This window comes from Vicia villosa, linkage group LG5 (genome assembly GCF_029867415.1).
Source record: "Vicia villosa cultivar HV-30 ecotype Madison, WI linkage group LG5, Vvil1.0, whole genome shotgun sequence".
Taxonomy (NCBI): domain Eukaryota; kingdom Viridiplantae; phylum Streptophyta; class Magnoliopsida; order Fabales; family Fabaceae; genus Vicia; species Vicia villosa.
This window is the reverse complement of record NC_081184.1, coordinates 123,145,613-123,217,701: the sequence shown is the minus strand read 5'-3', so window position 1 is coordinate 123,217,701 and position 72,089 is coordinate 123,145,613. Positions and strand designations below refer to the sequence as shown.

At 37.3% G+C, this 72,089-nt stretch overlaps 3 protein-coding genes across 3 annotated transcripts; 2 read left to right on the top strand and 1 right to left on the bottom strand.

The window, feature by feature from the left end:
* The first annotated feature begins 36,733 nt into the window (after positions 1-36,733).
* On the top strand, positions 36,734-43,610 carry LOC131602311 (zinc finger CCCH domain-containing protein 16-like). The gene is made up of 10 exons (XM_058874393.1): positions 36,734-36,911; positions 37,040-37,274; positions 38,240-38,331; positions 38,909-39,004; positions 39,743-39,836; positions 40,115-40,335; positions 40,926-40,981; positions 41,075-41,402; positions 42,429-42,501; positions 42,666-43,610. The coding sequence occupies exons 1-10, from the start codon at positions 36,877-36,879 to the stop codon at positions 42,702-42,704; spliced, it is 1,269 nt and encodes a 422-aa protein (XP_058730376.1). The 5' UTR covers positions 36,734-36,876; the 3' UTR covers positions 42,705-43,610.
* Positions 43,611-44,754: 1,144 nt separating this feature from the next.
* On the bottom strand, positions 44,755-47,933 carry LOC131602310 (uncharacterized). The gene is made up of 5 exons (XM_058874392.1): positions 47,353-47,933; positions 46,930-47,192; positions 46,723-46,840; positions 45,563-45,771; positions 44,755-45,370 (listed from the first exon to the last, which is right to left on the bottom strand). Exons 1-5 carry the CDS (start codon positions 47,716-47,718, stop codon positions 44,917-44,919), a joined length of 1,410 nt encoding a protein of 469 aa, XP_058730375.1. The 5' UTR covers positions 47,719-47,933; the 3' UTR covers positions 44,755-44,916.
* Positions 47,934-54,809: 6,876 nt separating this feature from the next.
* Positions 54,810-58,494, top strand: LOC131602309 (uncharacterized). Its single transcript, XM_058874391.1, has 5 exons — positions 54,810-55,282; positions 55,365-55,585; positions 57,037-57,135; positions 57,474-57,547; positions 57,888-58,494. The coding sequence occupies exons 1-5, from the start codon at positions 54,985-54,987 to the stop codon at positions 58,111-58,113; spliced, it is 918 nt and encodes a 305-aa protein (XP_058730374.1). The 5' UTR covers positions 54,810-54,984; the 3' UTR covers positions 58,114-58,494.
* The last annotated feature ends 13,595 nt before the right edge of the window (positions 58,495-72,089 follow it).

Below are 72,089 nucleotides of genomic sequence, written 5' to 3'. Positions count from 1 at the left end.
AAAACGGTTTGTTTTATTTTTAAAATAAGCTCGGCAAAGCGTTAAGCTTTGTGCCTACATACCTCCTCGGTGCAATGGAGAAGTCAGAGCTAATGTAGTTCCGCTTAAAGGGAAAACGTTTTTAAAATGAATAAACACTTTATCGTCGTTGGAGAGAAATACTCAGCCATTGATCTTGAGCATGAGAACAAACGAGTTCTTTGCATCGCTAATGAAAGAAGGGCTCCAACTCGGATAAAATCGACGAGTATGCCACTAGCTCTCTCACGCGGAAAAGATCTCATTATATCAATCAATTTCAAAATCGTGGGGTATAACCACTCGTTTCGACAATTAACGGTGTCTAAACTTTAAAGAAAAAGAGGAAAAGGCCACTAATGGCAAAAGATATTTTAAAAGAAAGGTTTTGAAAAGGTTTGCAAACATAAGAATATTTTGGAAAAAGGGAGAAGATTTTGAAAATTTAAGAATGGGAGGAGATGAAGAGGCTAACCTAGTGCATAAAATAAAAGCTAAGGAAAGAAACGGTCTAACCGAAGAAGAAGCCAACACTTGACATTATGAGTCAAGGTAGATTTCCCATCCTTTGGAATATCAATACTAAACCATCACATTACCACTTGGGGATCCAGATGAATTTATTATCTTAGCACCACTTCGCATTAAGCACATTAAAATTCTGACGAAAATCGGGCAGAGTAACGGTTGTTTTCGGGTAAAATCCTTATATCAATGCCTTGGAATTAACCATCAAGGGCTTTCAAGGAAGTACCTGCACATACAAACAAACAACAATCCAATGCCAGACAGACAGAATAACAGCAGAGTAACAATATCATGAGGGTCCAGAGGTACTAAGTCCATAAGTCCGAATCTCCAAAATGCTAGGGATAGTAACCAATAGTCCAAAAGAGAGCCTTAGGTGTTTTTTAGATTTTTGTTATTTATTAGTGTTTTAGCATAAAAGTAAAGTATGGTCCAAGTGGACAAAAGAAAATGGCGGAAACATAAACATAGCGTCCAAATGGACAAAGAGAAAATAGCGGAATATAAATGTCCAAATGGACAAAGAGAAAATAGCGGAATGTAAATATGATGAAATGATAAAGTAAAGCATAAAGCAAAATATAAAGAGCAATATAATAAATTGCGGAAATTAAAGTCAATTGTTAGATGTTAAAGATAACCATCTTGAAACTTGTCAAGTATGTTATCAAAGTTAGTAATGAAGATCGATGGTGAGTGAAGGATGTTCTCGGATTTAAAGTCAATGGAAACTTATCAGAAGCTTGATAAAATCATAGCGACTACACGATAAATTTCCATAAGTCTTAAATCAACCACATACAATTCTCTTCCATATTTGATCTTTTTTTTTATTCGGGACACGAAATATTGCGCTATGTTAAGCAGATCGCCAAGTGATTTATGTAGAAATCACCCTACAACGAGGCCGGTCAAAACTTTATGTGCTAATGCATGCGAGAAGAACGATATGTAGATCGCTTTCCGAAAGCAATACCGCACAAAAAGAAAAATGGTGAGTGATCTAGTCTTTACCAAGAATCCATAAGAATTCTCAAGCTATTAAGACTTTCATCGATCAAAATAAAGAGAAACAAAAGATGGAACCACATTAAAAGCTCCTTTCATCCATAATTTCAATCACATAATTTTGCGGATTTGGATTCTCATCCTATCGACGCCCTAAGTCCATTGAAATTAAAGAGAAATTAGGCCTCTAACTTATGATTCAAAGAAAATATCAAAAGAATGGAGTAGAAGATGAGTTAGAACCAAAAACAAGTCAAAAACCACAAAAGCAAGCATTCTGTCCAGATGTAAATCGATTTGCACAGAGTGTAAATCGATTTGCATAACTCTGTTTTCAAATCTGCGCAGTTTTTCAGTTGTGTAAATCGATTTGCACCAGATGTAAATCGATTTGCACAACACAGTTTTCAAAAAAAAAACAGCAAATAAAGAGAAGAAAACTTGTTTAAACATAAAACCAAACACCTTGTGATCTTGAATCAATTTGTGCACGAAAATGTATCAAGTAAGCAAGCAAATCTCATCAATGTAGCACCAAAGGTGCATCAAGCATAAACAACAATGGACCACATCTTTAATTATGGAATGGATCTAGAATTTTACCAAATCTTTCACAAACTTTGAATCTTCTTCAAGAACACACAACCACAAGCCTTGATCTCTCACAATTGATGAAGAAAGTAGTGTTTATGTTGAGGTTTAGCTCTAAATTAGTGAGGTTCAAGATGTAACTCACTAATTTTGTGGAAGAAATGAGAGCTTTGAGTGAGGGGTTTGGAAGAGGTGAGGAGAGAATTTGCAATAAGTTTCTTGGCTATCAAAGCTTCAAAAATGAGGAGGGGAATGCCTCAATTTATAGCACTTAGGCTTGGGAAATTTTGTGGCTTGGAGTTAGGATTGGAAAATAGAATTAGGCTTGGGAAATGGTTTTGGAGCCAAAAATGAAATCCAATGGTCTTGATGCAATCACACGAGGGTTCATGATAAAATGATGTAGGAAATCAAATCTAAGAACTAAGTCATGCTTCCCATGCTTGCAAATGATGTCAACACTTTCAAAAGCTGAAATTTGCCTTCATTTTTCCAAATCCGCACTAGTGCAATCGATTTGCACCTTATGCAAATCTATTTACATAGATAAAAAAGGCAAAATCTGGGGCAAAAACAGTTATGCAAATCGATTGCTGTCTTATGCAAATCGATTTGCATTGATGGCAGAAGCAAATCTGGTGCAGAAACAGTTGTGTAAATCGATTTACACCTTATGCAAATCGATTTGCATAGTGAAAATGTTGAAAAATGCTCCTTTTGATGGATGTTTTGACTTGATACCTACAAAATACAAACATACAAAAGCACAAGGCAATATTTTTGGTATTTTGGTTAGTAGAATAATATATACAAGACTAAAACATGGGTGCTCGATGATTCCCTTGCAGATGGATTGAGCACAACATCACTGGTAGAACTCTAAGTTAAAACTTCTTGATTGATGATTGGTATGCAAATGATGTGTGATCTTAGGGTCAAAAATTGGGGTATGACAGATGCCCCTATTTAAGTTTCTTCGATTCGGAGATACGATGATTGGAAATCTTCGTTTTGACGAAATCGAAGAGACTTAAATATATAAAACACAATTTTTGAACCTAAGATGCTATGCAATGTTTAATGAATGTATATGATGAGAATAAAACGCGGCAACACCGGGGAGCAAAAGGAACTCCACTGGGGAAAACAAATGTCTTGCTGGCACAACTCCACTGGGGAAGGCGAGACTTTGTTGGAGAGACGAAACTTTGGTGGGAAAAGAAACTTCTCTGGGGAAAACATTTCGCACCAGAGAGGTTAAAGCAATCACCTTTCGCTGGAGATGATAAAGGTGGCATCCTCTTTCACTGGGGATGAGAAAAATATGCATCCTGAATCAGAATGCCATTCTTCCGTTAACAGAAAACACACCATCGTACCACTGATGATATGAAGAGATGTACCGCCGTACCACTGACGATAACATATACCATCGTTCCACTGATGATATGAAGAGATATACCACCGTACCACTGATGATATAAAAAGAGATAATTCATCGACGTACCACTGACGATGAAAGAGATGTACCGCCGTACCACTGACGATAACACATACCAACGTTCCACTGAAGGCATGAAGAGATATACCACCGTACCACTGATGATATAAAAAGAGATGATTCATCGACGTACCACTGACGATGAAAGAGATGTACCGCCGTACCACTGACGATAACACACACCAACGTTCCACTGAAGGCATGAGGAGATATACCACCGTACCACTGATGATATAAAAAGAGATAGTTCATCGACGTACCACTGACGATGAAAGAGATGTACCGCCGTACCACTGACGATAACACATACCAACGTTCCACTGCAGGTATGAAGAGGTATACCACCGTACCACTGATGATATAAAAGAGATAATTCATCGACGTACCACTGACGATGAAAGAGATGTACCGCCGTACCACTGACGATAACACATACCAACGTTCCACTGAAGGCATAAGGAGATATACCACCGTACCACTGATGATATAAAAAGAGATAGTTCATCGACGTACCACTGACGATGAAAGAGATGTACCGCCGTACCACAGACGATAACACATACCAACGTTCCACTGCAGGTATGAAGAGGTATACCACCGTACCACTGATGATATAAAAAGAGATGATTCATCGACGTACCACTGACGATGAAAGAGATGTACCGCCGTACCACTGACGATAACACACACCAACGTTCCACTGAAGGCATGAGGAGATATACCACCGTACCACTGATGATATAAAAAGAGATAGTTCATCGACGTACCACTGACGATGAAAGAGATGTACCGCCGTACCACTGACGATAACACATACCAACGTTCCACTGCAGGTATGAAGAGGTATACCACCGTACCACTGATGATATAAAAAGAGATGATTCATCGACGTACCACTGACGATGAAAGAGATGTACCGCCGTACCACTGACGATAACACACACCAACGTTCCACTGAAGGCATGAGGAGATATACCACCGTACCACTGATGATATAAAAAGAGATAGTTCATCGACGTACCACTGACGATGAAAGAGATGTACCGTCGTACCACGACGATAACACATACCAACGTTCCACTGCAGGTATGAAGAGGTATACCACCGTACCACTGATGATATAAAAAGAGATGATTCATCGACGTACCACTGACGATGAAAGAGATGTACCGCCGTACCACTGACGATACCACATACCAATGTTCCACTGAAGGTATGAAGAGATGCCCCTTTGTACCAATGACGGTGAAGAGCAAACAATAATACTTTCTTCAATGATTTGAGGATGCAAACACAAATGCATAATCTCAATATTCATCGCCCAGCAACCAAAATTCAATCCATGACCAAATGGAAAGAAGCTGTCAAAAAAGACTGGACTAAGTGAGGGGGGAACTCACTAGTCTTCTGTTCGCAGACATCTGAACAGAATAACTGAAACATATTATCCACCTAGAAACAAATTCAGTGGGGATTTCCAAGGAAAGTGAGCTTTTTCTGCTTAAGACACTCTAAATGAAAGAGCGATCTGTTTGACAGTAAACTTCATGATAGCAAATGTGAATGTATGACTGTTTTTGATGCATGTTAATGATGCATATGCTGCCAAAACTTAACACAAGAATTAACTCAAGAGATGGAGTACGAAAATAACATAATCAAGCATGTTTCAAGCTGAACACCAGAGCAGAAACTGCTATAACAATCTTTTGATGGCTTCAGAATAAATGCTACCCAACACTAGGGAACATTGGAGTTGAGAGAACAAAACAGTTGAGCTCTACACCATATTCGAACCAGGCCAAAGGTGCATTGAGTGGAACACATTCTTCTTCTTTTGCACATGAATATATCAACATATCCATTCCTTGTTAATGCACTCATGAATCAAAGTAAAAATTCCTTTTTATATATTTCAAAAAAGAATTTTGTTGAGATCAATTTTCTTTCTGTTTCAAAAATTACTATCAACAATAAATGACATTTTGAGAGATATGAAAGAAATAAGATTGCCAATAAAGGGTAAAGGCTCAAACTTTTTTAATAGAGTGGTAGCCTGCAAAAGGCAAGACTCCATGGATTATTACAAAGTTTGGAAAGTGGTAATTTTGTGGAAAAGGTACATTGAAATGTAATGACCCCGTCCTTTCTCTCAACTTGGAATTCCTAAGCAAAGGCTTCCGTTGAAATGTGTTGAACTTCTTTATGATAAACAGATGACTGCTGATGATCAAGTCTTGTCTGATGTAGTTACTTGCCATGAATCCCTAACTTTTGCCTGGACCGCCCTTTCGGGTTTTCAGTCCACCGGGTATTTTATTCTGTTTATGTCTCTAATTTTTGCCTGGACCGCCCTTTCGGGTTTTCAATCCACCGAGACGCTCTTTTTTGCCTAAGCCGCCCTTTCGGGTTTTCAACTTAGCGAGCTGTTCTTTTATTGTTTTTAGGCGAAGTATTTCTTGACTACATCAGCATTCACGGGACGTGGGAGCTCTTCTCCATCCATAGTTGCAAGAATTAATGCACCGCCAGAGAAGGCTTTCTTAACAACATACGGTCCTTCAAAATTAGGAGTCCACTTGCCCCTTGAATCAGAGGTGAAAGACAAGATCCTTTTGAGCACGAGGTCGCCTTCTCTGAATACACGAGGTCGAACCTTCTTATCAAAAGCTTTCTTCATTCTTTTCTGGTACAACTGACCATGGCATAAAGCCGTCATTCTCTTTTCTTCTATCAAATTCAATTGATCAAACCTGCTCTGACACCACTCAGCCTCAGATAACTTGGTTTCCATTAAAACTCTCAGTGATGGAATCTCAACCTCAATGGGGAGCCTTGCTTCCATACCGTAAACCAATGAAAAGGGGGTTGCCCTGGTTGAAGTACGAACAGATGTACGGTACCCATGCAAAGCAAATGGGAGCATCTCATGCCAGTCCTTGTATGTAACAACCATCTTTTGCATGATCTTCTTAATATTCTTATTTGCTGCTTCAACAGCTCCATTCATCTTTGGCCTATAAGGCGAAGAGTTGTGATGTTCAATCTTGAAACTTTCACACAGTTCTCTCATCATGCTATTGTTCAGATTCGAGCCATTATCAGTAATGATCTTGCTCGGTACACCATATCTGCAGATGATGTTGTTCTTGATAAATCTAACCACAACTTGCTTTGTCACATTAGCATATGAAGCAGCTTCTACCCACTTGGTAAAATAATCGATTGCTACCAGGATGAATCGATGTCCGTTCGAAGCCTTGGGTTCAATCATACCAATCATATCAATACCCCACATAGAGAAAGGCCATGGAGACGAAATAACATTGAGAAGTGTCGGAGGCACATGAATCTTGTCAGCATACACTTGACACTTGTGACACTTCTTTACAAACTTGTAGCAATCAGATTCCATTGTCAGCCAATAGTAACCTGCTCTAAGCATCTTTTTAGCCATCGAATGTCCATTGGCATGAGTACCAAAAGAACCTTCATGGATTTCATGCATCAACATGTCTGCTTCGTGTCTATCCACGCATCTGAGCAAAACCATGTCATAATTCCTTTTATAGAAAACATCAGCATTGATGAAGAAACTGCCAGCCAATCTCCTCAAAGTTTTCTTATCCTTATTCGATGCCCCAAGTGGGTATTCTTGAGTCTGAAGGAAGTGCTTAATATCGAAATACCAAGGCTTTTCATCTGTTGATTCCTCAACTGCAAATACATGAGCAGGTCTATCAAGACGCCTGATTGTAATCTGAGGTTCCTCGTTATGGAAGTTCACTTTGTACATGGAGGACAATGTGGCTAATGCATTAGCCATCTGATTCTTATCTCGAGGGATGTGGTGGAATTCAACTTTGTTAAAGAACGTCAACAACCTTCTGGCGTAATCTTTGTAAGGGATCAAGCCAGGATGACGAGTTTCCCATTCTCCTTTAATCTGGTTAATCACAAGCGCAGAATCTCCATAAACATCAAGAATCTTAATTCTCAGATTAATTTCCTCTTCAAGTCCCATGATGCAAGCTTCATACTCAGCAATATTATTCGTAAAATCAAAACATATCCTTGCAGTGAAAGGTACATGTGACCCATGCGGAGTGACAATAATGGCGCCGATTCCATGGCCATGAACATTAGAAGCTCCATCAAAAATTAAACCCCACTTGGATTCAGGATCTGGTCCTTCTTCTGGCAATGGTTCATCCCAATCTTGAGATCTCAAATACATTATATCTTCATCTGGGAAGTCCATTCTGATAGATTGATGATCATCAATTGGTTGGTGAGCGAGGTACTCTGCCAACACACTTCCTTTCACAACTTTCTGAGCTCGATATTCAATATCATATTCTGATAACAACATTTGCCAGCGAGCGATCCTTCCAGTTAATGCAGGTTTCTCAAATACATACTTAATTGGATCCATTTTGGAAATCAATAGGGTGGTGTGGTTCAACATATACTGTCTTAGTCGGCGAGCAGCCCACACCAAAGCACAACAAGTTTTCTCAAGCAGCGAGTATCTTGTTTCGCACTCGGTAAACTTTTTGCTAAGGTAGTATATTGCATACTCTTTTCGACCAGACTCGTCATGCTGACCCAACACACATCCCATTGAACTTTCAAGTACTGTGAGGTACATAATCAAAGGCCTTCCCTCAGCTGGAGGGAGCAAAATGGGAGGTTCAAGCAGATATTCTTTGATGTTGTCAAAAGCTTTCTGACAATCTTCATTCCACACACATCCCTGATTTTTCTTTAACAACTTGAAGATTGGCTCACAGGTAGCAGTCATATTGGAAATGAACCTGGAGATATAATTCAAACGTCCGAGGAAGCCTCTCACTTGTTTCTCAGTCTTTGGTGCTGGCATTTCCTGAATTGCTTTGACTTTATCAGGATCTACTTCAATTCCTCTCTGACTGACAATGAAACCCAATAATTTTCCAGAACGGACACCAAAAGTGCATTTGTTTGGATTTAAGCGGAGACGATACTTTCTCAAACGTTGAAACAACTTTAAAAGATCTTCCATGTGCCCCTCCTCTGACTGGGACTTGGCAATCATGTCATCCACATAGACCTCAATTTCTTTGTGCATCATATCATGGAAAAGAGTGGTCATGGCCCTCTGATATGTTGCGCCAGCATTCTTTAACCCAAAAGGCATCACTTTGTAACAGAATGTCCCCCATGGTGTAATAAATGTTGTCTTTTCCATGTCTTCAGGTGCCATCTTAATCTGGTTGTATCCTGAAAAACCATCCATAAAGGAGAAAACCTCAAACTTTGTCGTGCTATCTACCAACATATCAATGTGAGGTAGAGGAAAATCATCTTTCGGACTGGCTCTATTCAAATCTCTATAATCAACGCACATGCGAACTTTTCCGTCTTTCTTCGGCACAGGCACTATATCGGCAATCCATTGAGGATATACAGAAGTGACAAGGAAACCTGCATCTATCTGCTTCAAGACCTCATTCTTAATCTTTTCCGCCATATCAGGATGACTTCTTCTTAACTTTTGCTTGACAGGAGGGCATTCAGGTTTCAACGGCAAACGATGCTCCACAATATCTGTGTCCAACCCAGGCATGTCTTGGTAGGACCACGCAAAAATGTCAACATACTCTTTAAGAAGCTCTACCATCCTCTTCTTAACATCTTGACCAAGCAGTGCCCCAATCTTGACTTCCTTTTTATCCTTTTCAGAACCCAAGTTGATGACTTCTAACGGCTCTTTATATGGCTGAATGGTGTCTTCCCCGTGCTCAAGCAGTCGGGAAATCTCATCAGGAATACATTCATCACTCTCTTCTTCCGCCTCATACACAGGACACTCGAAGTTAGGAGAGGGTGCAGGGTCATTACTTTCAACGGTTTTATTGATTAATCTGCACAAGTGATTATTATTTTAGGAAAAAGGGAAGATATATGCAAACATGTAATCGTGCAGATTATGGCAAATGAAAACATTTTTTAAGGTTTTTTGTGTTACCACTTTCCAGAAAAAGCAAAAAGATAAAAAGCATGTATATGCAGAAACAAAATGACTTTTATTGATGATTTTAATGTTTAAAACAAACAGAAAACAGCCCCAACAACTTCACTTTAATCTTGGGCAAAATGAAAGGATTTTGAAAAACATAAAAGCAAATTACTTTGAAGCATGAGTACACTCAGGAATGTCAATGGTGATCCAATTCTTAATCATCTTTCCATGGGTCACAAAGTTTGGCACTTCTGGCTCTGGTTCGTCTTCAACAATAGCGTTCACTTCTGGAGGAGTCGGATGTAGAAACCCAGCACTATGGAACATCTCCTGATAAGGATGAAAAGCAGATCCCAGACCAGCTCTATTCTTGTTCTCTTGAAGACTCACCACTTGTCCCCAGACTCTTGAATGTCCATTCTGAACCACCAGTTGAGCATCTTTGAAGGAGGCAATGGAAGCTTCATCCTTTTTGAATTCATCATTAACAGACAGGGCTTGGAATGCAGTTCCAATGACTACTTCATCAGCCTCTATGGTTCGGAACGAAGAGAGATGACTAATCAGCAAAGCTTGTTCTCCATTTACAACAACCATCTTTCCATCTTTCACAAATTTCAACTTTTGGTGGAGAGTCGAAGTAACTGCCCCAGCCTCATGGATCCATGGGCGTCCCAATAAGCAACTGTACGCAAGGAAAATATCCATCACTTGAAAAATAATCTTGAAGACAAATGGTCCAATACCAATAGGCAAATCAACCTCTCCAACCACTGATTTCTTCGATCCATCAAAAGCTTTGACAATCACATTGCTGAATCTCATTGGTGTACCACCATAAGACAGCTTGGCAAGAGTGGATTTTGGCATGACATTCAGAGATGATCCAGTATCAATCAACACATTAGACATTGAGTCCTCTTTGCAACTGACAGAGATATGCAAAGCCAAATTATGATTCCTTCCTTCCTCAGGCAAATCTTCATCACTAAAGCTCAAATTGTTACATGTAGTGATATTACTCACAACCCCATTAAACTGATCCAGCGTCACATCATGATCCACAAAGGCTTGATCAAGTATCTTCATTAAAGAATCCCTATGAGCAGGAGAACTTGTCAGCAGCTCCATTATAGATATCTTGTACGGAGTACGATGCAACTGATCCACAATCTTATAATTACTCATCTTGATAAGCTTCAAAATCTCATCCATCTCCTTTCCTGAAGATGACCCATCATTCCCTTTTGTCGCATCATTATTGTTCACAGGCACTTGAGTAGGATTCCTATGGACATCCACAACTGTTTGGGGCTGAGTAAAAACTCGTCCACTTCTAGTCACTCTACTAACATCTGCTATATTCCCAACAGAAGACAGAGGCTTAATCTCGACTTCTTTTCCAGCTTCCAACATGGTGGCATTGTATCTGTAGGGTACAGCTTTGTCAGAACTATAAGGTACAGATCCAGGCAAACATATCACAAGAGGTTCTACAGCAGCTTTGCCATAATAACCAATCTCTATACATTCTGGAATTTCAAAGCATGGTTCAATCACATTGACATCATCTTCATCTCTATCCCTCAGAATCTCAATGAGCCTTTGATCTATCATCTCTTGTAAATCTCTTCTCACAATATAACACCCTCGAGGATTAACTGAACAAATCCTACAAGCAACATGGTTATGTTCATAATGACTGTACTCACACAGAGTGGCATGCATCTCTACCAACGATCCTCTGATGTGTTCCACACGATAAATCTTATACTTCCCAGGGCATCCATGCACCATATTCACAGCAGACGCTTCATGAGTCGGCAGTGGATTGTTCTGCACATTTGGGCCAATATCACGGAAAGAAAGCATTCCAGAACGGACCAATCTCTGAACTTCATTCTTTAAGGACCAACAGTTTTCCAAATCATGCCCAGGAGCACTCTGATGAAAAGCACAAGTGGCATCAGCTTTGTACCACCAAGGGAGTTTCTCTGGAATAGGAGGTGGTGACCTTGGTTGAACCAGTTTCTTCTGAATTAGAGCAGGATACAGTTCAGTGTACATCATAGGGATAGGATCAATATTAACACGAGGATACGGATTCCGCCTTGCTGGTTGTTGATTGACAGGAGCTACAGGCACTGAATTCACAACAGGAGTTACTGACGCCACTTGTTGAGATTGATTTCTGAATCGATTATTCCTCCCATGAGAAACAACATTAGCATCTGATTCTTTCTTCTTCTGGAATGAAGAACCATACTTCTTCGCACCACCAGACGAATTGTCATTCCGAACCAGACGTCCTTCTCGCACAGCTTCTTCCAATCTGACACCCATACCCACCATTTCAGTGAAGTCTACAGGAGCACTTGCAATCATCTTTTCATAGTAAAATGGACCAAGAGTCTTTAGGAAAATCTTAGTCATCTCTTTCTCTTCCATCGGAGGAATCACTTGGGCGGCAACCTCACGCCATCTCTGAGTATATTCCTTGAAGGATTCCTTTTCTTTTTGCATCATAGCTCGCAATTGATCTCGATCAGGAGCCATGTCCACACTATACTTGTATTGTTTCACAAACGCCTCAGCTAAGTCATTGAAAGTGCGAATATGGGTGCTATCAAGGCCCATATACCACTTAGAAGCAGCTCTAGTCAAACTGTCTTGGAAATAATGGATCAACAGACGTTGATCATCAGTGTGAGTGGACATCTTCCTTACATACATCACCAGATGTGCCTGAGGATAGGAATTCCCGTTATACTTCTCAAATTCAGGCAGCTTGAACTTAGCAGGTACTTTCACATTGGGAACAAGGCAAAGATCATGCACATTCTTTCCAAACAGTTCTTTCCCACGGAGAGCTTTCATCTCTTTCTGCAGTTCTTCAAACTGATCTTGGAAACCATCCATTCTGTCATGAATTTCACTTGGAGCAGCATCATAAATGGGCTCTGGGACAAAAGGAACAGTATGAACAACAGGGGACGTGTTGATCATAACAGGAGTCAACGGACGAGTCATCTCAGGAACAGACAAATAACCTTCAGGCATGCCCCAGGGATATCCATTAGGCATACGTTGCTGAGTAGCACCAACAAGAACAGCAGGAATGGTTGTAGCAGCAATTTCAGAAATCACAGTGGTCTGACCCTGAGCTTGGGCATTGGGAGGAGGAACCTGATTCTGATTCTGATTCTGAGCAGCCATCAACGTCTCAACTAGAGCAGTGAGACGATCCACACTAGATCTCAAAGTAACAACCTCTTCACGTAGCTCACGATTCTCTTGTTCAAGACCTTCCATCTTCTTCTTGCAGTTAGCTCGAGTATTATACCGGTGAGACAGCTTGATTCTGTATGAAGAACATTGAATAAGACCTCGGGAATACTCTCGGAAGTAAGACCAAAATGCAGAATGATGCATGAAATGCAATGCAAATGATTTTTATTTTTATTGGTTTTCAAGGAACTTTAAGACATTGATTGTAAACATTAGCAAAAAACATAAAACATAATAATATTCTTCATTAATAATAGAAAAGCTTACAAAAGGATTCAAAGATCCAAAATTACAAAACAAAGGAAAAGCTAGAAACTAGAAGGGAACACTTCTGATGAAGATTCAACTCCTCTCTGCAGCTTCCTACGGAGCTTCTCCAACTCATCTTCATAAAAGGCCTTCAAATGAGCATTCTCGACCATCAGCTTATCAGCAACTTCCTTCCATGCAACTGAATCTTCTTGTTGTCTCTTTCGCTTTTCTCCATGTTGTTAATTCTTCTTGATGACGGATTTGATCATCCTTTTCCATCAACCAACCATATTGTATATCAAGCATTTCATCCTTTTCTTTCAAATGTATCTTCAACTCTTTATTTTCCGCTTCCAAAGCATAAAACTTCTTCTCCCAAGCGTCTCTTTCCAATCTCATCTTAGCCACGAGCTCTAGATGCCCCTCACTACTTTCAAGAGGAGTAGTGAAAGATAATGGTGGAGTAATGGGTAGAGAAGGCTCCTCAAGTAAATAAGGCATCTGAAAAGTATGAGCTCTAGCTTGAACCCAATCAGTGTAGTCTTTGAGAGCAACACATTGTTTCATTCCCAAATGTCTCTTCCTATCAATATGGTGCCAAGCACGCACAAACCGATTTCTCATATCCGAATTTCCATCTTGATTAAGATAGAAGATTCCTAACACAAGAATACTAGCGGGTCGCTCCTTCATGGGGTAACAAAATTGACGCCTTGCAAGAATGGGGTAGTAGGTAATTCCTCCTTGTATACCAAGAAGAGGTACATTAGGGAATTCTCCACAACTATCAATAATCTCACCAATGTCATAAGCAGGATTGTACCAATGGATATTCCCATTAGTAAGAGGCATGATCTTTTGAGACCATGAGAGACCATCAGGATTGTTCAAGAAACTCTTAGTCTGAGGTAAGTGCGAAATAAACCACTTATAGAGCAAAGGAGTGCAACAGTTGATAAGTCCACCTTTCTTATCAGTCCTATGGTGAATGGAATGATAAGTATCCCCAAGCAAAGTAGGCACAAGATTCCCAATCATGAAGATCCGAATAGCATTAACATCAACAAAATTGTCAATGTTGGGAAAGAGTATCAAACCATAGATGAGCAAGGCTAGGAATGTCTCAAAAGCAATCATACTTCCTTTACTAGCCAACATAGAAGCCTTTCCAATCAAGAACTTAGAAGTCAACCCCCAAATTCCTCCTTTTTTGGTCATGTTTGCTTTCACATCTGATATTTTCAACTGAAGAAGTTCTGCTATCTCATCAACCTGAGGCTCTTTCTCCAGACCACTAAACGGTATGTCATTCGTAACTGGCAAACCAATCCAATAAGAATACTCCTCCAAAGTGGGCATAAGTTGATAATCAGGAAAGGTGAAACAATGATAAACCGGGTCATAAAACTGCACAAGAGTCTCAAGAATCCCCTTTTCCACTTTGGTCTTCAAGATAGAGATCAATTTCCCATAACGGTTTTTTGAAGTTGTCAAGATTAGGAACCAAAGTTGCTAGCTCTTTCAATTCCTTTGCACTTGAATTCCTGAAAGTGTACTTCTTGATGTTTCTCTTTTGATCCATGATACTTGTGATGTTTACAAAAAATGTCTCTAAGTTCCTTGAAAACCATTTGTGAATGTCATTTTTATGAATGCATGAATGCATGGTTTATGCATCAACCACAATCAAGAGCACACAAGATCACACCAAATCACACAAAATCACACAGTCTAGGTTCTTAGGTTCGACGTCACGAGCATGGAGCCATGGGTCTACCCATCCCACAAGGCGTGATCTAAGGAGTTTTGTACCTGCCAATCGGGTTCAACAAAGGTTCCCAGAGTTTTCAATCTTCTATCGGATATTACCGACACGCATAATTGCTCATGGGCGCCAATAATATGCCTAAAAAGACCTCGTCTGAGCGTAGTATCGCATGACAACAAGCTCAAATTGGTACTTGATCTTGTTTCTACACTACATCCTAAAAAGGCTTAGATGGTTTAAAAAGGTTCTAGGCCATTCAGCTTCTACGGACACTCACTATTGAAAGTAATAGCGTTCTTACGATGTCGTAACAACATCTACCACCTTCCATGAGGCCTCCACTGATTGGGGTTCCACCATATGATGCTCATGTTAAGGATCGCTCCTGACATGCAACTATTGGTCTTACCACCTCCTATCTCAAGTTACTCACCAAAGTCCGGGTTAGGACTTTATCTCATCACAGAGGAACCATCGAGCACCAAAAAGAAAAAAAAGAAGATAAACAAACAAAGCACACAACAGTATATACAGGTAAAACACACAGATAAACAAAAATAGGCTTAACACACTTAAAATTGGATCCCCAGTGAAGTCGCCATTTTTCTGTAGCGGGGAAAATCTGATATCGAAGCCATGGGATTGACTCGAATCAATATTTCAGTGAAAGTCGCCACTGCGCTTTATTGTTTCCAAAGGAAAAGGGAAAAGAACGAATAAAACCCAAAGTTTGTTTTTTAAAACAAAAAGAAGAGATCTTAGGTACGGGTGTTGTTTATACAAGGGGAAGGTTTTAAGCACCCCTCATATCTGTGGTACTCCACAGGAACCTTTTTGAAAATCTGTGTCGTGTGTGCTAAAAACGGTTTGTTTTATTTTTAAAATAAGCTCGGCAAAGCGTTAAGCTTTGTGCCTACATACCTCCTCGGTGCAATGGAGAAGTCAGAGCTAATGTAGTTCCGCTTAAAGGGAAAACGTTTTTAAAATGAATAAACACTTTATCGTCGTTGGGGAGAAATACTCAGCCATTGATCTTGAGCATGAGAACAAACGAGTTCTTTGCATCGCTAATGAAAGAAGGGCTCCAACTCGGATAAAATCGACGAGTATGCCACTAGCTCTCTCACGCGGAAAAGATCTCATTATATCAATCAGTTTCAAAATCGTGGGGTATAACCACTCGTTTCGACAATTAACGGTGTCTAAACTTTGAAGAAAAAGAGGAAAAGACCACTAATGGCAAAAGATATTTTAAAAGAAAGGTTTTGAAAAGGTTTGCAAACATAAGAATATTTTGGAAAAAGGGAGAAGATTTTGAAAATTTAAGAATGGGAGGAGATGAAGAGGCTAACCTAGTGCATAAAATAAAAGCTAAGGAAAGAAACGGTCTAACCGAAGAAGAAGCCAACACTTGACATTATGAGTCAAGGTAGATTTCCCATCCTTTGGAATATCAATACTAAACCATCACATTACCACTTGGGGATCCAGATGAATTTATTATCTTAGCACCACTTCGCATTAAGCACATTAAAATTCTGACGAAAATCGGGCAGAGTAACGGTTGTTTTCGGGTAAAATCCTTATATCAATGCCTTGGAATTAACCATCAAGGGCTTTCAAGGAAGTACCTGCACATACAAACAAACAACAATCCAATGCCAGACAGACAGAATAACAGCAGAGTAACAATATCATGAGGGTCCAGAGGTACTAAGTCCATAAGTCCGAATCTCCAAAATGCTAGGGATAGTAACCAATAGTCCAAAAGAGAGCCTTAGGTGTTTTTTAGATTTTTGTTATTTATTAGTGTTTTAGCATAAAAGTAAAGTATGGTCCAAGTGGACAAAAGAAAATGGCGGAAACATAAACATAGCGTCCAAATGGACAAAGAGAAAATAGCGGAATATAAATGTCCAAATGGACAAAGAGAAAATAGCGGAATGTAAATATGATGAAATGATAAAGTAAAGCATAAAGCAAAATATAAAGAGCAATATAATAAATTGCGGAAATTAAAGTCAATTGTTAGATGTTAAAGATAACCATCTTGAAACTTGTCAAGTATGTTATCAAAGTTAGTAATGAAGATCGATGGTGAGTGAAGGATGTTCTCGGATTTAAAGTCAATGGAAACTTATCAGAAGCTTGATAAAATCATAGCGACTACACGATAAATTTCCATAAGTCTTAAATCAACCGCATACAATTCTCTTCCATATTTGATCTTTTTTTTATTCGGGACACGAAATATTGCGCTATGTTAAGCAGATCGCCAAGTGATTTATGTAGAAATCACCCTACAACGAGGCCGGTCAAAACTTTATGTGCTAATGCATGCGAGAAGAACGATATGTAGATCGCTTTCCGAAAGCAATACCGCACGAAAAGAAAAATGGTGAGTGATCTAGTCTTTACCAAGAATCCATAAGAATTCTCAAGGTATTAAGACTTTCATCGATCAAAATAAAGAGAAACAAAAGATGGAACCACATTAAAAGCTCCTTTCATCCATAATTTCAATCACATAATTTTGCGGATTTGGATTCTCATCCTATCGACGCCCTAAGTCCATTGAAATTAGAGAGAAATTAGGCCTCTAACTTATGATTCAAAGAAAATATCAAAAGAATGGAGTAGAAGATGAGTTAGAACCAAAAACAAGTCAAAAACCACAGAAACAAGCATTCTGTCCAGATGTAAATCGATTTGCACAGAGTGTAAATCAATTTGCTTAACTCTGTTTTCAAATCTGCGCAGTTTTTCAGTTGTGTAAATCGATTTGCACCAGATGTAAATCGATTTGCACAACACAGTTTTCAAAAAAAAACAGCAAATAAAGAGAAGAAAACTTGTTTAAACATAAAACCAAACACCTTGTGATCTTGAATCAATTTGTGCACGAAAATGTATCAAGTAAGCAAGCAAATCTCATCAATGTAGCACCAAAGGTGCATCAAGCATAAACAACAATGGATCACATCTTGAATTATGGAATGGATCTAGAATTTTACCAAATCTTTCACAAACTTTGAATCTTCTTCAAGAACACACAACCACAAGCCTTGATCTCTCACAATTGATGAAGAAAGTAGTGTTTATGTTGAGGTTTAGCTCTAAATTAGTGAGGTTCAAGATGTAACTCACTAATTTTGTGGAAGAAATGAGAGCTTTGAGTGAGGGGTTTGGAAGAGGTGAGGAGAGAATTTGCAATAAGTTTCTTGGCTATCAAAGCTTAAAAAATGAGGAGGGGAATGCCTCAATTTATAGCACTTAGGCTTGGGAAATTTTGTGGCTTGGAGTTAGGATTGGAAAATAGAATTAGGCTTGGAAAATGGTTTTGGAGCCAAAAATGAAATTCAATGGTCTTGATGCAATCACATGAGGGTTCATGATAAAATGATGTAGGAAATCAAATGTAAGAACTAAGTGTCGCTACCGCGAAAAATGGAATCAGAGTCGCCACTAATATATTTATCCCATAAGGGAAAGGAATATCAGAAACCTAACTCGGAATAAGGACAAGGTCTTTCGACCAGAGAACAGGGCACGGGAGTCGGTTACGCGAGGGGAAGGTGTTAGCACCCCTCACGCCCATCGTACTCGATGGTATCCACCTATGTTTGTTTCTATTTAAAGGGTGTATCTAATGTCTAAAACTTAAATGCAAATGAATGAAAAAGAAACACGGGGAAAAGAAGGAATTATTTACAAGTGTGTTCGCTTAGGCCCCGCGACCCAATGCCTACGTATCCTTTTCAGGAATCAGAACGACCGTAGTTCGGCTCCATAGTTTCCATTTGTTTTGTGTTTTTTAGTTGAACAGCGGTTAAGGTCACAATCCACGATGCTCGACCTTTGGAGACTTATACGCCTATTTTTGGAAAGGACTTAACTTGTTCTTAAGCGCCTAACAAGGCAAAAGAATGAACTTGGGTTTGTGTTTTTTATGTAACTACATGATGAACAAAACCCAATACAAGGTTTCGCACCACTTCGTCACTTTGTTTTAATTTGAGCCTTTATTAAGTGTTTTAAATGTTTTTGGTTGAGTATTTTTTAAGGGGAATTTATTTGCGATTAGAATCACATAAAAATGTATAATGATCGAGAAGCAGATTAGGGAATGAATCCCACTCACTTCTATCCCATTATATAATGTTCAAGAAACAGATTAGGGAATGAATCCCACTCATTTCTATCCCATTAATTAATGTTCGAGAAACAGATTAGGGAATGAATCCCACTCATTTCTCTCCCATTAAGTAGTGACCGAGAAACAGATTAGGGAATGAATCCCACTCATTTCTATGCCATTAAGTGATTGAGAAACAGATTAGGGAATGAATCCCACTCATTTCTCTATCACTTTCTTAATGTGATTCGCATCTTTATTCATTAATGTTTTAAAGTTGAAAAAAGAAAAAGAAATGAACAAAAGGGAACTAACCTATTCTCTAATCTAAGTTATTCTATTCTAAGTCTAATGGCCCTAAGGTCAAGGATAACTATCCTAACCTATCTCAATTCCTCTTAACAAAGAAGGAAGAGTCTAAGGGAACATGGCAAAAGAATGGAGTTACAACTCCAACAAGATGAGAAGAGAGCCCTAGGGCAGTAGCAAACCAAAGAAATAAGTGTCCTAAATCAAACACAAAAGCCATATGGCACTACACGAAAATATTCACAAAGAGTTACCAAAGTATCGCATAAATCGTCACTTAACAATTAGCGAACAAACATCCATTAATCAAAACAAAAAGCAAATGAAACCATGAACAAAGCTTAAAGTCAGTAGCAATTAGTTCACTTATAGGTCCAAGACCTTGTACCAATCTATGTTAGTCAATTAACTTGAAACAAACAAAGTTCTAACAAAACTATACAAGACTAGGTCGAAACTAGTTAATAGAATTCAAATTAGGAGTGAAGTTAGAAGGATGTATTTACATGGTAGAAGTCAGTAGCTAATGACCTCTAATAGGCGTCTAAACAATCATGGAATCAAGTCACAAAGTTTCACACAAAATTATAGGTCATTCGGACAAGTTATGGTGCAATCGTTAACCAAAGGTGAGTTATCTCCAAGTAAAAAAGAAAAATCAAGTAAAATAAGAAAACATGACTTGAAAAATTCAACTCCAGGTCTTAGGACCTCTAAACATCCCTACTTATATGTACCAAAAGAAACTAAGTCAATTGCATAAATATAAAGCAAATTATAGGTCAAATTCGCATGATTATCCGTTTAGGAACGCACATAAATCGGGTATAGAAAATCTAATGAAAACCTAACCAAAACATAGAATTAAACTTTTATTTTTTTCACACAATATGGTATATGAGCCTACTGATATCACACAAAAAATGGCAATCAAATTCTACTCCTAAGGTATTAAACAAAATTAATTTGCAAAACATATCAAACATAGAAGGAGAAAGAACACACTAAAGAAAATGATTTATTAAAGATAACAAACTAAGTTCTAAAAATCTAACAAAAACATCAAAAATTTCTACACACATTATTCTATCTAAAACATATTTTTCCACATTTTATTGGAGTTAAAATTGATTAACCAAACAAAAGTTAGAAGAGAAACAAATTGCAAAAGAGAAAAATCTAACAACACAGGGGGTGAGAAAGTAAGTCTGGAATGAACTAACTTCTAATTACTAGCGCGTATGGGCCCAGACGTGAGGGGGTGTGGAAAGTGAAGTGGCCTAAGCCCAAAGTTCCAACGTAACAGCAAGGCCCATCTCTATTATCTATTTTCATTTTACATTATTGCTTCAGCAATGCCAACAACTTTTTTACACTATGGTTTTACTGCATGAGAACGTGACAAAAACAAAATATCTATGCATCAATCGGTCAAACAATCACTTAAGCCACATAAAGACAAAGATATCATAAGGGCCAATTAGAATGTGACACACAGTTTCCAATCAATTGCAAGTAAAACAAAATGAGGAGCTGCGGCCAAGAAAAAGGGAGAAGCTAGCCAATGAGCGTGTGCCACGTGATCAAACAAAAACGGAACCATGCATGAACATTACCGGAGTCGGAGATGCTCTGGTCATCTTCTTCAATTAGCGCCACCGCCGGTACGCCGCCAAAGCGCTCGGAAAAGGAAAAAGCCAACGCCTTTTGACTCGATTTCTCGCCCTGAGTTCAAATCTAGGATCAGTTTCCTCTAACTCTCCCTCTAAGGCACAAACCGTGGCCATCTCTAGAACCTTAATTCAAAGAAAATCCACCAGACACGAACTAATGGCACCGGAATGATTCTCACAGTCAGCAACACTTAACCACGCAATTTAATCCTTAAGTTCTTGGATGAATACTCCAGCAAACTCTGCGATCCTTGATAATGACGATACCGAAGCGGAGGAGGATCTTTGAGAAATAAACTCAAAGATTGTCTTCCTCTTGATACTTGCATGTTTAAACTATCGCAGCCTCTTAAGATGGAGAAATCACCTCTTGATTCATGAGAATGTCGCGTTGATGATGATGATTATGTAGAGTTCTTGATGAAGACCAAAGCGTGACGATTGTTGTGGCAGTGATGGTTGAAGAATGAGGTTGATGGTGATTGTAGAAGTTTGAAGATGGAGGGTGAGATTGTTGATCATGGAGTTTGTTACAAAAGTGTAACAAACTTCTGTTATAGAGACAAAAAAGAGAGTCACGAGAGAGAGAAGATGAGAGAAGTGTGAGAGAGTGTGTAGGGTTTTGAAACAGTGGAAAAAAGAAAATGAAGCCTCTTGAAAATATGGAGGGATTTCTCTTTTATAGTGTGCTGCATGGAATGTTATGGTGTGGAGTGTAGTAGCTTGCAACTGATGCTTTGCCCAACAAAATATGTTTGAGACGTCAACTTCATGTGCGTCAAGCCCTTGCTACGGTTCACTATCTTATTCGAACTCAAGGTCGTTGCGAAGAGGAGACGGAGTGGAGTGATGTTAATGTTAAGCGTTCGTCGAAATGATGCTGGTTAGTGTAAGAAAAACGATTTCGAAGTTGCGTTATCACCACTGATACCATGCCGCAATAACACCGGCCCGGGCTTGACATACTACCGTTTTTAAATGATGAACTTTAAAGCCTTCCAACTTGTCAACCAATGCCTCAAATAACTTCCCCTTGTGTTCATGGGAAAGACCACACATAATAGACCATGTCTTGAGTTGGAACAAAGAAGAGACACAGCCTGGAACTCATTCACAAATGCCTTAAAATTCGGAGGCCTGTGTCGTAACGCAGTTCCAAGGACTCAACTTTGAGATCCCCTATTTTTCCAAGCACTCAACCAAAATCCGATATTTTCAGCTCACTGGATAGAGAACATAAGGGATAATAACATGACGTTGGAATTTATTCAAGGAGATTCTTGCAATACCATAAAATACGCCTTGAATATGGAGGGCCAAGTGTTTGATCAAATGCCTCACGCGTGCCCTAGCTAAGAACCACACAATCCCAGTTACAAGAGCGTGACTTTAGAGCTTTGTATTTTCCTCACCATCAAACCAAAATACATGGATTTTAGCTCATTAGATAGATATCATGGGATACAAGAGCTTGATGTTTGATTTGGATTTAAAATGCACCTGTAGCTTTTAAAAATCGAACTTGAAAATGGTCCACCACATGTTTGAGCGAATGCTTGCGCTGGCGAGAAAACCTGCCTGGGAGCTTGACTTGATTTAGTGAGAATCTTCATACTTTGCATCTCTTTAACTCTCTAACCATACTTCAAATGGAAAAACATTCAACTACAAAGTTGTTCATCTCTATGAGATTAACAATATTGATGTTGAACATTTTCTGAAATAATGCATAGATCCACGTGAAATCAGGCTGCGAAGTGAACTGGTCAACCATTCTCAAAATTCCAGAAATTTCACTAAGTGTAGAAGTTTCCATTTTAGAATTTTCTCATTTTAACTAACTTTCCCAAAATGGTAAATTTTAGTTAAAACTTGATTTTATTCATTTCTTTGACTTTTCTTTGACCGATTTTCCCACCAAAAGTCAACATTTGAATATTGACCTTGATTTTGGCTAAAAAGTCAATTGTTCTAATTTTCTCCGATTCCAGATGAATTTCCCGATTAATCCGTTTCCAATCTAATTCTCAATCAATTTTCAACCAAAGAAGCTCCAATGAATATTTCTTCAGGGCAACCATATTTCATACTCAAAATCATCTCCTGATTAAATTTTGGCCAAAAAGTCAACAGGGTTGACTTTGGTCAAAACCCCAATTTGAAAACCCTGATGAACCTGAAATTTGTATCTTTCAACCAGAGCTTTGACTCGGAGAGAATGAAACCCTGATTTTAGGAGTATGCTGATGGAAATGATCCTCTATAATCAGACTTCAGATCCTTTCTTCTGAACCAAGGGGTTTTCTTAATAAGAGCTCTTCTGTCACTTTTCTTGAACATTAACTGTGATATGGATGAATGTAATGTATGAATGACTTATATGAGATGTGCACATGAATGTGATATGAAAGCCGATTGGGTATAAATAAATGGGAAAATTTTGGGGTGCAACAGCTGCCCCTATTCAATCTTCTTAGACCTGAATGTACAAACGATACAAGTTCTGGACATGAGAGGTGTAAGTGGATTGAATACCCGAAAGTACCATCAAATTTTGCATTCTGCGGTAAATCAAAGAGTGTTGAATGTTATCAAAGGATACCAGCCGAAGGTGGACCCTGCACAGGTTGCTAACCTCAGTTAGAATTCAAAAAGAGACACAGCCGAAGGGTGACTCGATAAAGGATGAAACCAGCCGAAGGGGAATCCGATCCTTGTTTTCTAACCTCAGTTAGACTTCAAAAAGAGACACAGCCGAAGGGTGACTCGATAAAGGATGTAACCAGCCGAAGGGGAAACCGATCCTAGTTTGCTAACCTCAGTTAGACTTCAAAAAGAGACACAGCCGAAGGGTGACTCGATAAAGGATGTAACCAGCCGAAGGGGAAACCGATCCTAGTTTGCTAACCTCAGTTAGACTTCAAAAAGAGACACAACCGAAGGGTGACTCGATAAAGGATGTAACCAGCCGAAGGGGAAACCGATCCTAGTTTGCTAACCTCAGTTAGACTTCAAAAAGAGACACAGCCGAAGGGTGACTCGATAAAGGATGTAACCAGCCGAAGGGGAAACCGATCCTAGTTTGCTAACCTCAGTTAGACTTCAAAAAGAGACACAGCCGAAGGGTGACTCGATAAAGGATGTAACCAGCCGAAGGGGAAACCGATCCTAGTTTGCTAACCTCAGTTAGACTTCAAAAAGAGACACAGCCGAAGGGTGACTCGAGATCTAAAAGGGTATGCCAATAATCATTGGACTTGGCGAAACACAAGAACTACAAGGTTCCTTCAGGCCGAAAAGCGAGGTGTAATTATACAAGAGTGACGATCATTCGAATTGCCATACACAAAGTATGAGTTATCTAAACGATTGAACTCAGCAAACGGGAAATCACCAAAGAGATAATGATCTTTGTGCAGAATGACTTTGTATCCAATCCACACTAGAGAGAGAAAATGAGACTTCTTTTGGGGACATATTACCTTGTGCCTTTAGAGCACATACAAACTTGGCTTATGCATTGATGCATGTTTGAATTTTTTCATGGTGTAATGCTCCATATTCATGGAAATGCTACACATTTTTGTAGATGCAATGTGAATGCAATGATTACTATATGCAAAGATAATGAGGGCCCTTTAAAGAATATTTCGCTGACTTGTTGATCAAACTTCGTCTTTAACCTCGGGAGAGGTAAACACAAGGGAGAATCCCCTTAGTGTTGTGAACTCTGTGGGGGTGCCAATAGATATTGGACTTTGACTTGCAAGATGTACTTCTTCGTTGACTTGAAGAATGACTTCTGACTTCTCACCATGTGCCATGACTTGGAGAATTTTTAGCTTGAGGAGGTTCCCTCAATTTACCATATTGGAGATGAGAACTCTGATGAGGAACTCTTTATGGGATGAGTGGAATAACTCTTAGGAGAAATAAACTCCTATACTTGGGGAGAGAATGAATTCCCAGGAGAAATAAACTCCTATGCTCGGGAAGAGACTTTTCTAGGAGAAATAAACTCCTATGCTTGAGGAATGGAATCAACTCTCAGGAGAAATAAACTCCTATGCTTGGGGAGAGAGTAACTTGTTGGGGAAAAGCATTAGGATACTTCTCCACTCTATGATGGCCAACTGCACTTTACAAGTGAATGATGGTTTCTTCAATACAAACCAAAAAGGTCATGCCCCAAGCCGCCTGACTCATGAAGATATCTGATTCATCGAAGACATTTGCCTCGAAAGGATCCTTACACCACCATTACTTGAGAAAATCTGCCCCAGCATATTCATACATTTGAAATATTCTTTCTCTTGATCCATGGATCCTTGAAGAGATTTGTCGAATCTCGAGGTAATTGCCCCAGATTGAGTGAGCTTGAGAGATTCCTCGATGTCACTACTTCAGATTGATTGAAATCAAGAGAGATTCCTCGACTTGATTAACCCTGATTGGTCGAATTTGAGATGTCAACCCTTGATTTTCTTGCCCCAGATAGGCTGAAGTCACGAGAGAGATTCCTCATCGTGACTGCCCCTGATTATGTACATCTTGTCAGAATCCTTGAGTTTACTTCCCTTAAGTCAACCAAACTATGGAAATAACTTTATCACGCTTAATGGAGTTTTCAAACTCTTCTCCACAGGGTACTTAATCAAAATGCATATACTCAAAAGAGTATTCAGACTTCTCCCCTCAGGATGATCAATCAAAGAAGGTGTCAACCGATTATGCTCAATGGAGTCTTCAAGCAACATGCCCCTTGATATCAGTCTCTGAAATGATTTCTTTTTACTCTAAGGCGTTCTCAAGTCTCTTTTACTTTGACGTGATCAAGATCTTCATGGATTCTCATCATACCAACTTCCTTGATGTTTAAGCAAATGTTTTGTATGCAAAAGAATGTTAATTATAAGAATGATAATTCTAATGCAAAGCCTATGCTAGTCTTGAAGTTTAAAAACTTTTTATGCAATGAGGTGGCCACCTCTTGTGAATGAAATGTAAAGCGGGCATACAATACCAACATAGATATGTGACGCGTCATTGGGAGTCAGCTAAACGCTATCTCATGGGATGTATTTTCGAAATAAACCCTACTTCAATTAGGGCTTTTGAGGGTTGTAACTTGGTCAGGTTCAGGGTTTTTAGAAAAAAAGGATTTTTAGGCTCAAAATTATTTGGTGCCCACCCCCTTCGTGATGTTCTCCACTCCTAAGTTCAGTTAACTCAACATGAGTGCTCATCCCTCACAAGGAATTTTGAAATGGTTGAGGAATCAATGAGGTTTTTCAGACATGGCAGTCGCTCACCTTTTATTCTTCTGATTCATCATCACACGACTTTGTTCTTTCTTTATTTTTACCATCATTTTTATTTTTATTGCTATATTCTTTTCTTTCATCACTTTTTTCCATTTTTTTCATTTTCTTTTTCTCTTTTTTTTTTGAACAAGTCGTGTGATCTCGCATTGTCTTTGATTCATTGGAAGTGATTGCGACTGCCTCATTCTTTGATTAATGAAGGATTACCATTGTGGTACCGTCATCTTTTGTCCTCTTGGTAGGTGAAGGATAACCATCACAGTTCTTACTTTCCTCAACCTTTTGAAAGATAACCATTATTGTATCCTTAGATGCATATTATTTGTGAGTTTTGAACACTTGATCAAGTTAAATGAACACTACCCTGCCCCAGGGTTGAAATTAAAGGGTTTTTTTTTTCTGAATAGAAAAGAAACTCCTACTTCAAGGCTCAAAGGGGTTGACGAGGGTCTATCTCCCTTATATCTCCGGTGTTTGGGGATTGAAACAATGCCTGTACATCATCAGCAGGATTTTATTCAAAAACACACAATTAGGGATTTTGCATTTTTTTTATTGTCATCATTCTCCCTCCGCTCTTTGCCTAAGCAAGTGATTAGTAAAGTTGGTATCGTAATGCCAAAAACATTTTAATGAGTGAAAACGAATGGATTACTTCAAGACAAACATAAACAATGTATTATGATTTTCATTCGAAAATTAACAAGTTTTTACATGCTAGCAATGCTTAAATAAACAATGGAATGTTACCAATGAGAATGCAATAAAGATCTTAAATGGATGCCATTTTTTAGGAGACTTGACTCCGTATGGACTTATTTCTCTTGAATGCTTTTTGCAGTTTTGATACCCCATTGAGACTTCAATTTGTGCATAAAACTCTTGGACTGGATGAGATTGCTCTGGAATCGTCGAGGACTTGAATTCTTCCTTTGAATGTCCTACCACCTTCAGTTAAATGGCTAGGTGCCCCAACATGGTAACCACTTAGCATTATCATATGTTCCTTCCACACACTTTAGATTACTTCCCAGAAGAATATTCCAACAAAGGCGTACAAGAGCGGTGCCTTTTTGCCTTACTTTAGGGATTCGAGCAATGCAAATGATGCAATACTCAAGATAGACAATGTCTTGCTTATCCCTCGGTCGGGAGCCCCAAATATAGATGCTAGAACGGTAATCACCATCATGATTGAAGGAAGCTAGTATGATCATCAAACTCAGGAGAACTATATGTGGTAAAGAAGACCCAAAACACCAACTAAAATACCAACAATCAAGGATATAACTGAGCCCAAGGCACTGGGATTACACCACTTGGTTTCTCATATTATTTCTTTCTCTGTTGATAAGCAAAGGCTTTTGAGAAGAAAACTCCATGAAGAGGTGACCCATGATATGAAGAAGAATCTATAGAATGAGAAATGTCTTCGTAGAACACTCTTGATTGCCACATGGAAAAATATTCTGACGAAGTTACACAAGAATTTGTAGTGCTTTAGGGATTCGAGCAATGCAAATGGTACAATGCTCAAGATAAGAATATGTCTTGCTTATCCCTCGGTCGGGAGCCCCAAGCAATTTCCACATGTGTACACGTGATGATTACCACTTTAGTTTCGGTATCCAAACCATTCGGAATGAGAGTAAATGATCCTTGCAGTTTTTTTTTTGATATCAGGCACTAGGTACAAACACACAATGTCTAACTCAACGGAGTCACGACCTTTTATGATTTTCAACCTTTTCTCCAAGAGGTGGAACCTTTTTTCATTTCAATGATCGAAAACTTGAAGACTTCAATTTCCAAATTATTCTCATGATGGGTTCCCTCCTTAACAGTAATAGGAATCGCAACAGTACTCAAACATTCTGATTCATAAGAACTTCCCTTGAGGTAAGATTAACATTCACATTTAGCCTTTGAGGAACCTGTCTCGATTTTTCTGGTCTAAGAGAGAAACCTTGGGTAGCCTCCATACACTGATTCACGTCAATCCCCATTTCTGTCCTCGTCTTATTCAAAACCTCACGGAGTTGTTCCATTATTAACTTTCAAGCACATAGCGGTGAGAAGTCATTTTGTTGTTGAAGTTAGCATTTGAGTAGAAAGGGCCCTCATAAGCTTCTGAGAGAACTATGAAATGCATGATAGTATGAATGCATGTTTCATTTCTAAGGGATCCTAAAGTCTTCTCATCAACTTTTGTTTCTCTTTTATTCTTTTTTTTGTTGCATATAGTATCTTTTCTTTTTTCTTTTCCATCTTTTATTTTTTTCTACTTTTTTTCATTTTTTTTTCATCTTTTTTTTTTGGAAATAGACTTTAGAATCCCCCACAAATGAAGTGGATAAAGTAATGATGTTATGCAATGCAAAAGCATGGGATCAAGGTCCATATAATCCGAGTAACTACTGTACAATCCTCTGAATAACTGATGTAGGTCAGATGTCATGAGATCAAAGGTCCGACACCTTTTTGAATACCAGGAGAACCAATAGTCACCAACAGAATAGAATAGTCACCAACGGTACCTGTCATGTATATCCCTCCCCACTCACAGGTGAATCTAGGTCAGGGTAGGTCGAAAGGTCTCCAGCGTTAACAACTCTCCTGAAACACCATCATTGTTGCAAATACATGCCAACAACGGTATCCCATTCGAGTCTCGGCTGGTCGTGGGTCTCATGATCGCAATCAACAGAACCTGACATTCTGTTGGCGTCATGACTATCCACTCTATCCTAGGTATCCTATGTGTTAACTCTGGCCTGGGTATTGGGCCTTTTACCTCATATAACAACCCACCCAACCTGCAAAACAGAACAGAAGACCCCAAGGAACACAGAATATAATCCATATGCATGATGTGCAAACAGAAATAAACATGATATGCAAGCAGAAAAGTAAACATGTAAACATATATACAAGGTATAGACATAAAAACAAATAAACACCCAGTAAATAAACAAACAAACGCAGGCTAGGATCGACTCAACTAAGGATGGACCAGCAACAGGTCTATCAACATCCCCAGCAGAGTCGCCAGCTGTCGCTACCGCGAAAAATGGAATCAGAGTCGCCACTAATATATTTATCCCATAAGGGAAAGGAATATCAGAAACCTAACTCGGAATAAGGACAAGGTCTTTCGACCAGAGAACAGGGCACGGGAGTCGGTTACGCGAGGGGAAGGTGTTAGCACCCCTCACGCCCATCGTACTCGATGGTATCCACCTATGTTTGTTTCTATTTAAAGGGTGTATCTAATGTCTAAAACTTAAATGCAAATGAATGAAAAAGAAACACGGGGAAAAGAAGGAATTATTTACAAGTGTGTTCGCTTAGGCCCCGCGACCCAATGCCTACGTATCCTTTTCAGGAATCAGAACGACCGTAGTTCGGCTCCATAGTTTCCATTTGTTTTGTGTTTTTTAGTTGAACAGCGGTTAAGGTCACAATCCACGATGCTCGACCTTTGGAGACTTATACGCCTATTTTTGGAAAGGACTTAACTTGTTCTTAAGCGCCTAACAAGGCAAAAGAATGAACTTGGGTTTGTGTTTTTTATGTAACTACATGATGAACAAAACCCAATACAAGGTTTCGCACCACTTCGTCACTTTGTTTTAATTTGAGCCTTTATTAAGTGTTTTAAATGTTTTTGGTTGAGTATTTTTTAAGGGGAATTTATTTGCGATTAGAATCACATAAAAATGTATAATGATCGAGAAGCAGATTAGGGAATGAATCCCACTCACTTCTATCCCATTATATAATGTTCAAGAAACAGATTAGGGAATGAATCCCACTCATTTCTATCCCATTAATTAATGTTCGAGAAACAGATTAGGGAATGAATCCCACTCATTTCTCTCCCATTAAGTAGTGACCGAGAAACAGATTAGGGAATGAATCCCACTCATTTCTATGCCATTAAGTGATTGAGAAACAGATTAGGGAATGAATCCCACTCATTTCTCTATCACTTTCTTAATGTGATTCGCATCTTTATTCATTAATGTTTTAAAGTTGAAAAAAGAAAAAGAAATGAACAAAAGGGAACTAACCTATTCTCTAATCTAAGTTATTCTATTCTAAGTCTAATGGCCCTAAGGTCAAGGATAACTATCCTAACCTATCTCAATTCCTCTTAACAAAGAAGGAAGAGTCTAAGGGAACATGGCAAAAGAATGGAGTTACAACTCCAACAAGATGAGAAGAGAGCCCTAGGGCAGTAGCAAACCAAGGAAATAAGTGTCCTAAATCAAACACAAAAGCCATATGGCACTACACGAAAATATTCACAAAGAGTTACCAAAGTATCGCATAAATCGTCACTTAACAATTAGCGAACAAACATCCATTAATCAAAACAAAAAGCAAATGAAACCATGAACAAAGCTTAAAGTCAGTAGCAATTAGTTCACTTATAGGTCCAAGACCTTGTACCAATCTATGTTAGTCAATTAACTTGAAACAAACAAAGTTCTAACAAAACTATACAAGACTAGGTCGAAACTAGTTAATAGAATTCAAATTAGGAGTGAAGTTAGAAGGATGTATTTACATGGTAGAAGTCAGTAGCTAATGACCTCTAATAGGCGTCTAAACAATCATGGAATCAAGTCACAAAGTTTCACACAAAATTATAGGTCATTCGGACAAGTTATGGTGCAATCGTTAACCAAAGGTGAGTTATCTCCAAGTAAAAAAGAAAAATCAAGTAAAATAAGAAAACATGACTTGAAAAATTCAACTCCAGGTCTTAGGACCTCTAAACATCCCTACTTATATGTACCAAAAGAAACTAAGTCAATTGCATAAATGTAAAGCAAATTATAGGTCAAATTCGCATGATTATCCGTTTAGGAACGCACATAAATCGGGTATAGAAAATCTAATGAAAACCTAACCAAAACATAGAATTAAACTTTTATTTTTTTCACACAATATGGTATATGAGCCTACTGATATCACACAAAAAATGGCAATCAAATTCTACTCCTAAGGTATTAAACAAAATTAATTTGCAAAACATATCAAACATAGAAGGAGAAAGAACACACTAAAGAAAATGATTTATTAAAGATAACAAACTAAGTTCTAAAAATCTAACAAAAACATCAAAAATTTCTACACACATTATTCTATCTAAAACATATTTTTCCACATTTTATTGGAGTTAAAATTGATTAACCAAACAAAAGTTAGAAGAGAAACAAATTGCAAAAGAGAAAAATCTAACAACACAGGGGGTGAGAAAGTAAGTCTGGAATGAACTAACTTCTAATTACTAGCGCGTATGGGCCCAGACGTGAGGGGGTGTGGAAAGTGAAGTGGCCTAAGCCCAAAGTTCCAACGTAACAGCAAGGCCCATCTCTATTATCTATTTTCATTTTACATTATTGCTTCAGCAATGCCAACAATTTTTTTACACTATGGTTTTACTGCATGAGAACGTGACAAAAACAAAATATTTATGCATCAATCGGTCAAACAATCACTTAAGCCACATAAAGACAAAGATATCATAAGGGCCAATTAGAATGTGACACACAGTTTCCAATCAATTGCAAGTAAAACAAAATGAGGAGCTGCGGCCAAGAAAAAGGGAGAAGCTAGCCAATGAGCGTGTGCCACGTGATCAAACAAAAACGGAACCATGCATGAACATTACCGGAGTCGGAGATGCTCCGGTCATCTTCTTCAATTAGCGCCACCGCCGGTACGCCGCCAAAGCGCTCGGAAAAGGAAAAAGCCAACGCCTTTTGACTCGATTTCTCGCCCTGAGTTCAAATCTAGGATCAGTTTCCTCTAACTCTCCCTCTAAGGCACAAACCGTGGCCATCTCTAGAACCTTAATTCAAAGAAAATCCACCAGACACGAACTAATGGCACCGGAATGATTCTCACAGTCAGCAACACTTAACCACGCAATTTAATCCTTAAGTTCTTGGATGAATACTCCAGCAAACTCTGCGATCCTTGATAATGACGATACCGAAGCGGAGGAGGATCTTTGAGAAATAAACTCAAAGATTGTCTTCCTCTTGATACTTGCATGTTTAAACTATCGCAGCCTCTTAAGATGGAGAAATCACCTCTTGATTCATGAGAATGTCGCGTTGATGATGATGATTATGTAGAGTTCTTGATGAAGACCAAAGCGTGACGATTGTTGTGGCAGTGATGGTTGAAGAATGAGGTTGATGGTGATTGTAGAAGTTTGAAGATGGAGGGTGAGATTGTTGATCATGGAGTTTGTTACAAAAGTGTAACAAACTTCTGTTATAGAGACAAAAAAGAGAGTCACGAGAGAGAGAAGATGAGAGAAGTGTGAGAGAGTGTGTAGGGTTTTGAAACAGTGGAAAAAAGAAAATGAAGCCTCTTGAAAATATGGAGGGATTTCTCTTTTATAGTGTGCTGCATGGAATGTTATGGTGTGGAGTGTAGTAGCTTGCAACTGATGCTTTGCCCAACAAAATATGTTTGAGACGTCAACTTCATGTGCGTCAAGCCCTTGCTATGGTTCACTATCTTATTCGAACTCAAGGTCGTTGCGAAGAGGAGACGGAGTGGAGTGATGTTAATGTTAAGCGTTCGTCGAAATGATGCTGGTTAGTGTAAGAAAAACGATTTCGAAGTTGCGTTATCACCACTGATACCATGCCGCAATAACACCGGCCCGGGCTTGACATACTACCGTTTTTAAATGATGAACTTTAAAGCCTTCCAACTTGTCAACCAATGCCTCAAATAACTTCCCCTTGTGTTCATGGGAAAGACCACACATAATAGACCATGTCTTGAGTTGGAACAAAGAAGAGACACAGCCTGGAACTCATTCACAAATGCCTTAAAATTCGGAGGCCTGTGTCGTAACGCAGTTCCAAGGACTCAACTTTGAGATCCCCTATTTTTCCAAGCACTCAACCAAAATCCGATATTTTCAGCTCACTGGATAGAGAACATAAGGGATAATAACATGACGTTGGAATTTATTCAAGGAGATTCTTGCAATACCATAAAATACGCCTTGAATATGGAGGGCCAAGTGTTTGATCAAATGCCTCACGCGTGCCCTAGCTAAGAACCACACAATCCCAGTTACAAGAGCGTGACTTTAGAGCTTTGTATTTTCCTCACCATCAAACCAAAATACATGGATTTTAGCTCATTAGATAGATATCATGGGATACAAGAGCTTGATGTTTGATTTGGATTTAAAATGCACCTGTAGCTTTTAAAAATCGAACTTGAAAATGGTCCACCACATGTTTGAGCGAATGCTTGCGCTGGCGAGAAAACCTGCCTGGGAGCTTGACTTGATTTAGTGAGAATCTTCATACTTTGCATCTCTTTAACTCTCTAACCATACTTCAAATGGAAAAACATTCAACTACAAAGTTGTTCATCTCTATGAGATTAACAATATTGATGTTGAACATTTTCTGAAATAATGCATAGATCCACGTGAAATCAGGCTGCGAAGTGAACTGGTCAACCATTCTCAAAATTCCAGAAATTTCACTAAGTGTAGAAGTTTCCATTTTAGAATTTTCTCATTTTAACTAACTTTCCCAAAATGGTAAATTTTAGTTAAAACTTGATTTTATTCATTTCTTTGACTTTTCTTTGACCGATTTTCCCACCAAAAGTCAACATTTGAATATTGACCTTGATTTTGGCTAAAAAGTCAATTGTTCTAATTTTCTCCGATTCCAGATGAATTTCCCGATTAATCCGTTTCCAATCTAATTCTCAATCAATTTTCAACCAAAGAAGCTCCAATGAATATTTCTTCAGGGCAACCATATTTCATACTCAAAATCATCTCCTGATTAAATTTTGGCCAAAAAGTCAACAGGGTTGACTTTGGTCAAAACCCCAATTTGAAAACCCTGATGAACCTGAAATTTGTATCTTTCAACCAGAGCTTTGACTCGGAGAGAATGAAACCCTGATTTTAGGAGTATGCTGATGGAAATGATCCTCTATAATCAGACTTCAGATCCTTTCTTCTGAACCAAGGGGTTTTCTTAATAAGAGCTCTTCTGTCACTTTTCTTGAACATTAACTGTGATATGGATGAATGTAATGTATGAATGACTTATATGAGATGTGCACATGAATGTGATATGAAAGCCGATTGGGTATAAATAAATGGGAAAATTTTGGGGTGCAACACTAAGTCATGCTTCCCATGCTTGCAAATGATGTCAACACTTTCAAAAGCTGAAATTTGCCTTCATTTTTCCAAATCCGCACTGGTGCAATCGATTTGCACCTTATGCAAATCTATTTACATAGCTAAAAAAGGCAAAATCTGGGGCAAAAACAGTTATGCAAATCGATTGCTGTCTTATGCAAATCGATTTGCACTGATGGCAGAAGCAAATCTGGTGCAGAAACAGTTGTGTAAATCGATTTACACCTTATGCAAATCGATTTGCATAGTGAAAATGTTGAAAAATGCTCCTTTTGATGGATGTTTTGACTTGATACCTACAAAACACAAACATACAAAAGCACAAGGCAATATTTTTGGTATTTTGGTTAGTAGAATAATATATACAAGACTAAAACATGGGTGCTCGATGATTCCCTTGCAGATGGATTGAGCACAACATCACTGGTAGAACTCTAAGTTAAAACTTCTTGATTGATGATTGGTATGCAAATGATGTGTGATCTTAGGGTCAAAATTGGGGTATGACACAGATCCACAAGATTAAAGTCACTCTCTCTTCAAGATTTGCTTAAATATTGAGAAGAATCCATAAAAGATTTGCATAAACCATTTCTTCGATAAAATGTCGACTTCGATAGGTTAATAAGATGTTGAAGATTTAGCGTATTTTTTAGTCTAAGAGTCAGTCAAACTAGGGATGTCTTGGCAACACTATAAAAGTCAATCAGAAACTCTTGATAGAAGCAATTAAAGGGTTTAAAGGAAGTTATCTGAATGATAGTAGGTTTGCAACAGTTTATCTTCCCGAGCGAGTGATGTGGGACCCTATATCACAGGGGTGTTAGCTCCTTTTCAGTGGGCTTATAACAACTACATGACATGGTTCTATAAGGTCCCACATCTTATTATGACACTAGACGTTCCTGGAAGACTACCTAGGCTAGCTAACCAAGAGGTACTTCAGGCTAGGGATGAACACACCGAAGACGTGTCAGCGGTCTATCGACATGTTGTGGGGATGGTAGAGCACGTATAGAGGCATGAATCATTGAGGATGACAATCCCTCGATGGCCTTCATGGAGGACATGATTGCTGAGTTACGTAATGTCGTGCAATACAGGCGGAGGAGAAGACAGGGCCTTAGACATACCCAATAACTTATGTTTTGATGTATTTTTTTTAAATATATTTTCGTGGTCTTGACTTTTTAGATTTTCTTTAATTAATGTATGACTTTTTATTTTCATTTCACTTTAATATAATTTGAGTTTACTTTAATATAATTTGGTCTCAAAAAATTATAATGTTGGGACAATGATGCTGCGCTGAAATGATTCGAGGAACATTTTGAAGATGTATTTTTGGATACACCCAAATAATTTATGAAGATGTATCTCGGGACCATATTTTGTTCAAAATGGAATGGGTTTCAGAATAACGCATTCTGGTGTGATTTTGAGTGTGTCCGAATATGAATCTTCGAACGCACGAAGAACATTTTTGAATTTTTAAAGTTGTGAAATGCACAAATAAAGATGAAAAGAATATTTTCCAAAAAAATAATATTATTTCTTAACTTGACAAATAAAAAAATAATAATAATTGTAAAGATAAACTACCAAACTAATATAAAGAAAAAAGATGTGCTAATTATATTTTACATTTTCTAAAATATAAAGAAATAAAAATGAGCCAATTATATTTTACATTTTCTAAGATAACATGAGTTAGTTGCAATTCTGTTGTCAACTGAATATCCATCCCACAACTCAGTCAAAAAAGAGTTCTCTTATATCTAAAACTAGGGAAAAAAATATCTATCATGTGATAGGAATAATAAATGAGTAATTTCAAATATATAGAATTATAGTAACAATTTTATTTTTATTTATTTGAATTGTCTTATTTAATTACTATTTTTATGTATTTGTAGTATTTCACTTTTTTTTAATAAAACATCATGTTTTTTAACATATTTTATTTTCAATATGTTAATTTCCTAAATTTATACAAGTTCTCTAAATTAAATTTATTTCTATTTTTTAACCAACAATTAAAAAAATCATATTAAAAAATTGTGTTAAAGAATGAGTATTTTTTGCCTATATGCTTAAAATCTATGCTATTGAGGTTTGAACTGTAAACTGTGATGCTAGTTGGGACAAAAGAGCTCATTTTGGCTAAATCCACGCGAGCAATTGATTGATTCAAAGCTTAAAAGCGCGCGAGCGAGGGTTTCGTTTTGTTCACAATCAAGACTCAACAGTATTCAATTAACCATGAAAGAGCTTTGTAGAAATTTCCAGCGAGGCAGGTTATTCCTCTTCCTCTTCTTCTTCATACTGTGTTCTTCGTGTTCCATTCTTGTAACAAAATCGATTATCAGCTTATGCATACAAATAATCTGAATTGGTGTTTGTTTGTTTGTTGTTTATGTTTCAGTTGTACTTATGGAGAAAGGTGTAGATTTCTTCATCAACAACCAAATCAACAGCAGCGTAAATCTAATGCTTTTGGAGGTCAGACTAATTCATATCAACAACCCAATAAAAACCCTTTTGGATTTGGGTCTGCTGCTGCCTCTGCCCCTAACCAACAGCAGAAGAACAATCCTTTTGGTTTTGGATCACAGAATGCCTCCCAGTCAAATGGGGCCCCCAAATCAAACCAATTCCAGGTTCTTACTCTTTTCATATGCGTGTATTCAATTAGCTTGTTGAGAGTTTATGTCACGAATGCTTACATTCAATTAGCTATCTGTGTTTGGATATACATGTTGGAGAGCTATTTAAGTTGTTAGGACTTGGAGGTGGATATGAATCAAAAAGGGAACAATTGCAATTTGCATAAGCTGTTTTCATAAGTTACCTCAAAGAACTTATTCAAAATAGGCTGTTTTCGGCAATAGTTTCAAGTAGGAGGTATAGGGTTTGATTTGATGCCTAGAAAGTAACATAACCCTTTACTTACTAACATTTGTCTATAAAATAAAGAAGTTATCTTTCCGGCTAGTGAAAAGCCATAAGCTATTGATATGAGCTCATCTAAACACATTGCATAAATGCGTTTGTCATTAGATAAGCTTAAATAAACAATTTCAAATGTCCCTTGGTATAGACATTATTCCGTATTGGAAAAAAAATGGATGGTAGGTTGAAGCCTTCGATGATCAGAGAGATAGCGGTATTTGCAAGGTTAACACCCTAACGCTCAAGTCAGTGTTTGAAAGAGGTGGAACTATGCAAGTGTGTAATGAGAGTAATACCTGACCGTGACTCAGGGCCACACTTATAGAGGAGACGGTTAGAATCGTTCCCGGTTGGCCCAACGTGGATTACAGGAGACAGTTCGAACCATACTCTTGTGTGATGTCTCAAAGTGAAGGGACAATTGTTCGTCATATGTTGTGCACTTCAGTTGTATTGGACCGGTCTTATTGAGCCTTTGGCCAGCCTAACACATTGTGACGTGTTTCTTTTTTAAAATGTTGGCCATTATCATGCATGAATATATCGTTGATACTCTTTAATATTTAAGGAGTACCTTTTATGACATTCTCATTGTTATCTTTGGTTTCACCTTCCTTGTTAATATAGTTATTTAATTATTTATTTTAGTATTGATGATTTACTTCTGAATCAGCCTTTTGAAAACAAATGGAGTCGAACATCATCCAAACCCCAGAATGGCACTCAACGTCCCTCTGATAACAATTCCCAAACAGTGAATCATAAGTAAGTACTGATCAATCCATTACTCTTACTCATCTCTCATCAAACATAGACATTTTTCTTTATGTTAACATATGGGTGAAAATAATGCCACCTATATGTTGGATATACACCATTTTAACTCAGAATAGAAAACAGGCCTAACCACCTACACTGCATAACATAACACACAGACTCATGGTGCTTAGGGTTTTGCCTTTGATTTGAAGATACAATTATTCCAATATGTTACTTATGCACTACCTTTGTTTCAGCTAAAGTGCACACTGTGTTTTTATGTAAATTGTTAATGAGTGACTAAAATGTGTGTTTCACTGCTTTCTCAATTAAATAAACATGTAAAATTAAAGTTAGTGGTATTATTTTGGTTTTAACCTGGCTATCTGCTTTTGTTATCTGATTATATTTCCTTTTTTGTATTAAATAAGTCTCAGTATGATGATTTTATTTCCACGCCCTCTATCAATGTTTGTGGCCCTTGCCTTCTTTTTTTGTTTTATAAAAGTTTTGCACTTTGCATTGGGTTTACTTCTTCAAGAAAGTTATATATTTCGCTAAAGCTTGGTTGATTTAATTGAAGATGCACAGATCCTGAGGTTTGCAAGCGCCAGATTGCAGAAGATTTTGAGCAAGAGAATCCACTTTGGATACTTACATGCTATGGTCATTGCAAAGGGTAAAATTTTCTATGCACTAAGGGTTTATAAAGATTAATCAAATTTGTTTTGATACTGTATATAATATGTTTCTTAATCATGGAGGAACTCATTGTGCAGTTGTCTACTACCTAATAAAGTCACAAACCATGTAGGCAAAGATCCATATTCCTCAAAACCTGTGAAATCGACTATGTTACAAAAGATGTCAACTATTTTTGCATCTATTATTCAAATCTAACAACCATTAAACCACTAACCATTATACATTTCCTCAAGCTCATATCCTTGAAAACCTTTTCCGAAGTTGCTGTCCAAAAGATGAAAGATGTTTTAATGGGGACCGGTTTCATTTGCATTAGAAAGCCAAGTGATTGGAATTCGCATGGAGTATTCACACACACAGTCTCATTTTTTATTCAAACTCTAGCAATCTTTAGTGAAGCCTCCTTTAGTACTTACGAGTTATGCCACTGCCCAGTCAGTTAACTGTTTGGAATACAACAAAAATAACCAAGCCTTATCCCATTAAGTGGAGTCGGCTATATGGATCAAATTCCGCCATAATGTTCTATTAAGACCATGTTTGGAAGGAGTAAAAACATCATCTCAAGGAATTCTGTGTACCAAATTCTATACCGAAAAAGAGATCGTAATCTACTTTCCACTCTTGAAAGAGAAATCACTTTAAATAATCTTAGCCAATCACTAATAATAAAGCTAAGTATCGTGATTGATTTTGACTCTTTTTTATCCAGTGCTCCTTGTGACATTATTGGAGATATTAGCTATGAAGAATTACGGGCATCGGCTTACGAGGATGCTAAGAATGGGATGAGTTTGCCATTAATTGTAAGAAATTTGATCTAATGTACCTACATTTTCGTTGTGATACTAATAGATTGTATTGCTTTGTTGCAATTTTTTATTCCCTTTTTGTATTTCCACCCCCCTCTGGTAGATACCTTATTCCCTATCTATACATGTAATTTATTTTTCTTTAATTTTTTTTTTTCTATTGAAGAAAAGCCTCTTTTTCGATTTTTTATACTAACCTTTGGAACTACAAGGTAATTGTTACGTTCCTGCAATTGTCTTCTCTGGTGTAACTTTAAACTATGTTGTTACAGGTTGAAAAAGAGAGAAACATACTAAAATCAAAGTTGGTTGAGTTTGACAAACTACTTTCTGAACCCTACAAAATGCCTCTGAATTCTTCTCTTGACATTCAAAAGTACCAATCTAATGGAGGCAATGTAAATGCATTTTCACAAGCTACTCAAAATAATAGTCCTTTATCAGTCTCAAGCTTTAGCCAACTGGGTGCTTCACTGAACACTGGTTTTGAAAGGTAACACCGACATGATTTGGAACATTATCTACATTTTCAATTGTGTGTAGTCAAAAAAATGGCCTGAATCAAGAAATATCCAAATTTTAGCTAACAGGGAATGCAAAGAGCTTCTTAAGTGGTATATGGTTTGATAAGATATTGACGAGGCTCAATGTTTTCTGACCTAGTTTCTTCAGTTGGCTACATCACACCTCTACATAATTTCCTTTTTCTAAAACTGCTATCTACTATTTGTTTTTGTTTGGAATCATGGCGTGATTCTCAGGAAGAGAGTCGTGAAAGACATGAATCTTTCTATTATTATGGCTTAAGGTTTTAGTTACGGAAATTTTAATACAGACTAGTTGAATATCCTTACAAGTTCTGTAGAATGGCCTAGGTCATGAGAGTTTGGTGCCTGACATACCTCTACTGGGTTATGATGGGTTTTTTTTTGTTTTGTTTGGCATTGAAGGATTAAAAAAACAGTTTATGATATAATGGATAGGATGCAAGTCTCCAATCGTTCTTTTATTTTATATTCTCGTGATTTTTATTTGTATGTCTGCTCTTGGTATATATATGATAATCTGTGTGTAACTTATTAGGCCCTCTGCACCACTAGTGACCCCTCCAGCGCAGCCTAATTCCTTTGGAAGTGGAGGTATTTGTTTCGCAAAACGTCTATAACTAGTACTATGACTACATTTATCTTCTATTTTCCCTGTTTGACCATCGATGCTGTGATGAATTGCAGGAAACCTTTTCACATCCAACACAGGAAACCTATTCGGCAGTGTAATCTCGGGTGCTCAAAACAACACAGGAAACTCTTTCACATCCAACACAGGAAACCAATTCGGCAGTGGAATCTCAGGTGCTCAAAACAACACAGGAAACGCTTTCACGTCTAACACAGGAAACATATTTGGCAGTGGAGTCTCAGGTGCTCAAAACAACAACCCCTTTTCTACTCCAGCGACAATGTTTCCAGGATCAACTTCTCAATTCCAACAACCATCTATTGCGTTCAATAACACTAGCTCCGCCACAATGCTTCAGACAGCATCATCAGATGTTCAGTTGTAAGTCACTCACTGATCACATTAGCTTAAAACTCTGCAAAAGTAGTTGTGACAATTTAATCAAATTCCAACTTCATTCATTACTCAACCAAAAATAGTACTACTACTACTACATAGATCTCATAACCCAGCCCCTTGATCTTTAGGCTATGTTTGGGAGTTTGGAGGGGAGGGGAGGGGAAGGCTTCCAAAAATGAAATTTTAAAAAAATATAGGAAATTATTTGACATTTTTTAAAAAAATGATTTTGTTTAGAATGATAAAAGAGTCATTATAATTAATAAATTTTTAATTTTCATAATACTATAACAACCTAAAAGATATTTGGAAAATTTATGTAAGCCCTTCAAAACCCTCCAAAACCCTTCTACAATACAATTTTTGAGTTCCTCCATTTTATGGGGTTTTTGATGTTATGAATAAACTCAAACCCTCCAAAACCCTCCTACCCAAAATCTTTTTAGCCTTTTCACCCAATTCTTCCTATTTTTCAAAGCCCTCCCCTCCCTTCCCCTCCAAACTCCCAAACATAGCCTTAGTGTTTTCAGCCTATTGCATCTTAAAATTAGTTATGCACTTTCAATTTGAGAAAATTTCTCGACACTCTTCTGTAATTCATTTTGTATCAACTCATAATTGATACTCTTTATTCAATTAATATGGCAAGTTCATTCTAATTTCCCTATAAATTAGAAGACCCAATTGCACCAGTTGTGAATGTTATAATCTGGACATAATTGGATCCATAGTTCAGTGATAAAATCATTTTTGTATAGCCATATGCCACTGTTTATAGATTAGGAAGATTTCAACATTGGTAGTGATGCTTAAAGCAGATTAGTCTTTTGTTTCCTTTAATTATTTCAGCAGAGGCTTCAACTTTTGTTCGTATAAGAACCTTTTTGAAAACTACACCTTTATTACTGCACTAACTTTCCGAGGTTATCTTTATAGAACTTTTAATCCAGCTTCATGTGCAAGTTACAAATACTTCTGCTTGAATCTTATGGTCATCTATTCTTGCAGAAATACGTCCCAAGTGGAGAATGCGTCTGTAGATGACAGTATCTGGTTAAAAGAGAAATGGAATCCTGGAGAGGTAATAGTCTTTCATGTGCTAAATACACAACTCTTCATCTTGGAGCACTGAAATTTTGCAGATACAAGCTTACTAATGTTCAAATGTTTGGGATATTTTCCTAAGTGGTTTGTGAGATTAATCCTAACATTTTTATTTGTTTCATATATCTTTTAATTTGACAGATTCCTGAAGAAGCTCCTCCAGACAGATTCATTCGGTAGAGATCTGTGTACTGCCATGTGATACAGAGCAATTTTGTTGTGATCGCATCTGACATTTTCCAGCTCAAATTTACCAAATTTGTTCTAATTATGATTTGTACATATCTCTAGTTTCTAAAAATGATCGTTGGATGAAAATTGTGTTGACATGATCACACATGATGTCAAGCCATCACACTTTCTGCCAGTTTATTAGTGTTTCTAAAGGTGAAATACACCATTCAGGTGTTAAGAATTATGGGCTGTTTACTGGGTTTCATCTTTTAATATACATACAAGTCAAACATGACACTTCAAACATGACACTTCCTTTTCCCATTAGAGACATTCTTGAGTTATTTTTCAATCTAATAGTACAACTGAAACTTTCATCTAGTTCTACAAACCGCCTTTTATTTTCTGTCATGTGATTTGAGCAACCAGAATTGAGAAATCATATGTGTCTTTAATATCTTGAACTTTGGCATGAGCCATTAGGAGTAACTCCTCTTCCTCGTCAAACTCAACATAGTTTGCTTCCTTATATAGACTTGGACATTCAAATTGGTAGTGCCCTTGATTTTGATACCGATAACATACAATAGCACTTCTATTTACAAATAGTTTTGTTCTTCCCCGTCACTTTACATAGTTATTACTTCCTCTTTGAAAATGGCTTCTTCCTCTCCCACGTCCATAATGTGTGTCATGCTCAACTTGCAGAACTTGTTCTTCACTATGTTTCTCTCTTACTTTTTGCTCATGAATAAGTAGAAAACTTTGCAACTCATCGACAATTAGAAGATCAGTGTCCTTAGACTCTTCAATTGAGCATACAACAAAGTTGGAGATTTTTGTCAGAGATTTAAGTATCTTTTCAACGATTTTCACTTCGTTCATATTCTCCCCACAATTACTCATGCATTTGTTGTTTTCCAAAATAATCATTCACTGATTCACGTTTCACCCTAGTTCTTTCATGGTACTTGACTTTCACGAATTTCCACAATTTTTGACTGTTTCTTTTGGGTAATCATTTTGAAGATGGATCTGTTAATTTCCTGAAATAGATAGTTCTTTGCTTTTAGATCTTTGAGTTTTTCTTCATTCATGTTTTTTGATGTGTTGCACTTATGTGTTCATTCTCCTATGGTTATTTAATTTCAAATTCAGTCACACTTTAGTACTCCTTTGTTCAAAGTAGATTCTCCAAGATCAAACTCCAATGATCATAGTCTTCATCAAACTTAGACGCACTTGGTACGGTGAAATTGCTTGATTCAACCATTTTACTTCTTTCACTCACTCTAGTGTTTTTCCTCTCAAACACTACTCACTAATATCGGGTCATGTGATGGAGCTCTAATACCAAATGAAGAATTAATAATGATAACTTTAACAATATTAATCAAGTGTGATTACTTCTTATTCTTACTAAATGAAAATATGATGGCATTATGCAAGCCTTACAAATTAAATAGAAACATCAGAGAATAATAAAAAATAACAAACTATAATAACTCACAACAGTTATTCAACTTTCCTAAAGAATAGCTTATTAAACTTAACTAAATTAACATTTCTATTTATAAAAAAGACTAAATCTTAGTAAATATACCAACCCAAATCTTAGTAAATATACCAACCCAAATGCCCACCATTTAAGTACTTCATTACAATATAGAATAATTAATTTATTGGTACTGTAAAATGATTTATAATTTGATAATTCTTTTAAAGTGGCATATTAAAAAACAAAGAAAATATGTTACAAGAAGTCAATCTCTTAAACAAATTTGAGAGACCTCAAGAGATTAATATCTTCACTTGTGTGTATGGATGCTTCAGTTTTCACCAAATATATTAAAATATTAGAGAAAAGAAAGAACAGACTTTTTGCAGTGATAGTGACAGACACTTTTTAACAAGAAAAAACTTTCCAAAACTATAATCAAAAGAAAAAAATACCTTTCCCTTACATAATTTTCATTAACATGTAATTCACTTCAGATCAAGTATAGATATTTAGATAGAAAATACTAACGTGCCTAATAATAATAATATTGTGGGATGAAGAATGGTCAGAAATCTAAATAATTTAATTGTCATCATAGCTATAGCTATCTTTTTACAATGAAAGTATTTACATGACTTTTGAAATAAATCAAAGGAATAAATTCCTTCTTTCATCTTATGAAAGAATGTTGGAACTCAATGTAAGTTTACAATCTAATTAAACACTGGAAATATGATCAGTACCAACATCAGATCGAACAGACGATGTATCAAGTTGAAATGCAAAAGATTCAGCCAATTTAACTGCATCTGAAATTCGTAGCCTCGTTCCCTGCTGTGCAACAACAGTGGACGCAACCTTAGCTGCTATTGTACCGATACTCCTCAAATCTGACATGCCTCGTAAAACACCATACAGAATGCCAGATGCATATGCATCACCAGCACCACAGGTATCCACTGGAACACATGGAGAGGGAGGGATGTATACGGCTTCACCTTTTACACCTATGTAAGAGCCTCTGATACCGTCCGTAACGGATACTAGAGGGACAAACTGACTTAGATACCTTGTAACAGAAACAGTGCTCTCCTTTGCATCAAAATTACAAAGAGCTCTCGCCTCATCAACGTTTGCGAAGATTAAATCTGCATAATTGCCTATGATCTCCCTGTTGAATGAACAAGTGTAAGTTACATACAAATATATATGTTTGTGATCTAAACACCTTCAAATATCATTCATCTTATTATTTTAAATTTTGGGATTGAATCAATGTACTAATACGATGTATAATTTTGACATTAAGTGGAACTGAATGAACTATTATGCGGAAAAACCGAAAGGAGCGTAATAATCTTACCAGAAATGATCAAAATGCCTCTCAATGCAGGAGACATCTGAAGCTGTTACTGCAACCAGAGCACCATTACTCCTAGCTTCCATACATGCTTTTGTTATTGTTTTAATAGTATCGGGAAGTTCAAATAGATAACCTTCAACAACAAGTATGTTGGTCTTAGAAACTGCACTTGCCAAGGAAGTGTCAAAGTTAACGGTTGAAGATGTGCCCTGACAACAGAATACAGAAATATTAGCATTGTTCCCTTCATTAACCATGAAGGTAAATAAAATTTGAAATAAGTGCTAAAAATTTCCTAAATAAAATAGCATACAAGTGAATGAAGACAGGGAGGTATAGGTTCGAGTGAGAATAAAATCAGCAAGGAAGTATTACTTGTTTTAAAGAAGAGGCATAGCAAAATAATCAATTAGTACTATATTATGGGCACACAATGCACTAAAAGTGAAGTTTAATGTTTCCAGGTTGAATAAAAGCATTTCAAGTCTTCCCTTGTATTCCACGAGAATACCACATTTCTTTCACCAAATAAAATATTCTTCATTAGTATGGACTACCCTAATTTATAGTAATAATATTCTTCATTAGTAGCAAGTCCTGTATAACGAACCAAATTGTATATAGCTAGGAATCCTAGGATTGCACAAAAATCAACACTGTCACAATCTTTTCACAATTTGATAATGATTTTGCAGCAATCTTGCACGACTTTGCTACCACGGTTCTGCTTAAGATTTGGATCCTTGGGGGTGAGATCGTAAAATCCTAAGATTTCAAGATATATATAGAGATTTTGACAACCTTGGAAATAAGTGAATATATATAGTAAATAATGCACCCGCTTAATTGCTTAGAGCATACCATTCATGAAATTTGCATGTTAAAAAAGTCTTATACCAGAAAAACTCATGAAACTTTTAAGCAACTCCTATAGTTGATTGATTCAATCCATTAGTTAAACATGTGTATGCATTTCTTCTTAAAAATAGAAGGGTATTATTTAAACTAGAAGGAAAAGGGGAAAAAGAATGAACAAGATATAAATTGTTGTTAATATATCTCCTTAGAAACATCTTGTCACGTACTCCTCAAACCGCAACAAGGAAGTGAAGTGGCAGAAATATATAGTAATAATATTCTTCATTTGTAGTAAATTGAACCTGATATGCAAGCATTGTTCGCTGAGCATCTGGAGTTGTAAGTACTATAACTGTTCCAGTTGTCGCATCCTTGATAGGCACAGACAGAAATTGCACATTTGCTCGGCGTAATTTTTCCCTAAAATTTAAAATAACAAAACTAAATCAGCCACAACTTAATCAACCACATCAATATGATCAAAAAAGTGTGCAATAATGAGAGCAAACCTGTAGAAACCACCCAACAGATCACTCGCAACACTGCCAGCCATTGCCACATTTATAACAGGATCTCGTAGGGAGCGACCTCCAAGCCTTGCCAGGGCAACTAAGGTATTAGAAAGCGATCCACCAGCGGCAGCTTTATAGCTGCAACCATCCATGGCCTGCAAAACTCTACCTCTTTCCTCATGATTTACAAGTCTCCTTGTTCCCTTTTCTAATCCTAAATTCTTCAAGAACTCATCATCCACTGTGCCAGAAAAGTCTACCTAAAAAAATTCCCCAAACAACACACTTATAGATTCATAGCTATTATCAAAATGTATATTGTTTCAATATCTATTTCAACACAATGAGAGTATTCACTATATATCCTACAACATAACAATAATGCTATAGCACTGTTATAATGAGTATTTGAAAATATACCATGGCTTGTCCAAGACCTAAGACATCCCATCTTTCAGGGAAAACACAAGAGCTGATAGATTCCTCTTCTTCATCTTCTTCTTCATCGTCTACTTGATGTTCATTACTAGCCCTAGTCCTAATTTGTTGTTCGTCATCTTCTTCTTCATCGTGGCTCCTTTGACTTATGCTGTCAAATTCATGAGCTCTGCCGAGGCTGGAAAGGGAATGGACTTTGAAGAGACCACGGTGAATGGAAGATGAAGCAGAAACGTGTCTGCGTCTATAGCGGCAAAAACTGAAACGGGCAGTACGAGAATTCGGTAATTGGGGAGGAATCGAATGAGAGGAACAAGAGAGACGAACAAGAGAAAGAGACATAGACATGTTATTGAATGTGATGTTGGTGTGTCTTTGTGTCTGTGAAGAGACACAAAGAAAGAGGAGTTGTGGCTATGGCGAGTAGGGAGGAGGAGGAGGAGATAGTATAATTGATAAAAATTGCAAAGGATAAGGAAGAGGGAGGAAGAAAAAAGATGGGATAAGTAAAGTTACGTATTCACCCTTTCAGCCCGGGTCTTACAAATTCTAGAAACGACATTTGAAGTTATTGACCAGACCAGATCAGACAAGATACGATTAATATTTGAACGGCGTCAACCGGAACACGTCCTATAATCAATTGAGGTTGGATAAATATCATCCACTTTTTCAATGTGTTCCTGTTTAATTTGATTTGAGAGAGATATTCATTATCAAGTGGGTGACATTTAACATGCATCACCAAGTAAATGGTCTATGATATGATGTTTCTAAAAGAGTTAAATATATGTCAAACTCGTATTAGGATAAACTCGTGTTAGGTACACATTTATTATTAATTAAAGAAGTGGATGAATTATTATTAATTATTTATTTTATTAATTAGTGAAAAGGATTTGGAGGGAAATTTTGATGGGAAGAAGTAATAGGATTATAATATAGTATGATATGATTAGAAGAAAGTGATGTGTTATTGAATAAAAATAAGAATGTGACAATAATAAAAACAACAAAGAATAAAGGCACTCTACATACCTTTTGTGATGATTTAAAAAATGTGTACCTAGAAAGAAAAAAAATCACAAATTAACAAACATCAATAAAATTAGAACAAAATAAAAAGACGTAATTGTTACACCCTATTTCTAAACTACTTAATTGAAGAAGTGGATGAATTATTATTAATTATTTATTTTATTAATTAGTGAAAAGGATTTGGAGGGAAATTTTGATGGGAAGAAGTTATAGGATGATAATATAGTATGATATGTGAACTTTTAGTTTCTTTAAAATTTTACTTTAAATAATAGTCATTATAAATTTTTTTCATCGTTAAAATTGGTTTATTCCGTTAGTTTTCACTGACGGAGGTTTACGTGACACGTCACGTTTCATGTCACGTCATTTAATAATAGAAAAACAATTTAAATTGCAAAGGTTTTAAACCTTTATAAATTTATCAGTTTTCTTCATGTTAATCTTACTCCTTCTCTTATTCTTCTTCATACATTCCTCTCACAACCATTTCATCAAACAGTTAGCATGCACTAAAAAATTTCGTTTTTCTAGCATTATTGTTTCCATAATCAACTTTTTTCTTCATCATAACGAATTGGATTATCTTTGAAAGCAACTCTTTAAAATATAATAATTTTTTTCTTAAATTGATGAAAATAAAAATGATAGAATAATAAGTTCTGGACAAATGCTTTTTCTTCCACCAACATCTTTGTTGCATTTAACTTTAGCTTGTAGCATTTAGTTTGACTTGTCTAAACAATACAAACACAATTCTAACAAAAAACCATTACCAAGAGAGCTCTAAACAACGATAGTCATAAATTTGTTGTTGTTATTTAAACAAATTTATGTTATAGGTTTATTGATGATGTTGTTGTAGTTTTGTTAAGATATTAATTTTTTGAGTTGTTGTTTAATATAAGTTGTTGATGTTATTGTTGTTGTTGTTGTTTAGTTGTTCTACTACCCAAAGTTATGAAAATCTATGTGTAGTAGCTTAGTTATTGTTATTGAGTTTATGTTTTTTGTGATTCTTTGTACAATTCTCATCAATTATTTGTTTCACTAACCCTTCTTTAAACATATAACATATTAAATTAATTTTGAAAATAATTATATAAAAAATTATGTTGTATTCGAAACATATGTTACATTGATTAATATTTTCTAGCATTCTGCAACTTATCCTTCATTTCATGTTCTTTTATAGTTAAATCTCTCCAATACTTCTAGTTTTCGTTAAACTTTCTTCCATATTTGTTTATTTTTCAAAACATCAAATTTTATGATTTCAAGAATGATTTAGAAGAAAAGGAAGTGTTGAATAAAGAACTTGGAATATTGAAGATATTTTAACCATTAAAGAACGTGAGATGAATGATGAGTTGCAGAATTCTTGAAAATATTAATCAGTGTAAGTTCTTCTTCAAATATAACACATTTATTCATACAATTATTTTCCTAACCAATTTTGAGAAGGCATATGTTCAGTTAGGGTTTAGTGAGCAATCCATGTAACACCCCCAATTCTATACTAAACAAATAAGGCATATATTTGCATAAATCAGAGTAAAGAAGCATACATCTCACGAGGGCGTTACACACATTTCATAATAGAACAAATATTTTATCTTTAAACATGCAATGGTCATTTCCAAATAACACGGGATTTAAAACAACATGCAAAACGACAGCGGAATAATCATCTCATTGAATAAATGGTAAAATCGGATGATTCCCATACATCATCCACCATGTCTCAACATCTCGGCTCAAGGCCAATCATCAACAAAATAACGTATTCAAATACGAAATACAATATGAGTAAACAATTATCTCATAACAACGAGTTATAAAATATAAAACCCAACTCTCATGTGTTACATATGACCAGAGCACAAGTGACTACTTAGTCACGACACCCTACTAGAGATCTAAATCTCGACGCTAAGACTCCTTCGAAGCACCACTAACCACGAAACCTGCACGTTACCAACAAAGGATAACATTCAAACAGAAGGGTGAGAATTCAACTTCTAAATAGAAAACATAATATGGGAAATGTAGAACACAACAAGAATACATTTCAAGAATTCATCACTCTTCACATAAACATGCATCATATGCAGTTAATCAAGATTCACATATTCATGTCGTACAACTTAGTTCATTCAATTCCACATAATCAAACATGATTTCTAAAACAATGTATATAATCATGTTTCACCAACATGTAGATTCTAAGTACATATCCCTTTTCGACAACATTCACGAAGTAACAATTGTATTCAAACATAATCATATTCTAAATATACAAGTTATCATCACATAATCACATATACATGTTTTTCCAAATATATAGACATGTATAAGATTCACCGATGTATCACAAGTATGAACATATATTACCAAATGCACATATTCATCTCTATCCCATTTTACAAAACATTATAGAATATATTTACATCATTGGAATCATGTCATTAATATCACAAGTATACATGTAGTCACCTCTCTTACCCCATGTATCATCATTAATCAAACATGATTCACATATCCTCACATATATATATATATATATATATATATATATATATATATATATATATATACATATATCATTAGTACATATAAATTCACATCTACATCACATATGTTTCAATCACATATATCACATTCATAACATAACAATTATTCATATCAAATGAATCACAAATACACATATATGCATATCCACCAACATCATTCCACACAATTCATATCACATAAATCACACCAACAACAATATTTCACACCAACATGTGCGACTCAAGTGTGACTCAATGCAAGATATGTGACGCTATGCATGTGGTACCGAATTGTGAACCCAAGGTTTCACCGCTTTCCGATTCAATATCTAGAATCCAAGCCACGCTTCCGATCCGGACAAGACCAAAGCCCACCAAACGTAAACATATAGTTTACCGCTTCCGATTCACTTTAGAATCTAAGCCTCACTTTTGTTTCAAAGCAAACCACCTTTGTTTCAAGGCATCCATGATATGAATGTATGTACAAATACAATGTTAATCAAACCTAAGCAATTAAGATCATCTCTACCATCTTAATATTTAGCATATCCCAATAATTCAACTCTATGAATTATCCACCAATTGTACACAACATTCACAACACACACACCCACACATATAATTACATTTTATTCCCAATTATCATCATAATTAATCAAACAAGCTTCAATCCATTCTATTCTATCATATGGACAATTATTTAAGCTTCAATATGCTTCAAACGGCACCTAAAAAGGAGTTACGGATCAAAAGTTATGACATTTTAAAGTTTGGAAAATTCTGCCTACAGCAGGGTCCGCTCAGCGGCCAGAGTCCCCGCTTAGCGGCTGTGCGATTATGTAGAAAAACTCAGCAACATACAGAACTGCGAAATCACACACCCACCACTCCAAATCACTTCCAAACATCAATAAACATCAAATACAACCAGTATTCATCATTATTGAACAACATACATCATCAAAATCATGTTTAATCATGTAAATCCATAGAAATAGCATAGAAATTAGGGTTCATACATTTCTCATGAAATAGCAAAGAATAAAGAGATTCACACAACACAAACATTACCCAATTATAGATTCTACAAGAACTTGTATTCAAACCCTTACCTCTACTCTTAAATCCACCCTCTTCAAGAAATCTACAATTCCTCTTCTCTTGTTCTTTCTCCTCTCTTCTCTTCTCTTCTTTTCCCCAAATTGTGTTATCTCTAAAACCCTAGTTTTCCTCTTCTTACTATATTTCTCTTAATGGGCTTAGTTATGTTATTACCCACCCATCCAATTATTAATTAGGCCCAATACATAGTATACTACTAATATCCTAATTATATCCTAATTATATCATAAAACACAAGTATGCATATAATTAGATATTTCAATTAATTAGTAATTCCACATAATAATTAAATAAACAAATAATTAATAAAATACACAAATAAGCTAATAAATAAAATATCTAATAAAATCGGGCTGTTACAGTCCACATCAGATTTAATAAACTCAATCGTGTTTTACCTGTCAATTTTATGTCAAAATCGAGGTGAAAGATATTATACCCATTTGTGGAATATCAAAACCGAGGGAAAAAAATGTTTTTGCCATTTAAGAATTTCAAAAAGGAATTCTCTGGGGATCGAACTCATGACCTTTACACATTACCTGTTGGATGTGTTAAAACTGAGAGGTAAAGTGGCGCACTTTTCATGATGTCTTTCTTTACCCCGTCTGTCAAACCAAGATAAGACATCTTTTTCAACTAAGATAAAAGGCGTTTTTTGATATAGTGTTTGCAATACGTTCTCTTGCCTAGCCAATGTGTACGAGGATGTGGAAGTCTTGATGGGATGCCAATACCATTGGGAACTTATGATTTTTAATGTTTTCCTTGTAATAGGAAACATTTCACTTGGAATAACTAACACATGCCTCTACGCTAGTTGATGATGATGCTTTATTTTCCTTAGAACACTTGAGTACTTCGAATAGTTTTTCAAGTAAATCTCGATCATTGGTGGTGCATAGTGGATCATGTGATCCTTAGTGGATGAGTAGTTTATAAAAGGCATTTGAAGCGACATTTCGACCCTTTTCTGCTTCTTTTTTACATTTTTCTTGTGATTTTCATGTTCCAGTATTTGGTAAAGTCCATAGGTTTTATACGTTGGTACTTGACATGCGTGACTGATCGATCCATATAAATCTAACATTTTCCCCTACTATTGCCCCCTTTTCTAGAGTTTCCTGAATAATGGACTTTTGATACCCCTATTTCTTTTTCAAGGGATTTATTTTGTTGTTGGTATTTTTTGCTAGGGGTGATTATGTTTAAACTTGCTTACTTATCATATCTTGTATGTATTTGGTTTTCCTTCATAAAACTTCAAACTTTCAAGATTGCGTTGATTACGACTAGGAAAGCGGACAAAAATATCTCATGTGATTGGGTGGACCGGGAAATATTGGGAACTCTCTTTACTTTCTCCCACGATGATGTCTTAGACCATACTTCAATTGTTGTTGGCCATTTGATCGACTAGGGAGTGTTTCCCCTAGTAGAGATAAAAGGATATACACCTAATATGATTTGTGTGACATTCCCTTTAATGAGTGCTTGTTTTTTCTAATAGACTTTCGTCTCCCCTTTAGTGAATTTGAATTGTGTTATGAACCACTTAATGATCCTTCATTTGTAGTTGCATCCGGTAAATTAGGTGTTTGTCAAGGTTTTTGATATTGGTGTGAGTACAAGGGAGGTAAGTTGATAGTGACATTGTTCTTCCATCTCTTCAAGACTCAAAACAATACATATTATACGCATAGTTCATGCCTAATTTCTATGAGCCAAAACTCCAAATTCTTCAAGACCTACTCCGTCAACATGAAACATTTTAGGACCATTTTTTTTGTTATCCCGCTTACTGAAGAAGCTCACGTAGAGATCTGTAAACTAGGATCTGGGCATCCATTTGTGTGTACAAATTTATTCTGTAAATTCTTGATTGAGAGTCAATTCTTGATAGTGGATGCTAAATTAAAGAATGAGAGAACGACCAATTTTGGTAAGTGACATAAAAATCTCTTTTTTCTTGATTGTTTGCTTGAAATACTCTCATCCACCTCTTTACTTTTCCGTTGTTGGTTGTGCATATGCCATGAAGAGGGAAGAAGAAATGCAACAGATGAGGATGAATCTTCGAACTATCTCCCTTCTAGTGGGTATTCCAAGTACCCCGTCGACCAAGTGTGCTTCTACTTCAGGTACATCGGTTGTTTATATTACTCCCCTACGCTAAAGCAGGAGTTCGAATTACACCTAATTGAACCGTGATAGATGATGCCATGTCTCTACCGCATCCAGAGGCGCACGCAAGGTATGAGTTTCAGTATTGAACTCGAAAAGCTTCAGGTTGAGAGACCACTTGCAAAACTTCCCTAATTGAGATCCATTGGAGAACAAGCTTCAGTTCTGGTAGGGTAGTCTTTTATTTTCTTAGGTCGTCCCGATCTAAGGACAATCAGGGAGTTCTATTCTTCTATCTCTGGTGAAAGATTATTTCCATTTTTCAAATGTTTTCGTAGAAGCTTATTAGAGGGAGTTAGTGAAGCTGGCCTATCACGTTCGTCGAACATCTGCCATCCCGACTTTTTGAGTTACGGGAGGAAAATGATTTCTTACTCGATCATAGTAAAACAAAAAATTACAACTAAACAAAATAAAATTACACAAAAAATTAATTACAATAAAATTAAAATTACAAATTGAAAATAAAAACGAAATAATACAAAAGAAAAAAAAATTGTCTAACAAACAATAATACATAAAGCATCTTCACAAAATGGAAATTAAAGTGAGAAAAAAACAGAACAAAGGGAGAAAACACCCCAATAGATGTTTTTCACATTTTGAGCTTCATCCCAATTCTTCTTACATTCTTCCCAAACCCTACCTCTCACCCAAATTTACCCCAATTCAAATTCAACCATGACTCATCACTAACTCAATCCAAACCCAAATCATGTATCTGAAGAAACCACTCTGGAGTGAAGGAATCGAAACAGATAAACCAGATCCAACTGTATCATCATCAGATCCAAATGCTTCCATGGTGGAGCTCGTGAATTCACTTCATCAACAAAGGGTATATCGGGAAGTAACTCTCGCTCTCACCACCGGTCTCCGAGACGCACGCGCCGAATTCTCGTTCCTCCGTCTCCGTGCTCTCCGCTCCATTCTCAATTTCCTCAATTCCATTGCCGATTCCGATTCTACTATTTACCTCTTTAACCTAACACAATCCATTCCCCAACTTCAAGGTCATTTTTTATTCTTCCGCATTTTCATTATCATTGCTGTTTCAATTTTCAATTGTTTATGGTGGTTTTACTTTGATTACAGTGGTTCCGGTTCTCTTTCAGCACTCGTTAAAGGAAACGGGGAGTGATCACAATTACAGTAAGGTTGTAGGAGATATGAGTCATATATTTGGTGTGGAACCTTTGAAGTTAACTAGTCCGTCTACAGATGATGAAATTGCACTTGCTCTTAGAGTCTTGGAGGGATGTTGTTTGCTTCATCCACATAGTACTACTCTTGCCCATCAACACAATGCTGTTCAGGTTATCTTCATGTTTTTCGTCTATTTATTTACTAGCTTTTGTTGTCACTGATAGGATCACATCATAACAAGTGTAGCATACTGTTGCAAGTAATAGAACAGTTAAGAATCAACTATTGATTGCCAAGATTGAGTATCGCAAAGATTGAGTGTCGATTTCAATCAAAATTGAGCGGGTAACAAGTTTGGTTTGGTGAGATAATTTAGAAAGAAATACACACGGATGATTACCTTATGATGATAAAAACCATAGAGACCAGTTTCAATTGATTTTAACCTTAAGTAGTTTATTAGAAATTGTTATGAGTTTACTTTTTGAGTTGTTAGCGAGTATTTTATCCTATCCTTTAGGTAAGAGAACCTATAAAATTAATTTATTTTAATGCCTAATTAAGAATAAACATTAAGAGCAAGAGTTTTAGAGTGGTTCCTAGCATAAAAGATTATTCCTAGATCAATCAAGCAAGAACTCTTAAACTCTAGCATTCAAGGATTAAACTTCCATTCAATCAATAAATCATAAAACTTCAAAGTGTGGTCAAGTCATCGAAAGCATTAAAAGAAGAGATAAGAAAAAAGACTCATGAAGATCAATTCAAATATCCGAGTTTCAAATCAAATATATAAGATTTTCATCAATATCTTTTTAGCCTCAACGAAGAAGGTTTAGCATGACAGAGAAATAAAACGAGATAGTAAAAAGGAATAATAAGAATTATCCATGGACGATTCATGAAGAAATGACTTTTGTCATGTTTCCAACAAGTAGTCTTTGCTAGGACACATATTTTTAGGTGAAAAAGTGATCAAAAGATCCCCACAAAATATTAAAAAACGTATTTATAGTATAATAAGTCAATTATGAGGCACTTGAACTTGTTGTGAGGCACCTAACACTGGCCAAAACGTGAGAACAAAAGATTTAATGTACAAAAAAAAAAACAATGACAAGAGATATGATATTCTCTCCTCAAAGAACAAAGGCACAGCAAACAATATGGAAAGCCACCAACCAAATTGAACTAGTAATTCCCTCCACTTCCGCTTATGGACGGTCTCATGTTGATTAGTTCTTATATAAGCACATAACATAAACATAAGCTATAATACAACTGATATTGCAACAGTGTCTTTAGGTGTATTCCAATAACTTCATGGGAAAACGCACTGTGGCAGACATTGTAATTCCTACTTATATATTAACCATTCTTTTTATTAGGAAAAAAGCCTGCAATTTCTTTGCACTTTCAGCCATGAGTCCTCCTAATACTACGAATGGAAGTTGAATGCAAAATAAGCCGTAGAAAGAACTCTTTCTCATATCAAATTTAACAGCAAATAAAGAAATTTACCCTTAGATATGAGCACGGCACTCCAATTATATGCAACCCGCTTACAACTGTCTGTAAACTCAAATCAATTTGTTTATGAAAATTTGTTGCTACCTTTCAGGTTTTGTTGAATATACTATCCACCCGTGGAGTTCTTGAGCAAAGTGCATGCTTAGATGCTCTGATCTCATTGATGGTTGATTCATCACCCAATCAAATGGTACCTAACCCTTGCCCTTAGATCATTTACAAATGTGTTTCATTATTCTATCATTCTAGTTTTAACATACGGTTTCTTTTATCATCCATTTATGCTCTAAGTCGAGGTTATCATTTCTTCATTATTTGCGGTTTAGTAAGGAAGAGTTTCTAAATCATTACCAATAAAAGAAAAAAGAGTTTTACCTTTTCTTTGTCTTGGCTTATCTGATATGATTTGCTTAGTGATGTTCCTCTTCTTGATGCTTAGCTGAGAGTTTGTCTATGCTTGTCACTGAAGAACATTTTCTCTTAGTTTACTTCTTGAAATTCATTTCTGTTTTAATAATTACTTCTCAGGATTTTGAGAAATATAATGGTATTACGGAAGTTGCCGACCTTATAAGAGACAAACAAGTAGATGAAAATCTCAGGTACTGCTTCTTGTTACAACTAGTCTCTTTCATCTTAATGCTCATATACTTGTCAGACAGATCTTCAACTCTCTTTTGTAGATAAGTAGTCTATATTTGCTCTCATCATGTCATGTTTTATTTGTCAGTGTCATGTATCATTGATTTAGCTTGGCTTCTCGCATTGTCATGTATCGTTGAATTAGCTTGGCTTCTCTCATTGTCATGTATCATTGAATTAACATGATAATGACATTTTTGTTTGAATTTCATGATTCTTTCCTTATCTTTCATAGTCATGATGCCTGAAGTTTTCTCAGCTATCTTGAGATTCGATATTAAAAGAAATGGCATTTGTCAGGTTAAAGTGTGGAGAGTTTTTGCAGCTGCTCATTGGACATGTCAATGGAAGAGATTCACCACCTCTGGCAACTATACACGAAGACACAAGGCGTCTCTTAGGGGAGACATCAGCCTCCTTGATATGGGCAGCCAGTCAGTTTGGCTCGACGCTGGATCCAGAACAGAGACTAACTGCTCTTCAAATCCAGGCTCGCAGGATCCTTGAATCATTGGACTTGTATTGAATGTTAAAAAATAGTGGCTGCAGTTGTAGGAAGCTAGTAATAGATCAGTGTAATGCATGCATGCATGAAGTGACATTTGAATTTTATGTAAATGAGTGAAGATATAGAGCAATATATGTTAAGGTAGACCAAAATAATGTGTAATAAAGATCAAAAGACGTATTTAATTTAATATGTAAATGAAAAAGACATTGACATCCAAATAAAATTGTAAAAGAGTAAAGCTACTATTTTAGGATGAAATGTCTGCAAGCATTAGGGAATATGATATTAAATGAAGCAATGCAGACTAATGTAAGAATTGAAAAAAAGAAGAGTAATTTCTCATCCCACCCTTGTTAAATGGGGCGCACTTTTGAAAAACCGAAAATGTCCTTGGGTAAATTCTGAGATGTTTCTCTGAGCGTACCAAATAATATTTTTTAGCAAATTTTAGTTTGGAGATGCATCTCCGAACGAACACAAGGATAAATTTGTAAATGCATCTCTGAAGACACCTATTTCATTTAGAAGAATTTGTTTTACCACTCAGTGATATTTTTGGAGATGTATCTACGAAAATGTATCTCCAAAAAGGACCAACGGGAATTTGAGTATATGATCGCCTTGCATGATTATCTTTTTCATTTTTCAAAAACCACACAACACCTCCATAACCAAAAAACCTTGAAAAAAAAACTCATTGTCAACCAACTTTTCTTCTTCATTTTTCAAAAACCACACAACACCTCCGTAACCAAAAAACCCTTGAAAAAAAATCTCATTATCAACCAACTTTTCGATTCAAAATGAGATTTTGTGCATTCTAACACATCATAAAGAGCATCATAACCTGCAATTTTAGGTAAAGATCTCTCATTTCATTCCTCATTACTTGCATTGATCCTTAGTTTGGACTGAAAGAAAGAACACACTACTTCGGAAGTGCATTTTAAAAATGAGCTCACCTACATTTATTCAGAAATGTATTTTCGAACTCGTCTGTTACTAGTTTTATAAATTTGTTGTTTTGCTTCTTATTAGATATGGTTCGGAATGAGCTCACCTACATTTATTCATAAATGTATTTTCGAACTCGTCTATTACTAGTTTTATAAATTTGTTGTTTTGCTTCTTATTAGATATGGTTTAGTCGAATATGTTTTCTAAAATAGATGTACGTGACGATGTAAAACAGGATGTAGCGAAGGATAATGTTAAATTAGCTGAAGTTAAGAAGGATATTAAACCAAAAAAAGTGAAAGATGATGTTAAAGTGACACAAATAGACGTTGGTGCTCGCGAACATATGCTTCAATGGGTCCGCATGGTAGCCATGAATATGAGGTTTGGCATTATAATCGAAAGGTCCGACACTAGTTCTAATAGAAGACAAGGACTTATAACCATGACATGCGAGAGAAGTGATACGTATGTTCCCCCGATTTGGAAGTTGAAACGTGATGACAACGGAACGAGAAAGTGTGGTTGTCCGTTTAAACTGCGCGGGTATTGTAATGTCGATGGGATGTGGAAATTTAATGAGCTTTCTGGAATACATAACCATGAATTGCTAAAAAGATAGTCGATCATCCCATTGTATGTCGTCTTAAACCGGAGGAGAATGAAATTGTTTCAAACATGTCTTTAATCAGAGTGGCGCCGAAAAACATACTTGCATATTTGAAATGGAAACACTCAGAAAGTGTTTCAAATATCAAGCAGGTATACAACCAACGTCATAGAAACAACATGGCGATAAGGGTCTAAGATCCAAAATGCAACAAGTTTTGAAACTTTTAGATGAAAACCGCTATGTTTCTAGGTACACAATATGTGATGATAAAGTCATTGTTCGTGACATTTTATGGACTCACCCCAAAAGTATCAAGTTGTTCAACACATTTCTTACTGTCCTCATTATTGATACAACGTACAAGACCAACAAGTATAGGTTTCCGCTTCTTGAAATGGTTGGTGTTACTTCTACGAAGAAGAATTTTTCAATGGGATTTGCATATTTGGAATCCGAAAAAGATGTCAATGTTACATGGGCCTTGGAAGTGTGCAAGAATTTGTTGAAGGATCAAGAAAACATGATGAAAGTAATTGTCACCGATTGAGACACCACACTAATAAATTTGGTTGCAAAGGTGTTTCATACATCCTATGCATTACTTTGTCGATATCACATTACAAAAAATGTGAGGAGTCTGCTAAAACCCGCGGTAGGCACCAAACAAATCAAGGATGAAGACTTAAAAATGGTCAAAACAAGTGTGATGGTGGAAAAGATTATGGATGCATGGACTGGTATATTAAATTCATCCGCGGAAGAGTTGTACGTTGCCTCCGTAATGTAATTTAGGAGCATGTGTGTCCGAAGTTACCCAATACTTGTATACATAGGGTGTGTCTCAACCCTTATTTGCTACACCAAAACACTAAAACCAGAGAGAATGACTTCATATCCCCACATTGCATTTGTGTATTTCAATGGTCAAAAATCACTACTTTCGTTTAGGGTCACTGAGGAAACATCCCTTGCAGATCTGATATCCAAACTGCATACTCTGTTGTGCTTTTCAAAAAATTGTAGAGCTGTCAAGCTCGAGTATCACTCACTCTCATTTGACAGCAAAGGGAATATCCATTTCACCAATCGTGAACTGAAAACGTATGAAGATCTACAGGTTATGTGGAGTATTTTTCTTTGTTATGAATTAAAGGGTCAAATTGAAGTGGATGCGAAGATTCAAAGATCCGTCGAGGATATAATCATTATGTAGTAACGTCCCGATGAAATGGTTATCTAATGTTGAATTTTATTTCGTGACTATCTATGTAATGAATGTTTTTATTTAATGAAATGTTGATGTTGGTGTTGGTATGTTTTTGATTTTGCTGTCATTCATTCTGGTTTGATTAGGTTCTAAAATCAGGTATAGTTCGGAGATGTATCTCCGGACATACCCACAACATGACTTTGGTTGTGCATCTCCAAATTTTTTAAGAAAAAAAAATGTTTTTTGATGCGTTCAGAGATGCATCTCCAAAAATAAGGGGCATTTGGAGAATTTCGCGCAGGGTCTGGGAGAATGTATAAGGGTGAGATCATAAATTGCCTTAAAAAAGCATACTGATGTTGCATTTTGGAAAACAAATCCCAAGAAAGAAAGCTTAAAACCGTTACAACTTTGTTCATGACAAAAAAAACCATAGACTTGAAGAAACATAAACGTAACCGAAACATATAACATCCTAAAGTCATATCAAATATTTTTGAGTTGGTTGCGTAGGATGTGGTGCTTGCGATGAAATCCTAATCTCTGTTGTAGTTTTTGTCTTTGCAATTTTCTTCTCTTTGTTTCTAGTCTTTGTCTTTTCGGTCTTGTTTATATCCTTCCGTATGACCTTGTCTGCAACTCTCAATCCCTTACAACTCCTTATGCTATGTCCCATGACTCCACACTTATGATATGTAACCCTGTTAAGCTTTCTTGACAGCACATGTGGATTTCTAGACTCATCATTGGTATTGTTCCTCAACTTTTTGGAACCTTTAACCGTCCTTCTCATCTAAAGGCCATAACTGTGGTCCATTATAAGGTATGTATATGATGTGTGAATAAATATTTTGAAAGATAGATTTTCTGCACATAGAAACAATAAATAAACAACATTTAAGACTTATAAATGTAATAATTAAGTTGATGAAACAAATATGTAATATAATAGTTAGATACATAGTCTTTTGGTTGTTTCTCATTCTACCATATACATGTTATGGCAGTGGCGGAGCCAGAAATTTTAGGTAGCCTGGGCAAAAACTTTACACCATTAATTATTTATCTGTTTTAATTTTTATACCCTATTTTTACTAATTTTGCCCCTGATTTTATCTAAAAATTGACTATTAAATTGGAGGAAGTGTTGCACCCCAAAATTTGCCCTCTTCTCTGTGCCATAAGTTATGAATGACGTTTATTTCGTCATTCAAAAATCAAGAAAATAATAAAGGGTTTCTCATCCGAGTGCTGGAATTTGTGGATGTTCAGTTGAGGTTAATTGGCTTAAATGTTGAGGTTTTCCTTACGCCTCAAATACTTTCTTCCTCAATGAGTCTTCAATGTGTTTTCGTTGCGGTGTTCTGACAGTGGCATAAAAGATTGAATTGTTCATTTGCTTTGGTCAATACGCTTTTTGGTTCTCATCAGATACTTATTACTTTCGGTGCGGGTTAAATGAGATTTTGAGAATTAAGGTTAAAGATTCAAGAAGTTATCATGAAAATTTGGAGGTGAAGCTTTATTAAGTGAACTGAGCTTTCTTAAGACGCAAGTCGATTGGAGTTTATGCACTGAGTTTTGAACTGATTTAAATTCAACAACAATCCAAATTTCATTCAAAATTCCTTTACAAAAGTAAAGATAGTAGCATTATAAAATAAGATACATTACAAAAGCATAGGCAAAAACTTCAAACTTTCTAAAAAAAAATCTATCATATTCCCCAATCTTCAAGATGCTTCGAAACCAAAATTAACCGCTTCCACACCGTAACATAACACCATGACATGCCGCAGCTGAACCGCAAATAAACCGCAGCCCCTGCAACTTTAATCTTAAACCGATCCCTGCATAAAAACCGGTTCAATCTCAGCTCAGCCCAGAAAACCGGTTAAAAATTCAGAAGTTTAATACAGTGATAAAGGAGATCAATAGGGGTTCACAAGAGAAAATCACAGAGAAAAATCTCATAACAAAAAAAGAAGAGAATTCGTAACAAACTTCTTCAAAACTTCCTCTCTCTCAATCTTCTTCTGGATTCATCTTGAAGCTTCATGATCACTCTTCAACCTTCACTCTCTCCATTGATCAAAATCTCATAACAAACTCTCCTCAAAATCATTCAATCTTGATTCTGCAGAAAATGTAACAGAAAAGATGAAAGAAAATCAGTAACAGAACTCTTCGAACCTCTCAATCGAACACTTTTCTCCACTTTCATTCTTCAACCACAAATCAACCTGGATCCTCTAATCTTCATGGCTCTTCGTTCTTCAGAATCTTCATCCATCTTCTTCATTCACCGAGTCACGCAAAGAATCTGCAAAAAACAGAAAAAAAACAAAGGTCACGATTCATCTTGAAATCACATCACAAGAATCATCTTCATCTCTGAGAAATTCACCTTCGGTCCTCGTTTGCTCTTCGAAGAACCAACACCTCGACCTTCATCATCACAATCATCTTCATCATTTTATGAGTGGTACTACACGTTCATCATCATCTCTCGCATTCACGAGACGAAATCGACGCATCAAATTTCACCTCTAACATTCGTCATCATCAAGAAATCTTCAAACACGATTCAATCTTACCTTCAATCCTTCACCCTGCGCTATCTTTGAATCGCCATCTTCATCTCATCTCCGCAAATCGTTATCGTTTCCTCAGCACAACCACAACATCAGATTGCTACGATTCAAGGCATCGTAACCTACCGCATTCCCAAATCGCCAACAACACATCAAGAAACATGAACAAACGGAAAGAAGAAGAAGGACGGATCAGAACTAAATCAGACTTTTTCTTGAAGATTCCTTCTGAACCTCTCATCATCTTAATCAGATTCTAGGAAGCACCGAACACCACTCCGTGAGAAGGAAGATCGTGAGAATAGAGATGAGACAGGAAAGCAAGGCAGACGGAGCTTTGTTTTCGCCGGAGGTTTGAAGGTTCATCCGCCGCCGCCGTCGCCATCGTTGTGCAAAAGGAGGAAGATTTTCACGTACGTGAATATTTTCTTAACCTAGTTCCTCTTTCAATTTCTTCCTATATTAATGTGTGTTAATTAGCATAATAATTGAATTAGATATAAATCTGGTGTTAATTAGTGATTAAATAAATTGATTGACCTTTAAATTGACAACACAAAGTCTGGAACAATAGAAACGGCGGTAGATCAATTCTCATTGGGCCATAACATGAAAGTCACTGTTTACGCCCCCCCTTGGCCCATGTTACGTCTTTTTTTATTGAAAACTATAGCAAAAACAAGCTGTTTGGGCCTTGCGCCTTTATCATGTGATGCACACCTTTTTTTTAGCTTTTACCCCCTGACTCGTGTAGTATTTTACTTAGAATTAGATTTTGGTCCCTATAATTTTAGGTAATAAAAAGCATATAAAATCACAATATTTTTGATAGATTTTAGCATGATAAAAAAGATAATAAAAACATGTAATATCTTTTCCTTGTTAGAATTTAGATGTTTTGTACATAGTTTTATTCAAATTTCTTTGATAAAAATGCCATAAAAAACAATTTAATCTTGTTAGATTTTATTTTAGAATTTACTTAGAATTTAACTTCTATTATTTTCTATGGCGGGTGCATGCCTCCTTGTTATTACTGATTTGGTTGTTGAGATGTGCGAGGTACTTCGAGAGGGCCTTCGATTGCTTCGTGTTCCACTTTATTTGTGGGACACGAATTCGCTTCCGGTGCGACTTGACTTGTGTTGTGTTCCACTTTATTTGTGGGACACGAACTTATTACCGATGCGATTCACCTGATCTCTCATTCATTGAGATGTATATTCCTGTATCGTCTGGCTTGTGTTTCTCTTGCAGGTTGCTTGTGTGGTTGTGTTTGATACGCACCACATAGCGGTTGTGATTTATTTTCACACCGCATCGCTTTGATGCTTATGCTGGACTCCTGGCTTTGATGGATGTTAGATTACGTGAAGTTTCTTCTCTGCTTACGCTTGCTAGCTCATTGCGGATTTGCTATCCGCTCGGTATTGTCTCCTGGTCCCTTTTACCGCTTTCTCGCATCATCCTTTAACATGAGAAGTAGGACTTAGACATGCATCTGGCCAAGCCCTCGAAAGAGGCTCTGTTTTTGTTGGTGTGTTTACATTTGTGCTTTGCGGCAGGGAGTCACGGTGTAATAAGTCCTATATGGCACTCCGTTAAGTCCTCATGGAAGGCATGCGGTCAAGGGTTCGTGATCAACCCCCGCCTAGTTTCATCGAGTCCGTTCAGTATGCGCACGCTACGCGTCGCTTGCTTCTGAACCAGCACAAGATCTTGTTATCGAGTATGTCAGGAAAAGGGTTCATGCAATCGGACCCCCGCCTTTCCTATAGCTCACGTCGTTCGACGTTGACGCTCGGTGTACGCACGCACCGTTTTCCTTTACGATCCGTGACGGCTTGGTTGCTGAGAGGGGACCGCCCTCTTGTCTATGGCCCGATCACTTTCGCGAGGTCTAATGCTTGGTTGACTTGGGTTGAGCTGCTCCCCTTGGCTATGGCGGGACCGCTTTTCTACCACTCGGTCAGTACCGTTGGTTTGTTTGCTTTACGAGCGGATGCTCGTTTGTGTGCTATTTGTTTGCTTTCGCTTCTCCCCGTAGGTTGTTAGGCTAGCTTAGACTTGTACCCTTTGTATGATAACATTAGGTAGCAAGCTTTCCCTCCTTTAGCTTAGGTTTTCCTCATGCATTCTTTAAAATACAAACCACACTCTTTCATTTTCTTTTCTTAAGAGCTTGTTATTTCCGCTCCATTCCCAAGCGTAAGCCTCCAAAGGTCGAGCAGCGGAGTGTGAATGTAACTCGTTCACCTAAAAAACATAAAAACAAACAGAAATTAGTTAGCCGAGCTACGGTAGCTCTGATTCTGCAAAACAGATACGTAGGCAGCGGGGTAGGGCCCGTGCGAGCACAATCCTTTCTTTTCCCTACATTCTGCATTCATTTTAGTCCAGATTAGCGTAGATTTGTTACACACCCTTAGTTTTAGACACAAGCGTGGATACCATCGAGTACGATGGGCGCGAGGGGTGCTAGCACCTTCCCCTCGCGTAACCGACTCCCTTACCCTTTTTCTCTGGTCGTGAGACCGTTGTTTTGTTTTGTGGTTTGCTGGCATTCCCTTCCTTTTCGGGATAAATATGTTAGTGGCGACTCTGTTAATTTTCGCGGTAGCGACAGCTGGCGACTCTGCTGGGGAGGACACGACCTGTTGCTGGTCCGGACTCAGCAAGTCGATCCTAGCGCTTGTGTGTTTATCATTGGGTGTTTTTACTGCTTTGCATATTTACCTGTTTGCATTGCATTCTATGTGCGCTTTTACTTTTCTGCCATCATATTCTGGACTGTCTGGATTTCTATCTGTGGGTGGGTGTTTCAAGAGGTAAAAGGCCCAATACCCAGGCTATGAGTGATACCATAGGAACTAGGAATAGAGTGGCCGTGACGGACAGAAGGCGTATGCCTGATTGATCTGATCACGTATCCACGGGCAGAGCTTGGTGGAATGAGGCAATATCGTATGATAGCGCCCACATTCGATCCTCTGTTGGCTTTTTGACCTACCTTGGCCTAGATTTACCCGTGAGTGGGGCGGGAATCAATCATTGCTTAACAGGTACATTGATGGTGACTTCGGATCTTGTTCGTGGGTTACCGCTGTTCTTGTTCGTGGGTTACCGCTGTTCTTGTTCGAGAGTACTGTTGGTTCCTGTTCGTGGGGTACTATGGTTCTTGTTCGAGTGGTAGTCTGTGTTCTGTTCCAGTGTGTTGTTGACTACGGGCTTTGGTTCTGTGGATTGACATTCCGTGTTCCGTGTGGTATACCATTTGGGGGCCGAACCTTTGGCTCTGTATTATGTGTGTTACCGGCAGTCCAGAATGCCCGGTGGGCGGCAACAAGCCCCACCACCTTGCATCATTGCATATTCACTTTTCCAAAAATGATGTACAAAAAATAACTAGCATACATGTTCCTTCCATTTCAAAGGAACCATATCTTTAAGCCTCGTGTCGAGCTTTTCTATCTCTTATTTGCTAAAAATCAAAACACGAGGATTCCTTGGAAATCGAATGAACATGGCATTGCATTCATATCATGCATCTCATATATCTCATGCATAACATGTGTTCAAGATTAAGGGTATCTTATTCAGACTCGGTATACTCTTCAGACTCACAGACTCGACTTGTTCTTATTGTTTGTTCAAACATCAGTCATGAAACAATTTTGTGAGGTGACCAAGAGGAAAGCTTAGTTGGGGTTCTTTTTGAAGACTTGTCTTATGCTCATTTGCTTCCATGCTTGCTTTATTTGCAACTGGTTAAGCTCTGTATTGTGTGGATGTCTACATATTCTTTGCTGGATGATGAGGAAACTAGGTGTGAGTCCTATTCTGGGGCACCTAGTCGTAATGTTGTAATCGTCAAGTCTTTGAAGTTGCTTGGGGCTCCCGCACGAGGGATAAGCAAGACATTGTCTATCTTGAGCATTGCACCATTTGCATTGCTCGAATCCCTTAAGCACTTACAAATTCCGTGTGATTTCGCCAGAATCTTCTGACAGATAGTAATCAAAAGTGTTCTACAGAGATGCCTTTCATTCTCAAGGTTCTGCTTCATATCCCGAGTCACCTCCTCCTCTCTTGGAGTTTGCTTGTCAGTATCATTTGCTTGTCAACAGAGACGGAAAGAGTAAGAAGCAAGTTGATGTTAATCCCAATGCCTTGAATCCGAGTTACTTCCTTGCTTGTTGGAATTTCAGCTGGTTAAGATTCATTCTTTGAGTGTTTCTCACCACATGTAGCTCTCCTGATTTCGATGACAATTACTCAGTGTTTCCATTCTGAGGGTACCTGATCATGATGTCAAGCTTTATAAGGTATTAAGGTACAAAAAGTCTAGGACTTGCTTGATACAGAGATGTTTGAGTTTATTCGTAATGCTTCCTACTGGTCAATCCCATTTCATCTTCCGCAAGTAGAATGATTGTTCTTCCTCGAGGAGTAACTCATGAGAATCACTTGCAACTTGTACTGCCAGAGGCTTCCTTCCCAACAACTATGGATTGTTCCAAGTAACGACTTTGATGGCCAGACGGCAGAGGTTATGGTTGTTCACCAATAAAAATACGATGTTTCTCCATTCATGAGGGTGATTACTGATCTAGCAGCCATGTTTAGGGCTCCCGACCGAGGGATAAGCAAGACTCCGTGTTCTTGAGTTTGCATCATTGGCGGCTCAAATCCCTAAAGCATTCACAAACTTCTGTCATTGTTGTTTGGGGCTCCCGACCGAGGGATAAGCAAGACGCCTTGTATCTTTAGTTTGTGTACCACTGGCACATCTCAAATCCCTAAAGCTGAGGACTCACAACTTTCATATGGCCTCGCCAAAATCCTCTTCCAGGAAGTGGTCTAAAATGTTCTGACGTAATGTTTGGTGTGTTTTCCATGTTGGGGCACTTGGTTATCTGATTGAAGGCTGTCAGCCATTTAGAGACAAGGTACAAAACCTGATTGACTCAAAGGCTATCACATTTGCACATGAGGGCCAGAATTGAAGTTCTCCTTTGACTCAACGGATCTTTTGAAGCGATAAGTCCATACGGAGAGGATCTCCTCAATGTTGGCAATTCTGAATTCATCATGCATGTTCATGTTTAAGCTTTCTTGTTTTGTTCAATACTGTTGCATGCAAATCTTGTTTGTTTTTGAACTATAATCATAATGCATTGGATATGTTTGTCTTGAAAAAAATCCATTCGCTTTTGCTCTTATGTGTTTTTATGCTTTTTGTGATACTTAACTCTTGCTACATAAAGCATGATAACTCCGAAGGGAGGATGATGAACATAATACCAAAAAACTCAAATGGTATGCTTTTGAGTAGAACCCTGTTGATGATGTACAGGCATTGTTTCAAATTCTCAAACACTGGAGATATAAGGGAGTGAAACCTTCGTTAACCCCTCTGAGCCTTCGAAGTAGGAGTTTCTTTTCTATAAAAAAACCCTTATTTTTAACCCAGGGGCCGGGTAGTGTTCAGTTAACCTGGTTGAGCATTCAAAATTCATCAGGAGTATGCACTTAAGGATACAACAATGGTTATCCTTCAACAGATTGAGGAAAGTCAAGTCCACAATGGTTATCCCTCACCTCAGGAGGTTGAGACATCATGATTTATCCCTCACATTAGGAGGTCGAGACCAACATCAAAGCCGCTGTGGTTTATCCCTCACATCAGGAGGTCAAATAATGACGATACCACAATGGTGATTCTTCATCAATCAATGACTCAGGCAGTCACTATGCACTTCCAACAAATCAGAGACAATGCAAGATCACACGACTTGTTCAAAATAAAAGAATGAATCAAAAAGAAAAGGAAAAAAAGAAGAAAAGCCCGCTAAGTCAATAACTTGAAAACAAGTGACTTAGGCAAAAGTTAGGGCATCCCGCTGGACATCCAAATCAAAATTCAAAAGAATTTGTCCAGGCAAAAGTTAGGGAAACGAAAAAAGAAAAGCAAAGCAAAAGCAAAAAAAGAGAAAAACAAGGATTACAAAATAAAGATCCTCAACAAAGAACAAAGTCGCGTGGTCAGACACCAAAAAAGAAAGGAAAAATGATTGTTGCGTCCAAAAGACCTCATTGATTCCTCAATCATTTCCAAACTCCTCTTGAAAGATGAATGCTCGTGTCAAGTTAACTGAACTTAAGATTGGAGAACATCACGAAGGGGGTGGGCACCAAATAATTTTGAGCCTAAAAATCTTTTTTTCTCAAACCATGAACCTGGCCACGTTACAACCCTGAAAAGTCCTAATTGAAGCGGTGTTAATTCGAAAGCAGACTATACATGAGAATACGGTAAGCTGACTCCTAGGAGATCCGCTAAACGCTTGTTGGTATCACACCATCTTTTCTTTCTTTCATAAAAAAATCGGTGTTACGACATCTTTTCAAAAAGTTTCTTTAAACTTCGAGACAAACATACTCTTTGCATTAGAATTATATTTCTCATAATAAACATTATTTGCATATGAACAAGTGTTTGACATCAAGAAAGTTTCCATCATGAACTTCAGATGAAAAGTTTATTCCTCCTGAAGGACAGGTTGTCTTTAGAACTCCGTTGAGCAGAGACAGCAATATTTCAAAGTCTTATCACCCTCAGGGGCACAAAAGCATTTGAATACTGTATCAAGCAAGTTTTCAATCAATCTGAGGCAATCAGGTCAAGATTCGAAGAATCTCTCAGAGTGCTAATCAATCAGGGGCATTCACCCAAGCACATTTGAAGCTACCTACAACACTGGTCAATCAGGGCATGGTTCTGAAAGTGATGATATTGGGGCAAGTTGGCTATGATAGCACAAATCTCAAGAAGTCCTTACGAGACAAATCTCTTCAAAGTCCCTACCGGCTGGGGCAAAGCACTATGTATTGGCATCTTATCCTCATCAGGAGGTGTCTAGTTTAAAGTTCGGGTGTGAGCTAAACAACTTATGAACTTGAGCCGTCAGGGTCTTCATCCTCAGCAGTTAGAAACTGAAAGTCCATTACTTGATTGGCATCTTTAAAATCAATACGAATATGCAGAGCACTATGAAAGCCAATGCCTGTTTGGTCCCTTTGAAGTCAACACTTGCTTGACCCATTAATCCCACTTCTTGGTGGCGTTCCCTTGAAAGTCAATGCCTGTTTGATACTCTGGCCGATACTTGTTTGGTGTTCTAATCACTGCTTGCCTATCAGCTCATTGAATCCATTGCCTGTATGGAAAGTTTCAAAGCCAAGATGTCTGACAATCTGTTTGCTCTTGCATTTTCCCATTGTGGATGAGCATCACTATCCTCTGTCATGTGAGGAAACTTCGTGAAGACGTCGTGCTATATCCTGGGGCATTTTCATTTGTTTGTCTCGCAGGTACGTCCTTGCAAGCGCGTCGTATCAGCATATTGGCGGACCTAGCCATGAGAGATTCTCACTCCCCAGCCGAGTGCATCCTGATGAGAGATTCTCATTCCCCAGCTGAGTACATCCGGATGAGATTTTTCTTTGTTCCAAGATTCTCATATCCTCAGCAAAGCATGTCTCGATGTATTATCCGTGCTCCAGAAGCCTTATTCTCCGACAGAATGCCTTCTCCCCAGTTGAATCATGATAGAATGGTATCTGATTCCCCAGCAGGCTCTTAATGAGGTCTCTTTCCCGAATTCCTCGTTTTCCCCAGTAGAGCGTTGCTCTCTCCAACAGATTGATCTGTTTCCCCAAGAGAGTCATCTTATTCCCCAGTGGAATGGTCTTAACAAAGGTTCTTATGCTAAATTCCTTATCCCCAGTGGATCTCTCATCTCCCCAGTGGATCGCTATGTAGAAGTATTCATCTTCCCCACTGAATTCTTTCCTCAGCAAAGATTCATGTGCATCCTCAGCAGAATCTATGTCCGTCCAGGATTTCCCCAGCGGAATGCGTTCAACACAAGCAAGTCGGTTACTCCCCATCAGAGTTATCTCCATGACTTGTTCTTATCTCCACATCCCCGGAGTGTCGAGAATTTGCTTCTCCAATGAAGTTGACAAGGTATTCCCTAAGCAGTTAATTGGGATGTCCATATCCCCAAGCAGGATTAATTCCCCAACTAGAGCTCGCGTCTAGATTTGATCATCTCCAGCAGATTTCTGATCCATCTTTGTTAGCTCGCAATAGTGACCCTTGGTCACTCATCTTGTCCTCCACGCAGAGTTCCATACTCTCTTCAGGATTACTTCAGCAATTCAATGCTCATCCGTTGTCTCCCCAAGCAACGTCCGAATCATGCATCATTCGCATTGCATTCTCTAAGCGTGTAGCGTCTTCCTCCTCGGAAACGTTATTCCATACACATTCATACATGCATCATGCATAAATCATATCATATCTGTTTCTTTCTGCAGGAAAGTTATCAAGATACAAATGCTCCCTAGAGAGCAATATTCGCCTAGTCATTACAGGCGCTTATCCTGATGTTTTGAATCAGAAGAGGATTGTTCTACTTATTTTCTGGCATAGCTCAGATCAGTTCAAAGACATTCCTATTCCTGATGCCCCCAGATCGGTGGAAGATATTTGTTCCTATCCTGATATCCAGCTCAGTTGAAGGAACCGCCTCCGGATCTCCCAAGATCT

Excerpts from the sequence above, each read along its gene's own strand:
- LOC131602311 (XM_058874393.1), top strand. The coding sequence starts at position 36,877 with ATGAAAGAGCTTTGTAGAAATTTCCAGCGAGGCAG. Across the intron at positions 37,275-38,239 it reads CCAAATCAAACCAATTCCAG|CCTTTTGAAAACAAATGGAG; the intron begins GTTCTTACTCTT and ends CTTCTGAATCAG. Across the intron at positions 42,502-42,665 it reads AGAAATGGAATCCTGGAGAG|ATTCCTGAAGAAGCTCCTCC; the intron begins GTAATAGTCTTT and ends TTAATTTGACAG.
- LOC131602310 (XM_058874392.1), bottom strand. The coding sequence starts at position 47,718 with ATGTCTATGTCTCTTTCTCTTGTTCGTCTCTCTTGTTCCTCTCATTCG. Across the intron at positions 47,193-47,352 it reads TAGGTCTTGGACAAGCCATG|GTAGACTTTTCTGGCACAGT; the intron begins GTATATTTTCAA and ends GAATTTTTTTAG. Across the intron at positions 45,371-45,562 it reads AGGCATTTTGATCATTTCTG|GGAGATCATAGGCAATTATG; the intron begins GTAAGATTATTA and ends TTCATTCAACAG.
- LOC131602309 (XM_058874391.1), top strand. The coding sequence starts at position 54,985 with ATGTATCTGAAGAAACCACTCTGGAGTGAAGGAATCGAAACAGATAAA. Across the intron at positions 55,586-57,036 it reads ATCAACACAATGCTGTTCAG|GTTTTGTTGAATATACTATC; the intron begins GTTATCTTCATG and ends GCTACCTTTCAG. Across the intron at positions 57,548-57,887 it reads CAAGTAGATGAAAATCTCAG|GTTAAAGTGTGGAGAGTTTT; the intron begins GTACTGCTTCTT and ends GGCATTTGTCAG.